This window comes from Mustela putorius, unplaced genomic scaffold (genome assembly GCF_011764305.1).
Source record: "Mustela putorius furo isolate JIRA1106 unplaced genomic scaffold, ASM1176430v1.1 tig00000127_pilon_pilon_pilon, whole genome shotgun sequence".
Classification (NCBI taxonomy): Eukaryota; Metazoa; Chordata; class Mammalia; order Carnivora; family Mustelidae; genus Mustela; species Mustela putorius.
The window spans coordinates 3,267,743-3,328,690 of NW_025421288.1; the positions used below are offsets into that span (position 1 = coordinate 3,267,743).

Consider the following 60,948-nt stretch of genomic DNA (forward strand, 5'->3'; position numbering starts at 1 on the left):
GGGGTAAATACCCAGCAGTGCAATTGCAGGGTCATAGGGAAGCTCTTTTTTAAATTTCTTGAGGAATCTCCACACTGTTTTCCAAAGTGGCTGCACCAACTTGCATTCCCACCAAGAGTGGAAGAGGGTTCCCCTTTCTCCACATCCTTTCTAACACATGTTGTTTCCTGTCTTGCTAATTTTGGCCATTCTAACTGGTGTAAGGTGATATCTCAATGTGGTTTTAATTTGAATCTCCCTGATAGCTAGTTATGATGAACATTTTTTCATGTGTCTGATAGCCATTTGTATGGCTTCATTGAAGCAAAGTCAATGTACAGAAATCAGTGGCTTTCTTATACACTAACAATGAAAATACAGAAAGGGAAATTAGAGAATCGAATCCATTTACTATAGCACCAAGAACCATAAGATACCTGGGAATAAACCTAACCAAAGAGGTAAAGGAACTGTACTTAAGGAACTAAAGAAACGCTCATGAAAGAAATTGAAGAAGACACAAAAAGATGAAAGACCATTCCATGCTCTTGGATCAGAAGAATAAACATTGTTAAAATGTCTATACTGCCTAGAGCAATCTATACTTTTAATGCCATTCCGATCAAAATACCACTGGTATTTTTCAGAGAGCTGGAGCAAATAATCCTAAAATTTGTATGGAATCAGAAGAGACCCCGAATCGCTAAGGAAATGTTGAAAAACAAAAATAAAACTGGGGGCATAATGTTATCTGATTTCAAGCTTTACTACAAAGCTGTGATCAACAAGACAGCATGGTACGGGCATCAAAACAGACACATAGACCAGTGGAACAGAGTAGAGAGCCCAGATATGGACCCTCAGCTCTATGGTCAAATAATGTTTGACAAAACAGGAAAAAATATACAGTGGAAAAAAGACAGTCTCTTCAATAAATGGTGCTGGGAAACTGGACAGCTCTATGTAGAAGAATGAAACTCGACCATTCTCTTACATCGTACACAAAGATAAACTCAAAATGGATAAAAGACCTCAATGTGAGACAGGAATCCATCAGAATCCTAGAGGAGAACATAGGCAGTAACTTCTTCGATATCAGCCACAGCAACTTCTTTCAAGATATGTCTCCAAAGGCAAAGGAAACAAAAGTGAAGATGAACTTTTGGGACTTCATCAAGATCAAAAGCTTCTGCACAGCCAAGAAAACAGTCAACAAAACAAAGAAGCAACCCATGGAATGGGGAATATATTTGCAAATGACATTACAGACAAAAGGTTGATATCCAGTATCTATAAAGAACTCCTCAAACTCAACACACACAAAACAGACAATCATATAAAAAAATGGGCAGAAGATATGAACAGACACTTCTCCAATGAAGACATTCAAATGACTACCAGACACATGAAAAAAATGTTCTTATTTACCTTTAAGCGAAAGTGGGGGAGGCACCTGAGTGGCTCATTTAGTTAAGTGTAAGCCTTCCAAGCAGGTCACAATCCCAGGCATCCTTCAGGATGCGGATTTTAAGGAATATTCCCAAGCAGCTACCCAAACTCCTTTGTTTCTGAGAAATTCCCTATCTTCTCTGGTTCAATATGGATTGTCTATCCATCACCCCACCCCCCGCCCTTGTGGGTGGGAAAACATGGTGTCTGCGACTCTGGAGCTGATGATTTCCTGAACCAGGAACCCCTTCTCTGCCCTCTGGCAGTACTTTGTCTCTTTTGCCTCCCCAACCCTCTTTTCCTGTTTCCACACCACCTTGGGTGTGGCCTGCATTACTGGCTTCTAGACCATCCTCAGTGCTTCAGGCACCATGGCTCCTCCTTTTACTGTCAAGGAACAAGACGAGCTCCCCAGGACCTATCATCACCCACTCCAGATTTCCCCACATGTCTCAGGTGAAAATTGACCATGGGGAAGATCCTGATGGAACATAATTCAGCATTTAAACTAACTTTGTTGGTTTAGTTAAGACGGATGTGTCTTTTAAGTTATCAGTGAAACTTTTATTCTATCAAGGTTTACTGAAGGTCAAATGACCTTGCATTACCTCTTGTTGGGTTGTTAGTAAAAGATGACTAAAATGTAATTGTCTCATCAAAGTTTTCATGGGTGATTGTTAAAGTAGCTTTCAAAGTCTTTGGTAACCTGAAACTTTCGGTTGGATGACAAATGAAATTAAATTTGTTGTACATCTAACATCTTTTAACATCTAGGTCTTTTCCAAATGGGATAAAGTGCTAAAGCATTGATTACTGGACATAAGTTTGTGCTTTTGATTTCCTGCAAAGAACTAAGAATATTTAAATCTGCTGGTAAACATGTTTTGTGCTTAACTGATTTATAAGTTTGCCATTTAAGAATTCTGGTGTAACAGTTCACAATTGGTTGCTCCTTAGTCTTCACTGAAGATTAAAGGTTTCTAAAGAGTACAAAATTCTGCTAACTATAACTAAGACTGATGGAAATAAGGGAAACAACTCTGTATGTGGAAAAGTAGGAGATATGTAAGAAAGATAAGGATAAGAATATAAGATAAGAATACATTTTGTTGAAGGTAAAAGAAGGCAATTTTGTCCTAAATGAGATGTTCATTTGGAAAGAAATGACTTGGGACAAAAACCTGAATGCAAAAGAAAGTTGTAGGAGGTTTGTGACAGGAAATATTTGGAAATTAATTTTAGGTGTGGTCAGGATGGAATAAGATTGAAATGAATTTTAAAAAGATACTGGTATAAAAAGTTAATTTTCTCTCTGTTCTAAAAGACAAAGTATTCTCAATTGTTGGTCTCTTTTTGATAAGAAAATGCAAATAGTTGTTTGCCCTCCATATGCTTAGAAAAACCAGTTTCTGTGTCTTGAGTTTATCAGGTCTTTAACATCCCTAATGTTATGTAGGCATGTGCTGTAAAAGTTTCTAAGGTTTTAACAAATTTCCCGAAGATTTAAATTATGAACAAAGTCTTGTTGACTAGTAAGGCTTGCTTGTTTGGTATGTATTGTTCTCATTCTGGCTGTTGAAGTGTTATGTATCACAGAATAACTGAGTTTTCTTGTCAATCGTATCATAGTGAACTCTCCTATCAGATCATTAACCATGTCTATTCTGAGTCTATCAGTTAAAAAATTATTCAAATTCTTTTGTAAAGTGAGTTATATCTTCAAACAGATTCACCTAAAGGACTTTTAGGAGAGATATAGGTATTCAGTATATTAAAAATCGTAAAACTGAAATGAGTAAGAACTTCCAAAACTAAGAAGTTGCATTCAGACTGAACAAGAATCAGTAATATGGTACTAAATGAACTGAAAAGATGATTATAGTTTTGTGATCCTTGTTTGAAAAACATTGCTGGTTCCTTAATGTTCACTCTTCCTGATTAAGGAAACGTAAGATTTCTATGGCCTACAGAAACATGATAAAACAATCATTTGTAAGCAAATTAAAGCATGCAACTTTTCTCTTTATCTGAACCCTCTGAAACTAAAAACTAAACTAACTAAACATTATAATAACTCGTTGCATTACAGTAATTATTACAAGTTTGCCATATGAAAGAACAAGGCATATGTATCAATCATTTAAAGATGAGACTTTGTTTCAAAACTTCTACTTGTCAGTCATGTGACTTTGGGCAAGTTACATGAGCTTGGGGTCTTCTGAATATGGAAATAGTAGCATCCATTTTACTGAGGTTAAATGACATATTTTAACCCAGTGGCCACTGATATATTTGTATTTGAATAATAAATTCAAAGAAAAAATCCTGACAGATTATGAGGTTATTTTCAAATTTATCCATGGTTTTTAGAACTGTTCCAGTTTTACTGGGCTAATGCTGATGTCAAAGTATTTTCCGTTGTTACTTTAATCATTGGCTCTGCATGCATCAGTGCACTTTTATGCATAAGTAAGTCTCCATGGAACTATCCAGATCATTTATGTTGTTTGTTCATTTCCTTGAGTTGTCTCTTACATTTTTCACTAGGGAATATGTAGGGTGTCCTGGATAATTGGTAGGTAACACAACAATTTTTTAAAAATCTCTCAGATGATTTCGGCATCATCATCTGGGTGAATTATGTGCTATTTCCCCAGGGAGCATCACAGGGAGAAGAAAAGCATAAACTGCCCCTACCCAAAGAAAAAGTAAAAGTAATTTAGAAGAAGAAAACCCAGTTCATTAAAGGTGAGTGGCTAGGACTTGTTAATTTTGATTATCATCTGGGTTTTGGCAATTTCCCATGACTGCTGACTTCTGACCACAGACACTTTTATGGTCACTGACAGCTGATTATTTCTAACCCACCACAAAAATTCATTACATTTTTTGTTAACTGTAGTTTCCTGGAAAGGAATGGTCTTTTTAGGACACTAAGTCCTATGAATTGACTGACATCATCAATCTGTTTGATTTGTGAGAATCAATAGTAGAATTTGGATATTATAAGTGAAGAGAAAGAACTCTCTGAAAAAAATAATCACTGGTCTCATTAACTAGAAAATGTAAAGTTAAGATTTCTAGATAAAATACAGAATGCCAAGATACATATGAATTTCATATAACAAATAATTTCAGTATATGTCTTATAAATATATCCAGTGAAATATTTGAAAAAGAATATTTTAAGATATATGTTTCCTACACTGTATTTTATAAACTACAAATAGTTGTAATGTGAGGACTCACAAGTATGAGCATGTAGACATTTTACTAATTCATTTGTTTTCCCAACTGGGTTGCTTACTACTTGTTTTATTTGTTCAGAATGGGCTTTACAAACTAACTGAGTAGAATAGCTTCTAAGAGTTATGAACAAAGTCCTGAACCCCAAATAACTCCTTACTAGTGTTACCATGTCTAAAGAATAAAGTCATCCCTTTGCATATTTTTTATATCCTGTGTACTCTGTTAGCCCTAAATAGAAGTATTTTAAATGTTTACATGGTGATATTCAAAATTGATCGGATATCCTTTTCAAAAAAGAAGAATGGACAGAGTATTATTATTTCTTTAAGATCTTGATAGCAATTCTTTTTGATAAATACTCAGAAGTAGGGTTCCTAACCCTCTTACACTGTTGGTGGAAATGCAAGTTGGTGCAGCCACTTTGGAAAACAGTGTGGAGATTTCTCAAAAAATTAAAAATAGAGCCTCCCTGTGACCCTGCAATTGCACTACTGGATATTTACCCCAAAGATACAGATTTAGTGAAAAGGGCCATCTGTACCTCAATGTTCATAGCAGCAATGGCCATAGTTGCCATTCTATGGAAAGAACCAGGATGCCCTTCAATGGACAAAAGGATAAAGAAGATATGGTCCATATATACAATGGAGTATTATGCCTCCATCAGAAAGGATGAATACCCAACTTTTGTATCAACATGGTTGGGACTGGAGGAGATTATTTTGAGTGAAATAAGTCAAGAAGAGAGAGTCAAGTATCATATGGTTTCACCTACTTGTGGAGCATAAGGAATAACATGGAGGACATTGGGAGATGGAGAGAAGTGAGTTGGGGGGAATCGGAGGGGGAGGCAAACCATGAGAGACTGTGGACTCTGAGAAACAAACTGTGGGTTTTGGAGGGGAAAAGGGTAGGGGGGTTGGGTGAGCCTGGTGGTGGGTATTATGGGGGACACGTATTGCATGGAGCACTGGGTGTGGTACATAAACAATGAATTTTGGAACACTGAAAAATAAAATAAAATAAAATAAAATAAAATAAAATAAAATAAAATAAAATGGAAGAAAAAAAGTAGGGTTCCTAGATCATATGGGGAATTGGTAACCAACGGGTAAAACATTTCAGTTAATGCAAGATGAATAAACCTAGAGATGTGTTATACAACAAGGTGCATATGATTAACAATACTGTATTATACATTTAAACATCTTTTAGTGAGGTAGATCTCATGTTAAGTATATTACCACAATAAAATAAAAATTAATATGAAAAAAAGAATGGTCAGGGTAACAGAATCTAGCCGACCTCCTGGGGAGATAGTAACTGACACTAAAAAGGGAGATAAATTCAATAAACTCGCTAGAATAATTGCTAGCTACACATTAAAGAGTTCAAAGTGATAGGATTGGTACTGGAATTCTGAATTACTTGGTTAGCCCAGTGCATTTTCTATTCTGTGAGAAAACCCACGATAGCAGATTCTGCAACACTTGACATTTATTGTGCAAGAGGAAGGACCCTGAAAGCTGGGTGAGACTCAATGGAAGAACAGCAGATAATATCATCTAACAAAATGAGAAGGACATAATTCAATAATCTCCCATATATCTTTGCTCCTCCATGCCCATTTCTGGGATTGAACTGCCTAAATCAACACTAAAAATTAGCAGCTGAATTCTTAGAACTTGGACAACTGCCACCAAGTGGCTTCAGACTCCAGCTGACCTTGTGGCAGGGTCCCAGGAGTTCCCTCCGATCTGTAGAAGGGTCTACCTTGACCCATTCAGACTGATAGTTGTGCAGGCTAATGCTAGACACCTTATTACAGTATAGTAATTCTAATCTACATTTATCTGACTAGATATGTTCAACTCCAATTACTCCTCTAGCTGAAAATCATGCTTACAGAATTCCACATGTTCTGTATGTGAAAGGAAGGGAATCCAATTGGTTTAAGCTAAAGCAGGTTCATTGATTTTAATCACTCTGCTTCACTGACTTTCCATGTAAATTTTATGAAATGAAAAAGGAAAGACTTATCCTTGAAATATTTGCAAGTCAGTGTTATACTCTATATATATCTCAGTCCACAGTTCAAGAAATAAGTTGATATGGGGCGCCTGGGTGGCTCAGTGGGTTAAAGCCTCAGCTTTCAGCTGAGGTCATGATCCCAGGGTCCTGGGATCAAGCCCCGCATCAGGCTCTCCGCTCAGCAGGGAGCCTGCTTCCCCCTTCTCTGCCTGCCTCTCTGCCTACCTGTGATCTCTGTCAAATAAATTAAAAAAAAAAAATTAAAAAAAAGAAAAGAAATATGTTGATGTAATAAATGCTCAAATAAGTATATTAAATGCTTTATAGACCTTATCATATCCACAGGGGAAGAATTAATTTACGAATATAAGTGACTACATTAAAGGAAATATAGCATATAAAATTCAATATTGAAATCCCTGAATATTGATATAAATTGTATATTTTAACAAAAAGGGATGCATATCTTTTTTCCACATTTTTTAAAGATTTTATTTATTTATTTGACAGACAGAGATCACAAGTAGGCAGAGGCAGGCAGAGGTGGAGGGGGAAGCAGGCTCCCTGCTGAGCAGAAAGGGGGGGGGGTGATCCCAGGACTCTGGGATCATGACTTGAGCCCAAGGCAGAGGCTTTAACCCATTGAGCCACCCAGGCGCCCCTTTTTTTCATTTTTTTTTTAAGATTCACTTATTAGGGCACCTGGGTAGTAGCTCAGTCAGTTAAACATCTGCCTTCAGTTCAGGTCATGATCCCAGGGTCCTGAAATTGAATCCTGTGTTGCTCTCCCAGCTCAGTGGGGGAATGTTCTTCTCTGCCTCCCTTTGTCCCTCCATTGCTCATGCTTTCTTTATCTCTTTCAAATAAATAGATAAAATCTTTTTTTAAAAATTTATTTATTTGGTGTGAAGAATGGGCAGAGGAAGAGGGAGAGAGAGAGTCTTAAGCAGACCCCTGCGGAGCACGAAGCCTGAGGCAAGGTCAAATCTCAGGACCCTGAGATCTCGACCAGAACCAAAGTCAAGATTCAGACACTTAACCAACTTTGCCACCAGGGACCCCAAGAATAGACCCAAATCTTGTGCGTTTTGAAGCTTATACACATTTAAGAGTTTTCTTTAAAAAAAGAAAAAAAAAAGGAAATTAAATTATGTATGTAAATTGAGGTGTAAATGTGAGTATTTAGAGTGGAAAAGTAATCTTAAAAGTTCACTTGTAGTCAAAATCATCATAAAAATCTATGAACATGTTTTTATGAATAAAATCTTACATACATCTCAGGCTATTGGGTGATATGAGTGTTCTTAGAAGCTGTTCTAAGACCAAAATAGATAGCACTATTCAGGATGAATATCATTGATTTTGAAGCATAGATATACTCACTAACCATCAAATAAAGGTTTATTTACTCAACCTCTCCTTTACTGGACCCCACAAATGCTGGCAGACATATCGATGTGTTTTGATATTAGCTGAAGAATGGTGGAGCAGAAGTGGGATTGGAGAGAGAAAGCGGACTTAATTGATCAAGGCTAAAAGGTTAAAATAGTTTACATTTTCAACTTTTACAAAGATACATCACTTTGTTAGTTCATTGCAAAGTCCCCATCCAGGGCCTTGAAAATGCTCATGAGGGAACTTAAATCTCAAACTTTGTTAGCTCCATACTACTTCTGCTTCTTTCTTTAAGAATATCAAAATTCCCTGGAATTCTCATATGAAACTAGAAGTGTACTAAAGGAGAATTGTGATATCATTGTGTAGAAGAAATAAAATCTAATAAATCTGTATCAGTACTTATATGGTTTTTTAAAAATTAGTGGATATGTTCCAAATATTGTTGAATCTATTTAGAGTTTAATCAGTCATATCAGTGCATGTGTTTGATGTGGATCCCTCCTGTTGAGAAGTAGAAGGGTCTATCAATTCTTCTAGTTTCAAAATCAGATGGGAGAATTATTTTTCTATCCCATTACAAAGAAAATATCTACATTCTGTCTGCAAACATTATAATATGTTTAAATGATACTATGTGAAACTGATGGCAACCTCTCTGTTTCTTCCTAGAAGAGCTAACTGGACTAAATGGACCAACAGAATCTAACGTCACTGACTGGGTTCATTCTGATGGGGGTCACAAGGCTGCCTGAGCTTCAGGTTCCCCTGTTTGGGGTCTTCCTCATCATCTACACAATCACAGTAGTGAGCAACCTGGGACTGATCACCTTGATCCAGCTGGACTCCCGCCTCCACACACCTATGTATTTTTTTATCAAACACCTGGCTTTTATTGACCTTGGTAATTCTACTGTCATTTGTCCCAAGATGCTGGTAAATTTTGTTGTGGATCAAAATACCATTTCTTATTGTGCATGTGCCACGCAGTTGGCTTTCTTCCTTATGTTCATCATCAGTGAGTTTTTCATCTTGTCAGCTATGGCCTATGACCGCTATTTGGCCATCTGTAACCCTCTGCTTTACAATGTTATTATGTCCCAGAGACTTTGCCATATGCTGGTGGGCATTCCATACCTCTACAGTACCTTTCAGGCTCTAATGTTCACTATTAAGATTTTTACATTGACTTTCTGTGGTTCTAATGTTATCAGTCATTTCTATTGTGATGATGTTCCCTTGTTAGTTATGCTCTGCTCAAATGCACAAGAAATAGAATTGTTGATTATAGTATTTTCAGCATTTAATTTGATCTCTTCCCTGCTGGCAGTCCTAGTGTCCTACATACTAATTCTGATATCTATATTTCGAAAGCATTCTGCAGAGGGCAGGAAAAAAGCTTTCTCCACATGTGGCTCTCATCTGACAGTGGTGGTTGTGTTCTACGGGTCTCTGTTATTTATGTACATGCAGCCCAAATCTGCCCATTCCTTTGATACTGATAAAATGGCCTCTGTGTTTTACACATTAGTGATCCCTATGCTTAACCCCTTGATCTACAGCCTAAGGAACAAAGAGATAAAGAATGCCTTCCACAGGGTCATTAAGAATCAATGCAAACTTTGTATCTAATATTCAATAAGGAATATTGTTGTAATAAACTATGAAAGGCAAATGCCACTTAAAAATTTAATAGATAAAATTATGTTCTTTTTGGCTCCAGAACAGAGACTAATTATAACTTGCAAATTCTTTCTCTTATTTTCAACCAATATATTTATATATTTAGCTCATATTTTGGATCTTAATTAAATACACCCACCCAAAATATTCCTTGTTTTTGATTTAATGTTTCTCTTAATGTGAACCTCACATTATCTACATTCTGTCTGCAAACATTATAATATGTTTAAATGATACTATGTGAAACTGATGGCAACCTCTCTGTTTCTTCCTAGAAGAGCTAACTGGACTAAATGGACCAACAGAATCTAACGTCACTGACTGGGTTCATTCTAATGGGGGTCACAAGGCTTCCCACTGAAAACCTTTATTAAATGCTGCATCCGTAAAACAAGTGTGTGTTTGTTTCTGTCAGGGCTTTTTTGGTGGGAAGTGGTAGGTATCGTCTCAATCTTGTTTTCACTATATTTTCTGGACCCACAACAAAGTGTAAACAGAGTGAGTCTCCTGCAGATAATGTATAATTGGATCAGGATTTTTTTAATCCATTCTGTCAATCCCTACCTTCAGAGAATTTAATTTCTTTACATTAAAATAATTACGTTACAACGTCTACTTGAGCTTATGGCCCAACATCAACCTGGTCATGCCTACAGTAAGAGTTCAGAAGGTGGTTAAAAGAAAGCTATTTTAAACTCTTTTCTGTTCATATAGTTTGGAAACAGGTTAAAAAGCAAAATAAAAACCAAGTCAAAACAAAACAAAAACCAAGTCACCCTTGTTTATAACATTATTAACATTGTTTAACATGGTTTATGACTTAATATTATCTTAGGAAGACACAAAATTATAGTACCTAATATAAAATTTTTAGCATCTAATCACAAATACTATGCATATGTGAAAATAGAAACATGTGACCCCACCAGGAGATGATTAAAATAGGTCCTGAAATAGTGATGATAGAATTATTAAGCAACGATTTTAAAAGATATTATAAATATGTCCAATATACTGAAAGATTTAATAAAAACACTCACATTTTTAGGACACAAATAAAAATTAAAAATGACCAAGTGGAATTTCTATAAATTAAGACAATAGTAGATGCAAACAAATATATGTTGAATGAGAATAGTAGCAGCTGAAAAATAAATGACAACACACTTAAACATATCACAATGGAGCCTACCCCAATGAAGCCAGAGAGGATACAAAAATTGGATAAACACAAAGTGATCTGTGGAACAATAACAAGCTCCACACTAAACAAGGGGGAAAAAGAGTATGTAGAGCAGAAAAGCCACTGGAAGAAATGTCCAGACTTTTTTTTTCTCCAAATTTATTAAAAAACAACTATATGATACATTTACATATGGGTACATGTTTACATATAGATATATGATATAAGAAGCTGAAATTATCCTAAGCAGGGTAAATAGAAAGGAAATTACACCAACATCAAAATCCAGTTTCTAAAAACCAATGATAAAGAGAAATCCTTAAAAACAGAGATGAAAGATACTTTATGAACAGGTGAAGAGAAGATGTACCATTGATATGCTGGCAGCAACAATACAAGTCCTAAAGCATTGTCTTATATCAACTCATAATTATATATTCAGTAAAAATATCTTTGGATAGTGGATGTTGTATTATCAAATATTACATAGTATTTTTCTAGGAAGTCAATCTTTCATTTGATCATGCATTGTGTGTGTTTGGGAGGGTAATATACCTAATACATGTATGATATACAACTGAGATGCTGACAAAAGCATACTTATGATTTCCAGTATTTAGTGATATTGTGTAATTTATTTATTCAGTCAGATACAGGTACAAAATACCTTTGACTTTTCTCAATGAGACATTACAAGAATAAACGAGACCCATGGTACTCTCCCTCAAGTAATTACATGCAATTTTTTTTAAATCCTAGAGTTAGATTAAAATTTTAACAAAATGAGTCTCAAGGGAGCAGGAAAATGTTTAAATACATTTAGCAACAACCAGTGAGGATTAAACAGCAGTCAAAGTAGATTCTCCGGTAAGGTGAGTAGAGAACACTGGCTTTTGAAAATGTTGGGACATATAGCTTCAACTGGATCATCACCAAAGTCTTGAAGGGCATTATGATCTACAAAACGGTTTCTTCCTTTGCACTAGACTTTCTCGTCATCAATAGGATTAATGTGTTGGAGACACTTGTTCTATACTCTCTGGTACTCAGAGCTGTGCTTTTTAGAGTACCTTTGTTTTCATATAATTCACTGCTTCTGTCATCTATTTTAACAACAGTCTTTGTGTATCCTTATTTACCTGATGTTCCTCCTGTCCTACTTTTCATTTCCTATCAACTGACTCAAGGTGACCTTAAGAGAAAGACTGTTATTGTGTTTATGAGAATAGATTCTGAAGACAAAATAACTTTTTTGAATTTTGACTCCACTACTTACCTGAGTGACCTTGGTTCAGTCACTTTTTTGACTTCCAAATGGATATGGTGATATTCTCTACTTCCTAGAGGTACTGTGTGCATTATATGAGTTAATGTATGTAAAGTGCTTAGAAAACTGTCCAGCACATGACGAGTTCTCTATCAGTGCTTGATATCCATTTGTATTCTTCTTCCCACTGGGACTCTTTAGATGAATCTCCATAAAAAATTCATAAATAATGAATAATCCTTTTTGTACAAGAGGAATGTATTATTGGAAGATCATTAGAAAAAGCGATTCAATAAGCAGAAACACCAGATGTGGCAAATGTGGACAAGACAGTAACAAAATTCTGAAATTAACATATTACACTATATTTTGCATTGGGCAAATCAGCTGAGCCATATTGCGGTGAGAATATTGAAATATGTATTTAATGTCAAAGGTTTCCTGAAGACCACCTCATGCATTGGTCCACCAACCTTTTAGAAAGGTTTTTATTTGTTTGTTTGTTTTATGTCTTGCTACTTTAAAGAGATACGATTATTGCCCACAAGGTAAAGGCTAATGGTTTAGGTATAGATATTTGTTTTCTTTCTTTCAAAATTTTAAAAGGCTGATGTATATAATAGGTCTTTTGACATACTTAACTTTGGGTCCAGAAAAGCAGGCCATTGTTTCAAAACAACCACTTCAAAGTATTTGGCCCCGTTGAAGAATGCTTGAGCAAAATTTCCATCACTGCGTTCTGTGTGGACTACAGTCTCTCACAGGAATGCCATCAGCTAGGGATGCCACAGGACCCATGTTAATCTTGGTCTTGGAAAGCTTGGAGGACCTGGACTTCTACCTTTACTAGGGTCAAGGATGGAATGTCTAGAGTTTCACAGGTTTCCACTTTATTGGTTACTTTAAAACATAGGAGCAGGAATTAAATTCTGGAAAGGGAAATGCTGGGTCCCTCCAGCAGTTGGCCGCCTAAGTCACCCAGGGCTTTCTAAAAGGGAGACTTCATGGGTGGGGAGCCGGCTCTTTGCCTAGTTGTGTAGCTGGCAATGTGCTTATCTGAGACATATTTTTTTTTTTTGAAATTAACACCTTGGCAATGAAAAGCTTAGTCTCAGGGATTTACATTCCAATAAAAAAAAAAAACTGATTGTCAGGCACCTACACTACATTGTGAGTGAAGGTGTTTGTAGTTTGGGCCTGATGGTAAGAGGAGTCTCCATTTATATTTTACGATAAAGTATATCTGCATCTGGGTACCTAGATGGCTCAGTTGATTAAATTTCTGACTCTGGATTTTGGCTCAGGTCATGATCTCAGGGACCTGGGATTCAGCCCCGCATGGGAATCAGATGCTCAGTGCAGAGTCTGCTTGTGATTCTCTCTCTCCCTTCCTCTCTCTCTCTCTTCCTGCTCCCAGTCTTTCTCTCAAATAAATAAATTAATTAAATCTTTTTAAAAAGGATATCTGTATCTCATGTATAATATTTTAAATTCTCTTAGAAGATAGCATCTCAAATGTAATACATAATTATTTTATACCTTACACAGGTTACCAAGATGAACCATATGGAGAAACAGAATCATACTGCAGTGAGTGAGGTGACTGAATTTATTCTTATGGGGATCACCAACAACCCTGGGCTGCAAGCACCTTTCTTTGGAATCTTCCTCCTCATATACTTGGTCACGGTGATGGGCAATCTGGGCATAGTTATCTTGACCCATTTGGACTCCAAGCTACATACTCCCATGTACTTTTTTCTTAGACATTTGTCAATTACTGATCTTGGTTATTCCACTGTGATTGGCCCAAAGATGATGGTAACCTTTGTGGTGCCCCAAAATACAATTTCCTACAATTGGTGTGCCACCCAGCTGGCAGTCTTTGAGATTTTTATTATCACTGAACTGTTTATTCTTTCAGCAATGGCCTATGATCGCTATGTAGCCATCTGTAAACCTCTCCTCTATGTTGTCATCATGGCAGAGAAGGTGCGTTGGGTGCTGGTCCTTGTACCTTATCTCTACAGCACATTTGTGTCACTCTTTCTCACAATTAAGTTATTTAAATTGTCCTTCTGTGGCTCTAACATTATCAATTACTTTTACTGTGACTGCCTTCCTCTCATATCCATGCTTTGTTCTGACACACGTGAATTAGAATTGATCATTTTAATTTTTTCAGGCTGTAATTTGCTCTCTTCCCTCCTGATTGTTCTTATATCCTACCTGTTCATTCTTGTGGTCATTCTCAGGATGAACTCAACTGAGGGGAGATACAAAGTCTTCTCCACCTGTAGCTCCCATCTGACAGTGGTGGTTGTGTTCTATGGGACGTTACTGTTTATTTACCTGCAACCCAAATCTAGCCATACTTTTGATATTGATAAAATGGCCTCTGTGTTTTATACCCTGGTGATCCCTATGCTGAATCCATTGATCTACAGCTTAAGGAACAAAGAAGTAAAAGATGCTCTGAAGAGAACTTTAACCATTGGATGCAAAAACTCCACTTAATGTCTTACTATGCAGTTGCAAAGATGGGTCCAAAAATCTTTGTTTAACACTCTGCCAGTCCAATTGCAACATCAAAAAATAGAAATGCTTTACCCAATTGTTTTCCTCTTTTTCTGCGTAAAACATTTCCTCTTCTATCTCCCTATATTCTTCTTCACTCCAGTTGAATAAATAAACATTGTAGCCAGATAATTTAAGTCCTAAATGATGTCCAAGGTGATATTGGAGCTTAGAGGCAAATCATACTGAATGTAATGCTTGTAGAGGTTAAAAAAGAAGTCTTAGTCAAACAGAAGAAAATTAATTGGAAAATTAGTAATGCATATTTTATAACAGTCACTTTGTATTAACACTAAGTAAGATGGAATCATGAGGAATGTGTAGGCTAGACAGGAGGCAAGAAAGTAAGTAAATATATGATTATAACACAACATGAACAAATTGTTTCAAGAATCTAGGCTAAATGGAATATAAAGTATACCACTTCAGAATGAAATTTTCAACTGGATTGAGTTTATATTTTCTCTCAAGGATACAGTGGTCCTTTGGGAAGATTTTTTCATTAAGAGCATGAGAAAAATATTGGCTGATTCTGAGTCCCCCTTGACAGATCCTCACACAAGATAGCTATCTTTGATTTATGATAGCCTGCTGATAAGCGGATTTAGGATCAACAAACTCACCATAAAGTGGTTATCTGGTCATATACCATAATGACACCAGCATTTTGAAAAATTTATAGCAGTAATAGCAAAGATTAAAAATAAATGAAACATTCGTGTCTATTTTGTCTCTTTCACCAGCCTGTATAAACAGTGATGATAATTTGTATGGACGATGCTAATACAAGGCTTCATTAAAATTGTGCACTCACTTAGCAAATGAACAGATTCCTTACATCTTTGCATTCTCCTTGTTGTTTAATTTTTTTAGGTTTTTAAAATATATACACTACCCCAATAATGTTTGTTTCAGTCTAACTTAGTATTCAAAGTTAAAACTGTAGGGAATTAAATCAAATATGAACCATGGCCTCCTTGTCCCAAATCCATGTATTTTGCTTATTTTTCCCTTTTTTAATGCATTATAGTTTATTTATAGAGTGGATCTTAAACATTCTTGCCACAAATTTAAAAAAATAACTATGTCAGGTGATGAAAATGTTAATTAGCCTGGTTGTGGTGACTGTTTCACAATAAATGCATATACAAAATCATCAGTGTTGTACACCTTAATTATTGCAATTTTTATTTATCACCTGTAACCTCAATAAAGCTGTATTTTTTTAATTTTTAAAAATTAAAAAACTGACTAAATAAAACACAAACTGAACACAGTAAAAGAAATGCGAAGTTTTTTTCTCTGATTTTATCAGTTTTGTTTATCATGTTGACTTTGGATCCTCTTTCTAAGCATATATGTTGTTATGAATACATTTTATTTTCTAGAGTAACATTTTATATTATACCACACAGTCCTTTTTAGTCAAATATATTTTTCTTTCCCAAATTCTATTATTTCCATTATTATCCATGAACCAAAAGTAAAGTCAAATAATATTAATAGCATTCTCCTATATCATCCATAACAAAAATGGCTTTTAAAAAATCATAATGCGAGTCTTCAGGAGCAGTGTTGTTGTCTGCACCAGCAGTATCGCCATCGGGAGCAGGAGCTTCACCAGGGAGGAGAGCTACTGGGAGCATCATCGGGAAGGGTCGTCCTCAGGGCTGACCTCATAGATCCTCTGTACACATGAGCTGGGACTTTAAGTAGATCTCTGTTTCTATCCCAGACCAGTGATCCCACAACTCTAGAGAAACAGTGAGGTCAAAACAGCATTAAGAACCCCTCCCAAATACTTGCAGTGAAATCCAGGGAGAGACAAGATGGCGGGGAAGTAGGAGGAGGAGCCTTTTCAACCTGTACCCTAAAGTGAGCTGATTACCTTCCAAAGAACTCAGATCACCCACGAAATCAGCCTGAGATCAGAATTATACACATCTGGATCTCTACAGGAGCAGAAGGCACCAGTGGGCAGTCTTTTTGTTTGTCTGTTTTTGTTTGTATACTTCATAAATCTTACCTTGGAGCCCATTTGGGCTGAACCTTCTCTTTTATCTTCCCTTTATTTCCTCTCTCTCTCTCTCTCCTTTTTTTCTTTTTCTTTTCTTTTTTCTCTCATTTGGGTGGGGAATCCTGATTGCTCAGAAGCATTCCAGGGTGCACATTGACTGCACCACAGTCGATACATCCAGCTACATCTGTTCAGCCATCTCTCACCAAAATGACTAGGAGGAGGAATGCCCAACAGAAGAAAAACACAGAGGATGGAGCTTCTGCAACAGAGCTAATGGCTATCAACATAAACAATATGTCAGAAAAAGAATTCAGGCTAACAATTATCCAGGCAATAGCTAGGTTGGAGAAAGCCGTGGATGACCAAATGGAACTGTAGGGCCGAACTGAAAGCACCCAGATATGATGTTCACAATGTTAGGGCAGAGCTGAAAGCTACCAGGGATGAGGTTCACAATGCTCTCAATGAGTTTTAATCTAGTCTAAATTCTATCAAAGCTAGGGTAACTGAGATTGAAGATAGAATTAGTGATCTAGAGGACAAATACATAGAGAGAAAGGATCAGGAGGAAGCCTGGAACAAACAGCTTAGAAGCCACGAAAACAGAATCAGGGAAATAAATGATTCCATGAAACATTCCAATGTCAGAATTATTGGAATCCCTGAAGGGGAGGAGAAAGAAAGAAGTCTAGAAGATATAGTGGAACAAGTTCTTCATGAAAATTTTCCCAATCTCGCGAATGGAACCAGCGTTCATGTACTAGAGGCTGAACGGTCTCCACCCAAGATTATAGATTCCAGAAAAACATCAAGGCACCTGATACTCAAATTGAGGAATCATAATTGTAGATATAATCTCTTGAAAGCCACTAGGACAAAGAGGCTCCCTACTTACAGAGGAAAGCCCATCAGAATAACGTCAGACCTGTCCACAAAGACCTGGCAAGCCAAAAAGGGCTGGATGCTAGATTCCCAAGTGTGAAGAATTCTATCAGCTGTTATGTTTAGCTCCTGAAATTATCACATATTGCTGACTGGAGTGTACAGAAGTCCTTCACTTTGGAAAAATGTCACTACTAAATATCCCAGGAATTGTCCTCCTGGATGTTTATCCAAGAAGAATGAAAACATGTTCAGGAAAACATGTATATTAATTCTACTGACAACTGTATTCATGACAGTAAAAACTGGAAATATTTCAACTGCCCATCAATAAATACAATGATAAATTATAGTAAATACTTAGAATGGAGTATGACTCAGTGCTAAAATGGAATAAGTTGTCCATGGATTCAAGAGAGTGGATGAATTTCAATAGCATTAAGTTGAGCAAAGGAAACCAGATACAAACATACTATACTTTTCCATTTACATGAAGTTCCAAAACAGGTAAAATGAACCTATGGTGAGAGAAGTCATAGTAACTCTGGGTTGGTATATAGTAGGGGACAGTTTGCTACAAAGAAACACTGAGGAACATTTTAAGGTATTGAAATATTCTCTTATTGGAAGCAGTCGTAACTCAGGAGATGTTATTTTTCAAGTACTGTCCATGCATACTTGGCATTTGATTTTACCTAAATTATAACTTAAAATATATTGTTTTATTTATATTTTTATATATTGTTTTAAAAGAAACTGGTACAATAGGGTCTTTGTTTCTTTTTTTTATTTAAATTCCAGTTAGTTATCATACAATGTAATATTAGTTTCAGATGTAGAATTTAGTGATTCATCACTTACATATAGCATCAAGTGCTCACCACAAGTGCCCTCATTAATCCCCATCACCTATTTAGCCCCCCCCAACCACCTCTCTGTAACCACCAGTATATTCTCTATAGTTAAGAGTCTGTTTCTTGGGGCACCTGGGTGGGTCAGTGGGTTAAAGCCTCTGCCTTCAGCTCAGGTCATGATCTCAGGGTCCTGGAATGGAGCCCTGATTCGGGCTCTCTGCTCATCAGGGAGCCCGTTTCCTTCTCTCTCTCTCTGCCTGCTTGTGATCTCTGTCTGTCAAATAAATAAATAAAATCTTAAAAAAAAAAAAGAGTCTGTTTCTTGGTTTGCCTCTCTTCTGCCCCTGCCCACCATATTTGTTTGTTTTGTTTCTTAAATTCCACATACAAGTGAAATCATATGGTATTTGTCTTTCTCTGGCTGACATTTCACTCTAGCTCCATCCATGTCATTGCAAATGGCAAGCTTTCATTCTTTTTGATGGCTAATATTCATTAATATTCATATATATACATATATAATAATAAACATGTATTTAAACACTGTGATATACATTATATTTACATATAACATATCATAACATAAATATTTATATATGTTATATATGTGTTATATATAACTATACATATATATTTAAATACTGAATACTATATATGTATATATACACATATATATAATACTAAACATATGTATATAGTATTCAGTCTTTAAAATATTTATGTGGTGACAGGAAATTTATGGACATGACCCAGGGTTTCTATTTTAAATACTCTGTTTGACTCTTCTCTACTAATTGTGTTTTATCTCTTCTCACCTGAAATACGTCATTAAAAAATAATTAAAATAATAATCTTATTACCTGTAGATTCTTTTGGTAGGACACATCCTCCTTCTAACATCCACAAGACTCTATTCCCTGAAATAATGATTTGTTAATCGTATTCTTTGAAGTAAAAGTGAAGGAAAAAGAGAAATGGTGGCATAATAAAAATACTATTTATAGATAGAGGGTTTTTTTGTTTGGTTTTTTGGTTTGTTTGGTTTTGGGTTTTTTTGGCAGAGAGAGAGAACAAGCAGGGCGAGCAGCAGACAGACAGAGAAGAAGGCAGAGGGAGAAACAGGCTCCCGGATAAGCAGGAAGCCAGATGCGGAAATCAATCCCAGGACCTTGGGATCATGACCTGAGCTGAAGGCAGCCACTTAACTGAATTAGCCACTCAGATCCCCTAGATAGTTTGTTCTAACTTCACTGCTAGACCATGGGTTTCTACCTCTTTGATATTGGAATTTTGCAATAATGAATCTCTGAATGTAAATGAGTTATTTTGGCAGATACACCTTAATCACCATGTCTCTTAGATGTCAGGGAATTGAACTTACTTCAGTAATGTAGGTTCATACTGCTGCAAAGATGACTCAAAGAGTCTCTGGTTGAATTCCTAGAGGAAGATCTTGTTAATGAACCATTCCCAAGTGGCATCTTCCCCAAGGATGTAAAAGGGAACTTGTGGATCCTAGAATCACCTGTGCTTCAACTATTTTATTGAACCCCATTTAGAGATTCTCACTAAAAGCCTGAAGCAGATTCTCCATTAGAGGTAGGTAGAAAATATTTATCTTATTTTTGTATAATGGCCTTTGAAAGATCCAAAATGAACCCTCAAACTGAGCTGTTTTATTTCATTTTGAAAGACACTTGACACTATTTATAATAGAATAATACAATATTTAAAATAGTCTGTTTCCAAGATTTGTAACTTTGCAAAGAATATATGTTGTTAAATATAATCCAACTATTTATGTCTCCATGATGTATTATTATTATTATAATTATTATTAATCTTGTGTGTATGCATACTTAAACTTTTGTTAAAGGGTAGATGTTATGTTAAAGGATGATATAGTCTTGACTGTCTAGAATTTAAGCCCAGGTCTTCAGATAGGACATGATCACAAGATTTCTTTGGACCAGATGCCTACCACTAGAACTATCAGTTGGGATTGGGAAGGGATTCTAATTGGCTTAGTTACGAAAAGATGATCATCCTTGAAACAAACATGTCTAGAATATGCAACCATGTTATAATAACACACTGATTCTTTGGAAAATATGTGCAATGAGATTATCATAGAAGCTCTGTAATGTAAGGAATTTTATCATCACGATAGTAGTGAAAAATGTCAGAATTAGGAAAATACATTGAGAAAAAGATCAACTAAAAACAAAGGCCAGGTATATTATACATTAAAAAATGTTATAAAATTCTATTAATTAAAAATATTATTTAAAAATAAGCATAGTGAAAAAAATACAAGGAATTTTTTATAACTTTTGGGACAATAAAGAAAAGTTATGGGCACCTAGGTGCCTCAGTCAGTTAAGCATCTGCCTTCTGCTGAGGTCTTGGGCCCAGGGTCCTGGTGTGGAGTCCTGCACTGGGCTCCATGGTCAGCAGAAAGCCTGCTTCTCCCTCTGCCTACCACTCTCCCACTTGTGTTCACTCACACACTCTCTTTCTCTGACAAATCAATAAATAAAATCTTAAAAAAAAAAAAGAAAGAAAGAAAGAAAGAAAGGAAAGTTATAACGGGAAGAAAAAGAGGGGGTGCCTGGGTGGCTTAGTGGGTTAAGCCTCTGCCTTCAGCTCAGGTCATGATCTCAGGGCCCTGGGATCGAGCCCCACATTGGGCTCCCTGCTCTGCAGGCAGCCTGCTTCCCCCACTCTCTCTCTGCCTGCCTCTCTGCCTACTTCTGCTCTCTCTCTCTCTCTCTCAAATAAATAAATAAAACTTAAAAAAAGAAAAAGAAAAGAAAAAAGAATTAGTATCCGATAAAGCATAGTGAGTTGTTTTATAAAAATTTGTAATTTTCACAGATCTTATTTTCTGAAAGCTGGGAAAAAATTAGTCATCAGAAAAATAAAAGACATATCTCCATGTATTTTTGCCGAGTTGACAAAATGGAAAATGAAAACAAAGCAGTTGACAAACATGGATGGTAGAAATTTCAAATTCAATGCCCATCAAATAAAAGTTATATAAAAATAGGATGAAGGAAATGAAGCAGTATAGACACTAGAATCACTCAATGTTCAGAAAAATCAAGTCCCAGATTAGGAAATCACAAGGAGACCTTGGATTATTTGGAGGCATACAATTCCTCAAGCCTTTCTCACACTCAAAAGACATGATATGAAGATATGAACCATGGCTTCAAATGTTTGTAAGCTAATAAGTTATTCATAATTTAAAGAGATGCTGAGGAAGTAAATCATCAAGTAATGCATGATGCTAGATCACCTGTTTAATTTGCTATGCTTGCTTTTCCTCTCTTCCAAATGATTGCAAAATTTATTTAACTAGTCTGTGCACTCTGATATTAATATCTGAGTTGGATTAGTACATGGTTCCAGGAAATTTCATCTAAGGAATATACTATCTAATGACCATCCTAGAAAATAATTTCTTAAAGTTTGTAACCACTCTTCCTTTTCCTCTCCAAACAGATGACTATCCAAACCCTTCCATGGCTCCTGGAAATTTCACCCAGGTCACTGAGTTTATTCTTACTGGAGTCTCAGATCGCCCAGATCTCCAGATTCCACTCTTCTTTGTTTTCCTGCTGATCTATGGGCTGACCATGGCAGGGAACCTGGGCATCATCATCCTCACTAGTGTTGACTCTCAGCTTCAAACGCCCATGTACTTCTTCCTCAGGCACTTGGCTATCATCAATCTTGGTGATTCTACTGTCATTGCTCCTAAAATGCTAATCAACTTTTTAGTAAAGAAGAAAACCACCTCCTATTATGAATGTGCCACCCAAATGGGAGGGTTCTTGGTCTTCATTGTAGCTGAGGTGTTCACGTTAGCTGTGATGGCCTACGACCGCTATGTGGCCATTTGCAACCCCCTGCTCTACATGGTGGTGGTCTCTCCACAGATCTGCCTCCTGTTGGTGTCCCTCACATACCTCTACAGCTTTTCCACAGCTATTGTGGTTTCATCTTGTATATTTTCTCTGTCTTATTGCTCTTCCAATGTAATCAATCATTTTTTCTGTGACATTGTCCCACTGTTAACATTGTCCTGCTCTGAAACTTACCTTCCAGAGACAATCGTGTTTATATCCGCAGCTACAAATTTGGTTTTATCCTTAGTTATAGTTCTAGTATCTTATTTCAACATTGTATTGTCCATTCTAAGGATGCGTTCATCAGAAGGGAGGAGAAAAGCCTTTTCCACATGTGCTTCGCATATGATGGCAGTCACGGTTTTCTACGGGACACTGCTATTCATGTACTTGCAGCCGCAAGCTAACTACTCATTGGATACTGATAAAATTGCTTCTGTGTTTTACACGCTGGTGATCCCCATGTTGAATCCCATGATCTACAGCCTGCGGAACAAGGATGTGAAGGCTGCCTTACAGAGATTTCTGGCAAATTCATGCTGCTCTTTGAAACCAACGTAATTTTAGAACTCCAAAGGTAAATGATGAAATGGTTAGAGAAGGTATCCCATATCAGAGAAAACAAACATTAGGTGGCTGACTTATAGATTTACAAGTAACTCCAGGATTTAAAAGCAGCTGGGATTTTGGAAGCACTGAATCCAAAAGTAAACTGACGTTCTTGGAAATAGGAGGTTAAAACAGGAACGAGCATTATTTGCTAACTTAATATGTTGGTACCCAATTTCAATGAAATATTAGCAGGAGTCAGGATACATAGAAGTTAAATAAATGTAAATAGGTTTGAACAGAGCAATACAATATGGATGAGAGAAGTAAGTTGTTCTTTCTTATCCTTTGTCTTCCTTTTTGCCTTTTGACTGGGTATATTGGGATATAGTGGATCAAGGCATCTGAGGAACTATTATTACAGATGGCTAAAATCCTTTTCATAACCAAGTTGGTAAAATCAAACTGAAAATCATATTTAAAATAAAACTTTCTCTTTCTTAATACTGTTTGATTAAAAAAATATATATATATATATACCACTGATAAATTTATATTCTGAAAACTAACCAAATATAATTGAAATTATTTTTTTTAAAGATTTTATTTATTTATTTGACAGACAGAGATCACAAGTAGGCAGAGAGGCAGGCAGAGAGAGAGGAGGAAGCAGGCTCCCTGCTGAGCAGAGAGCCCGATGCGGGACTCGATCCCAGGACCCTGAGATCATGACCCGAGCCGAAGGCAGCGGCTTAACCCACTGAGCCACCCAGGCGCCCTAATTGAAATTATTTTAATGCAATTAGTATAATTTATATAACTTTTAGTGAAAGACCCAGAGTGAAATCATTGATAGGTTCATGTTGATTCATAAACTTACTGGATTCTGTAAGATTTTCCTCTCCCGCTACTCTAAATATCAACCTTCTTTATTGTATGCAATATATGTATTGTATTGTGATATCATTAGACATTCCAAGAATCACGTGTGTGAGAACTCCTTATATCATTAGCGGGACATTTAAATTGTTTGCAAAAATTTTTATTCTGTCTTCTGATAGTTCTTGATCAGTGAGTGTACACCAAAATCTGTTGTACAATATTGCATAAAAGTAACCAGCCTGTATCTCAGACCTGTCAAATCAACATCACCACATAGAGGTCAATAAGTCCATATTTTAATCAACTCTATGAGTGATCTGATATTTAATCTTCAGAATGACTCTCGACAAATCAGCAAGTACTATACTGGAAGAGATGCCAGCATATGTCACTTCATTCCACTTTGCTTTATTGAACTTGGCAGATATTACAGTTTTTAAAAAAAGTCTGAGGCAACCCTGCCTTGAGCAAGTCTATCAGCAACATGTTTCCAATAGCATTTGCTCATTCTGTGTCTCTGGCACATTTTGGTCATTCTTGCAATATTTCAAACATTTGTGATGGTGATCTCTGATCAGTAATGATGACTCAGTGAAAGCTCAGTTGATGGTTAGCATAATTTAGCAATAAAGTTTTTTTTAATTAAGGTATGTACATTTTTTAGATGTACTACAATTACACACTCAATAGACTACAGTACAGTGTAAACATAAAATTTATATGCCTTGGGAAACCAAAAGGTTTTATTTTATTTATTTTATTTACTTTATTGTGATACTTTCTTTATTACATTGGTCTGGAATGAAACCCTCAATATCTTATAAATGAATTCAGTGTTAAGAGTTTCTTCAAGTATAGGTACTAAATCTTTAGTCATAATAATTGTGATATAAGAGAGGAAATGTAATCCTACAAAACAAAATTAGACTCATAGACATGAAAGCATTATAATTAGGGTACCCTTGGATTACTCCCCCAAATCTTTGTTAAACTGTTCCCTACTAATTTCCTTACAGATTATGGATCAAGAAGATGTGGTATATATACACAATGGAATACTATGCAGCCATCAAAAGAAATGAAATCTTGCCATTTGCGACAACATGGATGGAACTAAGCATCATGCTTAGCGAAATAAGTCAAGCAGAGAAAGACAACTATCATATGATCTCCCTGATATGAGGAAGTGGTGATGCAACATGGGGGCTTAAGTGGGTACAAGAAGAATAAATGAAACAAGATGGGATTGGGAGGGAGACAAACCATAAGTGACTCTTAATCTCACAAAACAAACTGAGGGTTGCTGGGGGGAGGGTGTTTGGGAGAAGGGGGTGAGATTATGGACATTGGGGAGGGTATGTGCTTTGGTGAGTGCTGTGAAGTGTGTAAACCTGGTGATTCACAGACCTGTACCCCTGGGGATAAAAATATATGTTTATAAAAAATAAAAAATTATTAAAGAAAAAAAAATAAATTAGATTACTTCTAAAATGGAGAGAGAAGAAATAGGAGGCAGCCCAGAAAAAAGTTTTCTTTTATCATTTGCACTAACATTGTGACAAAGCTGTTAGTTGATACTTTGCATTGTTTCTTCCTTCCTGTAGTTTATTATAAAATTATTGATGAATGGTCCTAGTTTTAGAATGAACAGCTAGAGCAGAAGCTTTAGGAAAGTGAGGAGGCCACGTAGTACTTCAGAATCTTCTTATTACCCTGAATGTAGGCATGGGAACAAATAGATCCACTAAGTAATAACAAGGAATAAAATTATGTAGAGTTTTTTAATACACATCCCTTGTTACTCAATCTTAAAATGTTGATATATTCATACAGTCTAATGTTATAAAATGGAAGTCCTTGATCTACTACATTGGTTTGTCTGATCAGCCAAGCTCTGCTCACTGGACATGGTCTTTATTACCTATTTATTCATAGACACAATGCCCTATAAATCTTATTTGTGATGAGACATGGGTGAAGAAATGAATGTTCAAGAGGAACTGAACCATAAGTTATATATGGATCCTTATAGCAGTTGGGAGAAGTCCGAACAGAAAACTGTGAACTGATATTAAACAAGAACATCATGTAAAGTATAAGCAGGATTCACTGAATAAAGTTTATAAATTCCCATAGAAAATGTAGTGTTGGTTTTCCATGGCGCTCTTTAAAATGTCCTCTACCAGTTCTATTTTATTTAATTCTTTGACCTGATACAATAAATTAAGATAAAAACAAAAAAGCACTGAGGAATCAAGTGTAATTTCTGGACACTTAAAAAATTTCTCATTCTAGGAAGAGTTTCCTTTTAATGTGTAAGGTGTAATGGCTTCTTCAGAAAAACAACTGGTATTCCTAAGGATTCTGTTTGTTTTTATGTTAAGTATAGTACTGTACTTAATGTTCCATCATCTCAATACCAAAGCACAAGTCATGACATTTAGTAACAAGGCACAAGCAGAGACAGGATATCTAGCCATTGTATCAGATCTGTTCCTTAATCTGGGGGGAGGAAGAAAGACACATTAAATACACAAAAAAAAGGAATATTAAATATCTGGAACATATAATTCAAACATACACAATTCCCTATCTTGATTCCTATCTTGATCTTTACCTAGCTTGATCATTATTTACAAAATGTAAGCGTGTTGTGATTTTTAAGCATTTTCTGTAATTTCTCCTTTAGTCAAATGTTTTGTTTACACATCATGAAAAAGAAATGTTAGATTTCATCCCCTTTTTCATTATATTGTAGCCCAGGATTGTAGTTCAATTTTTATTAAAGGAAAAGTAAGGGGCAAAGTTTTAATTCATAGTCAGTGTATAAAACTCACATATCCACATTCCTTTCCCTATACACTAAATTGGCAATATATTTCTTATTCATCATCTAGGTCAGAGTGACTAGAATGTCCCAGAACTTTACCAAATGCCTTGGGTATTAAGAGGTAGGTTTTCAGAGGAATAAGATAAATGTTTCATAGAAAATTATAAGAATTTTTAAAAGGTCATTCACACCTGTCCTTTAAAAAAGCCAATTTCAAAAATTGACCCTCATAATCTACTATAAGAAGTAATTTTTAAAAAATTAGCTAATAAGGGCACCTGGGTGGTTCAGTGGGTTAAGCCTCTGCCTTCAGCTCAGGTCATGATCTCAGGGTCCTGGAATTGAGCCCCACATCGGGCTCTCTGCTCAGTGGGAAGCCTGCTTCCCCCTCTCTTTGTCTGCTTGCCTCTTTGCCTACTTTGTGATCTCTCTCTGTCAAATAAATAAATAAAATCTTTTTAAAAATTAACCAATAGTATTTTAAGAGTTAGGAGAACCTTAGAGCAAAAACTTTGTACTAAAGGCAGAGCTATAGATATGCAGTTCTTCAAAAACAGGGAATCACAGAAATAGATCTTCAGCCTGCCTTGAGATCCCTGCTGAGCACGTACTATAATTTTTCTGAAAATCTTATTTGCATTTGAAGTAAGATCCTTTGGGAGAGAGGCACTAATAAGTACATGTAGTCAGCTGCTATTCAAAGCCATTATGCAGAGAAACAGGAGTGCCTTCTACCCAGGTAGGTCAGAAGAGCATTTTTCTAAATGGCCAACTTTGACTTATTGACTTGTAATAACATTCCTATAGCAGCTCAAGACAAGAATTTTAAAAATTAAATAGAGTATAATACGATGGACTAGATAAAAAAAGCTTGGAGTATCTTCTGTAACATGAACAGTGTTTTCTCTGACTTTACATTAGTTGTATATATATGAATTTCTTTTTACAGTTAAAATATATTTTATATAACATATTTTTTCCTTTAAGATTATATATTTATTAAATATGTATATATTTTATTTCATATATGTATTTTCTTTTTATATTAAAAAAATAAAAATTCCAGTTTAGGATCTATGAGAAAATTTAGGAAAAATCAGGCCCATGATTTACCATATTATAATCTATCAAAAGCTACTGTGTTTCTGCATTAACAGTAGCTAAATATTTTACTCAGGATTAGCAGGGCGTATATTAGACAAAGGTCATCAACGTGTCATTAGAAATATTTTCCAAAACACTGACTATAACATAAGAATAAGGGGAAGAAATAGCCAAATATTATTATGATGATATTAATCTTTAGATTTTATTATTTATTTGAGAGAGAGCAGCGAGAGTGGGGTGAAAGTGCAGAGAAGCAGACTCCCCACTGAGCAGGGAGTCCAACTCTGGCCCCATGACCTGAGCAAAAGGCAGACATTCAACCAACTGTGCCACCCAGGTGCCCTACGATATTAATCTTAAATTAGTTCACTCAGCGTTAATATGTAATTCTTCATTACCTAACGTTTAGAGGAGACTGCATTAAGAAATGACAAAAAGCCAGGGTGGCTCTCAACCGTAAGTGTCTAACTAACACCCAGCAAGGGAAGAGTTATGAAAAGAAATGGTTGTTATACAGTGGCAAGACCTATAAATGAATCATGTCTAAAGGGATTCTAGAACAAAAATATGAAATATGTTAACATGGGAAGTAGCTCTCACAGAAAAGGTGATGTTTATTAACAAGACTTAAGGATAAATGAATTTCCCTTCATCATTTTTCTTGTGGAGCAGAGTACTAGGAACAGCAAGGACAAAGCAAAGAAGCTTGGAGAGGCATAATATTGATAGGTGGAGACCAATTCTGTTAACTGAACCAACAGATGTCCACTGATGGTGGAGAGGATTAATGGAATTGGGATTATAACATATTCAGGGATGAGATTATAAAAATTTGCATACACTTTTAAATAGAATTACCCACATTTTATTTTTAATACAAAGTAAAGTGGTTTGTACGTACAAATGTCAGAGGTTTCTATTTCAGAAGTGGAGCAAAACAATGAAGAAGAAAAAAGAAAAGAAAAATAAAGGAAATTTGAATAAAGCTTTCTTTCTTTCCAGTCTAGTCTATTGTCTCCTCTCTGACTGCTCTGTCTCCAGACAGTCGTGCCTGGAAATCAATGGTTCTCAACATATGTTATTGGAGGAGAGAATGAGTGAATCGACATAAGCTTCTAAGGGAGTGGCAGTTGGACATAATCAAGACAAGTATAGAATGTGCATAGTCCTGCTTGTAGATCGGGGCAGGAGGTGTTCCTTAGGTCTGTTTGTAGATGAGTTACTAATGACTGAGATTGGTAAAAATAGAGCTGGTGTGGGCTGTGCCAGAGTGTAGCTTTTGAAGCTCCTTTGTAAATACTACTAGATCATGGTTCACATTTTAGAATCTTCACCAAGATTATTTTGACTAGTTAGAATAAAACAGATTCTCATAGAACACAAAAGAATGTGCAAGAAAAGCACATTCCGAGTCATGAGACAATTATTCTGGATATATTTATAAGCTCTATGCCATCACGTGACAAGATTTGTTTTCATTTCTCAGGTGTAAGAGCTGGAAAGAGAGACAGAAACAGAGAGATAAAAAGGGAGAGAGAGAGAGAAGGAAAAGAAGAGAGAGATGACATTAATAGTAAGAATATGGTTCTATAATTTCTATGCCTTACTAAGATAAATTTCCATGAATTTTAGATACTCAATAATTCAATTATGAAAGTCAAGCCTATGAAAGTCAGTCACTAATTCCAAGAACTATCTGTTCCCTTCTTCCTATTTAGATAATGTCATTAACTGCATTTTACAGACCACTAAAGATTAAATACCCAGTGATTAAAAATTAGCAGAATTATCAGATGCATATACAGAGAGATCTAACTTGGTTAGTTCCATGGGCAATGCACAATAATACTATTTCAAAATAATAAATCATATTAATTATAAATCGTGAAAAAGAAAAAAAAATAAAGAAACTTGGGTAAAATGAATAAGAAAAATAGGGATTCATTTTATTTTATTTTTTTAAAAGATTTTATTTATTTATTTGACAGACAGAGATCACAAGTAGGCAGAGAGGCAGGCAGAGAGAGGGGAGGAAGTAGGCTCCCTGCTGAGCAGAGAGCCCATGCAGGGCTGGATCCCAGGACGCTGGGATCATGACCAGAGCAGAAGGCAGAGGCTTTAATGCATGAGCAGCCAGGCACCCCTAGAGATCCATTTTAAAGTAAGAAAAAGAAAATTAATATATGAGACACAATTTAAATCTATGTTTCCTTAATAAAAGATAAACAAGTTGAAAGAAATAGAAGTTGACTTACAGAGACATATATTTCCAAATCTCTTGAAAAGGATCAATTTATAAACTATTATAATTTATAATGTATAACTCACTATAAATTATATAAGATTCTTATGTAATATATAATTCAGATTATTAAATATATTAAATATATTACATATGTTAACATAACATAGGTTATAGTAAACAATAACTTACACATTTCAACAGGTTACATTATAATTTTGAATAGCTTAATGCACAAGACCTTTGAACAGAAACCAAGAAAATGTGAACTTTTCCATTGGTCCCACCCTTGTATACACATTGCATTTGAGAAGAGAAGTAGGCTGTTCCCACATACAACTCTTTCTATTCTCCATCTCATTCGCAGAATCTCAAAATGCTAACAATCTCTATATTAGCAATGAAGCCTCTTTACAAATTATGAAAGTAAAAAAATACTACTTATTGGAATGTCAACTTGAATTTAACTCTTTTCTCTACTTCCTTATGCAGATGTCTTGAAAAGATATGGCTCAGATAAATTGCACCCACGTGAAGGACTTCATTCTCATGGGCCTCACAGATCAAAAGGAATTAAAGATGCCCTTCTTTGTGGTTTTCTTATCTATCTACCTTTTCACAGTAGTAGGCAACCTAGGTTTGATCTTAGTCATTAGAACAGACTCGAGACTCAACACTCCAATGTACTTCTTTCTTAGCAACCTAGCTTTTGTTGATTTCTGTTACTCTTCTGTCATTACACCCAAAATGCTTGGAAACTTCTTATACAAACAAAATGTTATCTCCTTCAATGCATGCGCTGCTCAGTTAGGCTGTTTCCTCACGTTCATGGTATCTGAGTGCTTGCTGCTGGCTTCCATGGCCTATGACCGATATGTGGCCATTTGTAATCCTCTCCTCTACATGGTTGTAATGTCCCCAGGAATCTGCATTCAGCTTGTGGCCATCCCGTACAGCTATAGCTTCCTGATGGCACTGTTTCATACTATCCTTACCTTTCGTCTCTCCTACTGTCACTCCAATATCATCAATCATTTCTATTGTGATGACATGCCTCTCCTCAGGCTAACCTATTCAGACACTCACTTCAAACAGCTTTGGATCTTTGCTTGTGCTGGGATCACGTCCATTTCCTCTGTTCTGATTGTCTTTGTCTCCTACATGTTCATAATTTCTACCATCCTGAGGATGCGCTCAACTGAGGGCAGGCGCAAAGCTTTTTCCACATGTGGCTCTCACATGCTGGCAGTCACCATATTCTATGGGACCCTCATCTTTATGTACTTACAGCCGAGCTCAAACCATTTCCTAGACACAGACAAAATGGCCTCCATCTTCTACACAGTGATCATTCCTATGCTGAACCCCTTAATCTACAGCCTCAGGAACAAGGATGTAAAAGATGCCCTGAAAAAAGTTATCATCAGTAGAAACCAGGCTTTGTGTTTATAAAATATGAAAAAAAAATTGAAAAAGTAAAAGTGGACTTTCCTTCACAATCTGATTTTTTTTTTAAAGATTTTATTTATTTATTTGACAGACAGAGATCACAAGTAGGCAGAGAGGCAGGCAGAGAGAGAGAGAGGAGGAAGCAGGCTATCCGCAGAGCGGACAGCCCGATGCGGGGCTCGATCCCAGGACCCTGGGATCATGACCTGAGCCAAAGGCAGAGGCTTTAACCCACTGAGCCACCCAGGTGCCCCCACAATCTGATTTTTTCCTTGATTAATTAAACTAGTAGAATGTGTTGATTCCCGCTGGTGGTCAATAAACATTTGCTCACTGCAATATAGTATCATCCTCTGAATTCTTTGTAAATAAGTGTGACGTAGAATTAAAATTATATGTAGAAAGTACCAGAAAAATTATATCATGTTCTTTCTCAAATGAAACAATATGTACATTACGTTTTTATGTCATCTGATAGCTACATAACTAGGTACTGGCCAAGAATAGACAGAAGTGTAGACACCTCGAACAGCAGGTTTAGGATCATAAGAGTGCTTTTATATTTATGAGTGCTTCAGTAATATATTCCAAATTAAATGCCAAGAGAAAACTGCAAGCCAGTGTTATCAACTGGGAGTGATTTTCATTTGGCAATGTATGGAAATATCACTGATTTTGACCATGATAAAATGACATAACCTTTATGCCATTATGTACCTAGAAGATCAAGGCTGAGCATGATACTAATCACCTACAATATACAGGCAAGTCCCTCACACAAGAAAACTGATCGAATCCAAAATGCTAATAGTACCAACTGAGAAAGCCTATCCTAAACAATTGTTTCTGAAATAATTGTTGTAGACTTATTATTTGGGTCAAGGTGGTAGAGAGTGTTTTTCAAGTCTTCTTCTATAGCCTTGATAATTTTCTCTTTATTTACTCAATCAATTGTTGAGTGTTATTAAATCCCAGTTAAATTATGTTTTAATGTTCTTCTCTGCCCATTTTATTTCATATGTTTTGGGATGTCATAGTAAGTTATATATGAATTCATAATTGCTAAATTTTCTGTTGTTTTGTTTTCTTTCATACTATCGTTATTACAGACACCCCTTTGTTTTTGGCACCATTTCTTTTCTTAAAGTCTTTTTTTTTTTTAACTTTAATATATGCCATCCAGATTGAACCAGACATTTCAACATTCTTTCCAATTAACACAGGGCAGCCAAACTCCCTCAGCCTTCTGCTCTCAAAGTTATATACCTAAACCCATCAAAGTGATCAGCCCATAAAGGGACCTTCCACATTAAAAGATGTACCTGGTTTAAGGCGGTTGTTATTTAGGATTTAAATATCACCATAATTTTTGTGCTAAAATTACTTCTTTAGTAAAATCATATCTGCAATGGATACAATCAGTGCTCCTTCTGTGAACCATCTTTGGTTTGTTCTCGAACTTAAGCAAGCATTTTGAAAGTCTCATTAAAACACAGATTGCTGCGTCAAATCCCCAGAGTTGATGATTCAATAGTTCTCTTGGGGAGCCAAAGAATTTCCATTTCCAACAAGTTCCCAACGTGGCTTGATGCTGCTTGTCCAGGACCACACTTTTATACCCACTGCCTCATGTGATCCCTTTACCTTATTTGCATGGTGTTTCCCCCTCTCGAGATGGAGAATGATATAAGTTTTGTGAAGATGTTTTGCCTGCCTTCCAGGTGGCCATGAAGTTATTGGGAATTTACATCCTGCCAGGGATAGACCTTAGCCAATTACTGCTATATACACAGGAGTATAAACACTCAAGTTCCTTAGCCTATTCATTAGAGCAACTGCAAAGTGTGACCTACCCTGTTTCCAAAACTCTCCCATGGAATCTAATTGAAGTTCCTATTATGGGATTTTGGTACTGCACCTATACTTGGTCTATTTCCTTTCCAGGCCTCACTTCCTACTCAATTTAATGACTGCCATTGGGAATAATGCCTAATAAATGACATTTATACAAATTCTTGACTCAGTGTCTCCTTTTTGGGAAACTCAACTTAAGATGGTATTACAATTTCTGTACACTACATTATTTGTATAATTTTGTAGAAAACAATGCCTCTTTGATAACAAATTATCTTGAAACATGAAAATTGTTTGACATTTGTCACTGTCAGCATGCTGAGTCTCTCTAGAGTGTTTCCAATTCTTCTTATCACAAAATAGGCTCAGATGATTAAAGACAAAACTGAAAAAATAAAAGTCTGAATAATTCTTTAGGATTTATAGGCAGGTCTAGTTTATTCTTAGCCACAAAACTCTGGATCCCTTTTCTTCTAGGAGAAGGAAGACAAATGAATAGATGTCAATGTCAGGGGGTGTGAACCTAACTCTTCATTGTAGCACTAGTCAAATTACTTTTGGAAATCCATTATTTCCTTCTCATTGGTAATATGATGGGGTTGTACTAAGCATATGGCTTTAATTTGTTTTCTTTTACAGAATTACTTTGGTCACAAATGAATTTTTATAATAATAACCCTGTTGTTATTAATAATAACAACAATACCGTTTATGGCTCCTCTGATTGAATGGGATGGAGGACCAAAGATTGGCCCTATTGTTCTTATTAACACATTTTCCAAACATATTCCTTCAGGCCACTCAACAGCACTGGAGTCCTCTCTGTAGAATCAGATGACCATTCAAAGCACTGTCTGAAAACTATGGATCTAAATATAGTCTATAGTCCCCTGTAGCCCATAATTCTCTGATTTCCACTTTCTCACAGGCATCTCAAAAGTTTGACTTTGCCAATGGAAGTCTCTCTCACCAGTACTGCACCTGACCTCTGTCTGTGGCTCCTCTGTTCCTTCTAACAACTATGTCCACTTGTACCTCCAATTATAAGCAGTTTTATTAGCTGCAGTAATACTCTTGAGGACCTGGAGTTCACCAGGGCTTCTATTGCTTTGTAATTGTAAAACCTAACTTTAAAATGGTATTTCATCACTTGTAAAATTTGAGACATGAATGAGTAACATTGCTTGGAAAATGGTTGCTCTTTCCAAAGTGTTAAGAAGTATAACTTTTCTTCAGTAATGCTGCTAGGGAAAACATAGAATTAGATAAATTGTTGTGTGGGTTTCATTTAAAATTTGATCTCACATGTTATTGAAATAATGAAGTTTTAACAACATGTTTGGAGATCCAGGGTTTCCACTGTCATTATTTTTTGCAGATTTTTTTTTATTCATTTGAGAGAGAGAGGGAGAGAGAGACCAAGCACGAGTGGAGGGGAGTTGCAGAGGGAGTGGGAGAAGCAGACTCCTTGCTGAGCAAGGAGCCGGATGAAGGGCTGGATCCCAGGACCTGGATATCATGACCTGAGTCAAAGGCGGACACTTAACTATCTGAGCTACCCAGGCACCCCTCCACCATCATCATTTATCATAATTTGTTATAATTTGTTCCATAATATGAGGAAATTTCTAAACAACTATATTTATATATTTATTTTTCAGAAGCTCAACCCCAAGTTCTCCCAGACCACTCTCTTATATTGTGAAGGAATGTGGGACAAATGAGTCCCAATTGTACTTTCTCATGGGAGATGCCATGAAAACTTCATATTCTCTAGAGCTTCCACAGGAGGATCGAAGGAGAAAAAGATAAGAGAAAATCCCCAACACTCTACGTAATTTTTACTTGTTTATTTATTTATTTATTTATGTTTGCTTGCTCTTATTTTTTTTAATTTTTAATTTTTTATAAACATATAATATATTTTTATCCCCAGGGGTACAGGTCTGTGAATTGCCAGGTTTACACACTTCACAGCACTCACCATAGCACATACCCTCCCCAATGTCCATAACCCCACCCACTTCTCCCAAAACCCCTCCCCCCAGCAACCCTCAGTTTGTTTTGTGAGATTAAGAGTCACTTATGGTTTGTATCCCTCCCAATCCCATCTTGTTTCATTGATTCTTCTCCTACCCCCTTAATCCCCCATGTTGCATCTCCACTTCCTCATATCAGGGAGATCATATGATAGTTGTCTTTATTTATTTATTTTAATGGTGTTATGTTAGCCAACATAAAATACATCATTAGTTTTTGATGCAGTGTTCCAAGAGTCATTGTTTATGTACAAAACCCAGTGTTCCATGCAATACGTGCCCTCCTTAATCCCCACCACCAGGCTCATCCTCCCCTCTAAAACCCTCTACATAATTTTGAGGATAATGTTTCCAATGGGGGATTGGAGAGAGTTCTGTGTATATATTAAGCTAAACCTGAGTTCATTCTGACATTTTCCACTCTAAGGCAGTACCACAGGATTCATTCCAGACTTAAGTTTTTGCTTATCTATAAGGTTCTCTCCAACAATGAGAAACCTAAGCCCTTCCAATTAAAAAAAAAAAAATTTAATTCTTTGTTAAGCTCTGATATAGTATGCCAATTTCAGAATTGTTAACTAGAACCCCCATGAGAAACAAATTTGCAAACTAAAATACAGAGTTTATATATAGTTCCTTGTATATAATTTCAGTTTCTAATCAAAACACCATTGTCTAGTGTTAGTTTGGCTAGTTGATCCCACACTTCAGTGTGGTTATATCATATATTTACAATATGATAAATATCATATGTTTACAATATTTACAATGGAGTTAGATGCATTCGTCAGAGTATGCATTTCTTCCTGTTATCTGCCAACAATCTCTTTAATTTTTTATTTGTTTACATATAAAATTTACTTGTTATATTGCATGGTGCTATGCATTTGTGACAAATGATGCAAATGCATAGAATCAAGGAACCACCCCTTAGTGACATGTAGAACAGATTCTTCTGTTTGGAAGTTTCCCTAGGTGTCTCCTAGTTGCTGTCCCCTCCCCCCAAATTTGATGAATTATTTTGAGCAACTCTTACTTAAAGATTTAAAAATTAAGGGAATTTTTTCACTTTGTTTTTTAATTTTTCTGCAGTAAATTTTAATAAATGTGAAAAAATGTAAAAACAGTGGGAAGATGAAACATTCACTGGGAAGAGCCTTTTATAACATACATAAAACTAATGTTTATTTTATTTAAAAAAATGTTTAAATAACATTATAAAATACAATGATAACAAATGACAGTAAATAACTTCTCTTGTCATTTGAATTCAATCTAATTTACTTAAATGCATGAATTAATTAGAAGATGTCTTAGTTTTAGTTCTAACATCTTATTCCCAGGTACCAAGCCAAGGCATTTTATAACAGCATATAAATAAGAACAGAGCATTTGCTATCTGTATTAAGTATGTTTGCCAGCTTAAAACAGAATTAAGTACTGATTATTCATAGAATAATTAATATTTCAAACATAGTTCTTGCTTATAGGTGTATTCTAATTAACACTGACACAATGTGACTATGTCAGGCTACAATCCTTAGGGAATTGCTTCTTTTTAGTCTTCAGTGAACCAGATATGTTAATGCATCACTCACAAATAATGTTAAATACCTCACCACCACCACCATCACCACCACCACCACACTGAAGCCCACTGTTATATTCCTTGATGACATAAACTTCTCCTTGTTTAAGACCCCAGGCATTTGCACCAATGCCTTACTGATCTTTTCATTTACATCTTTTAAGGTTACTGTGTATAGTTTCAGTTGTATGTTTTACCTTCTGTCTATTTGATACCTCTAAAAGATACATTTGAGAAATCTGGCACATACTCAGTTAAATGCTGGCCTCTAATGCACTATATTGGAAAAAAAGAAATAATTCTGTAACTCCCCCCCCAAAAAAAAAACCTTTTGCAGTATCAAGGATTATTTTGTTTCCACAAAGATGCCACTTTTTTCATCTCAAGCTGTAACAAAATCCATAAACTTGGTGGCTTAACCATCAGAAATTTATTTTTTCATAGTTCTGAAGGCTGGAAAGTCTAAGATCAATCTTCTGATCAATTTGGTTCCTGGTGGGAACTATCTTCTAGGCTTGTCGATGACCACTAGCTTATTGTTTGTTTGCATGAAGCCTTCTTTTTTAGCATGTGTAGGGGGAGGAGGAAGTACTCTGGCGTTTCTTTTTACAAGGACACTAATCCATCATCTAATCCTAATCACCTTCCAAAGGCCCCATCTCCAAGTACCATCACACTGCAGGGTTAGGGCTTCAACTTGGGAATGCTGGGGGCAGAGGGCACAATACAATTCAGTCCACAGTAAATGCATTTTCCTCCAATGAATATTAAAACTGTGTTCTTCCTGCACAGTCTTGCTCTGGAACTCAGATGGATTAACTAAACAATGTAGAAAAGTGCTCTTTAGACCTAGTCATCAAGGAAATGAAATAATAACTGATAGAGAGAACCTGAAAAAAGAAACAGATGCTTCATGAGCATTTCAAAGGGTAAGACAAAGAAAGAATATCATGTGTTAAAATATTCTGGAATAGTTATTGAGAGAATTAGCTATATAGTTCTTTGAAAGATATGTTCTAAGGTTCACAAGGTATCTCTTACTTTTCTTTGAAAGATAAATTTAAACCTTGTTACTAAGCAACAACAACATCACTCTTTTAAGATTTTTTAAAAATTTATTTATTTGATAGAGAGAGATCACAAGTAGGCAGAGAGGCAGGCAGAGAGAGAGGGGGAAGCAGGCTCCCTGCCAACCAGAGAGCCCGATGTAGGACTCAATCCCAGGACCCTGGGATCATGACCTGAGCCAAAGGCAGAGGCTTAACCCACTGAGCCACCCAGGCACCCCAACAGCATGAACTCTTAACACAGCAATAAATAAACAATAGAATGTCAAAAATTAGGGAATGTTAGGGAAATAACATCATGCTAAAGAAAGAGCTATAGATCTGTAATTCCACAAAACCAGAGAATCTTGTTAATTAATTTCTATCTTTGGGATCTCTAAGGGGTATGGACTGTAATTTTTTTGATGATCTACTTGCATCATACTCCTATAAGATCCCTTGGGATAGAGTCACTGACAAAACCCTGCAGGCTGTTGTTGACCAAATTCACCTGGAGATGAAATAGGAACACCCTCTACCCAGGTATTTTTGAAGACTATCTTTAAAATTGGGATCAAAATGAGTATTTTCAAAACGAACTAGAATAGAATGGAATGGATTTTAGAATAAAACATTTTAGGTGGCATTTTCTAAAATAAAGGTAAAAACTGTTTCCTCTAATCTTATTTCATTATTTATATGTGCCATTATATAAAGTATATTTCTTATTATTAATATGAATTTTTTTAAAAAATGAGATATCCAAAATAATGTCTATTATATCATTTGGAAAAGTCAGGCACTTAATGGACTAGATTATAATTTATCAAAAATGTCCTCTTTTTTGTGAAATTTAGTTATTTTATCAAGAATGATATGTGAGCACATTAAAATCAAGTCATCAATATTTCTTCAATGTATCAATATAAGTAAATAGCATAAATTATAAGCAAGGGAAGTAAGTATTGAAATATTATTAGAAAAAGTCATATTTGATACCCCACTACCCAGTGTATAGAAAGGACTACATTGGAAAGTGAATGGAGTCTCAATCTATTAAGAGAAGATATACCAAAACAGATGACTGCCAGAAATGGGAGATGATATGAAAATGAGTTATGTATAAAATGTTTCTGGAGCACAAAAAAGAAAACTGGTGGGTCATACAGCATGGAAATTAGGAATCAGGGAAGTCTTTACAGGAGAGGCGGGATTTGAAAGATAAATTTATTGAAAGATAAATCGGAGTTTTCCTTCCAGGTCTCTATCCACCATCCACCTGGTAGAGAAGAGCACCTATGAAAAAGCACATATGAAAGTAAGGAAGCCTACAGGGGCATGTTGTAATTCAGGACTGCAGCACAATCTTTCTAATTAGATTATGTGTGTTTGCTGTAACAGAGGGAAGACATGGGAGTGGAATTTGAATATAAAATATCATGAGTTAGATGATAAGAGATCATATATACTATGCCTTCCAAGATATTTCCATAGATATGCATACCCTCCCTTTAAGATAAAATAGGATACTGAAGTTCTTACAACTGCCAAACAGTAAAGCCTTATTCGGCATCTTGGGACCTGAAAACAATATCCCCAATCAAATAGTTGCTTAATTTCTTCAAAACTGAATTTATATATTTGTAGGATCACTAGCCAGGCTTTTAAAAGCTTTAACAACCTACTCATTTCATGTAATGGTGATTGGCAACTATGATCAATATCATCTAAGAGATTGTCTTTGTCCCATTGAAAGTGGTATAAACACACACTAAAAATGTATTTTTGATTTCCATATTTATGCTTTATGAAGAACATCTACCTTCTCATGATGTATTCTTTCATCTATTCCCTGACATAACAAAATATATTAATTATGCTATATGTTTCTCTTGGTAATTATGCATTGCTGGAACTACATTTAAAGATCTAAAATTTTAAGGCACTCTTCTCCATCTTTAATTTAAAATACATATTGCACATAAAACTTTATGGCTATCTGCATCCAACATTTAAGGATTTTTCCATTTTTCTTATTCAATAACCTCTGTGTTTTAAGACCAGGAGGTATTGTACCCTGATCCATAAGCACTGTCTACCCTGCTGCCAGTGAATTTTCAAAGTGATTACACTCCCTTCTCTGAACATCTACCTTTTAATGTATCAGGGGAACAATTTTTTAACACGATATTTTCTATTTTGTTTTTTTTAAGATTTTATTTATTTATTTGAGAGAAGGTGAAAGAGAGAGAGGGGGCACATACAGAAAGATGTAGAAGCAGATTCCCTGTTGAGCAGGGAGCACAATGCCAGGTTTCATCCTAACACCCTAGGATCATGACCTGAACCGAAGGCAGACACTTAACCAACTGAGCCTCTCAGGTGTCCAGTATTTTCTATTTTAAAATGTATTTGTCTCTGTCCTACAGTGGGGATAAATAACTTCCTCTTAATATTTTCAATCCTTTTAGATACAAATTAGGATCATTTATAGGTTAAGAAAATGAGGAACAAACTGAATTTTTGCCACCCTAAAGCTTATGTGACCAGAGAGTAACAAAGCCAAATTCAAATACAGATACCTCAGTTGTATCAGGGTTCTTTCTACTATTCTTCTTGGCTTCAATCCCAGTAAAATGCCATCTTTCAAAAGTTATCTGTCATTAGAAGAGAAATCGTCCATTATAAAAGTGCTAAATGAGCTAGAAACTCCAGTGAATCTTCTTTCTCAGAGATGGAATAAATTAAATTAGCCCCAATCGAAAATTTACATTTATTCCTTCAGAAGATTGTCTGAATTTTGAATTTCAGCAAACAAGCTAAGGAAGTTTGAGTGCTTTGAAAAGGGACACAATTACTAGTCATTGCTTTGCCATAATTGAGACTGTAATCTCATATTTTTTGCAACACTGTGATATAACGACTTATAAGAGATATTTATTTCTCTGATATATTTGGTCTTCATTCACAGTTCCATAAAATGCTACAAAGACATGAAGGTGAAACGTGTGTCTTGTTATGTTAATGACATAACTTTTGGACTCCACCCTAGATTGGGAGATGGGAAGCTGAATCAGCCAATGGCCAATGACTCAGTCATGACTACTTAGTGAAGTCTCCATAAAGACCCAAGAGGACTGGGTTCTGAGAGCTTCCAGTGGGGGAGGTGAGGGAGCTAAACAGTACACTTAATTCAATTAAACTAGACCTGATTTTCTTCTTTTCATCCAGGTACACGAAAGACACATGGCCCAGAGTAACTGCACCCAAGTGACAGAATTTATTCTCATGGGCCTCACAGATCAACAGGAGTTGAAGATGCCACTCTTTGTGGTTTTCTTATCTATCTATCTTTTCACAGTAGTAGGCAACCTAGGTTTGATCCTAGTCATTAGAACAGACTCAAGACTCAACACACCAATGTACTTCTTTCTTAGCAACCTAGCTTTTGTTGATTTCTGTTACTCTTCTGTCATTACACCCAAAATGCTTGGAAATTTCTTATACAAACAAAATGTTATCTCCTTCAATGCATGTGCTGCTCAGTTAGGCTGTTTCCTGGCCTTCATGACTGCTGAGTGCTTGCTGCTGGCTTCCATGGCCTATGACCGATATGTGGCCATTTGTAATCCTCTCCTCTACATGGTTGTAATGTCCCCAGGAATCTGCATTCAGCTTGTGGCTGTCCCCTACAGCTATAGCTTTCTGGTTGCACTGTTTCATACCATCCTTACCTTTCGTCTCTCCTACTGTCACTCCAATATCATCAATCATTTCTATTGTGATGACATGCCTCTCCTCAGGCTAACCTGCTCAGACACTCACTCCAAACAGCTTTGGATCTTTGCTTGTGCTGGGATCATGTTCATTTCTTCCCTTCTAGTTGTCTTTGTCTCCTACGTGTTTATTATTTCTGCCATCCTGAGGATGCGTTCAGCTGAGGGCAGGCACAAGGCTTTCTCCACATGTGGCTCTCATGTGCTAGCTGTCACCATATTCTATGGGACCCTCATCTTTATGTACTTACAGCCAAGCTCAAACCATTCCCTAGACACAGACAAAATGGCCTCTGTCTTCTACACAGTGATCATTCCCATGTTGAACCCCTTAATCTACAGTCTCAGGAACAAGGAAGTGAAAGATGCCCTGAAGAAAGTTATCATCAGTAGAAACCAGGCTTTTAAAATGTTCATGAAATTGAAGACGTGATTTGAATAAGTATGAATGGGCTTCTCTTCATTGTCTGGTTTTTCCTCTTAAAAACTGTCAGAATGTATATTTTTATTTTTTTTATTTTTATTATTTTTTAAAGATTTTATTTATTTATTTGACAGAGAAAGATCACAAGTACGCAGAGAGGCAGGCAGACAGAGAAAGGAAAAAGCAGGCTCCCTGCTGAGCAGAGTGCCTGATCCGGGACTCGATCCCAGGACTTAACCCACTGAGCCACCCAGGTGCCCCAGAATGTCTATTTTTAATGTGATTTCTGTATATCTGCTCACTATATAATGAAATTTTCAAAATATTTTCACTTAGAATGAGATCTCAGATGTAAAAATAAACATAACAATTTATACCCATTTTCTTATTTTAAATGGAAAGTATATTAAAAATAATTAAGTTTTGTTCCACAGGAAATTACTGATTTTCCCAATTCTCAAGTAAAAAGTGCATAAAAAAACCATTAATTTGCTCTATAACTAGTTCCAGGCAGAACATGGACAAAAGTTCTGATCCCACCTTCCAAAATTCCTAGTTCAGATTTCTCTACATGACTACATGAACAATATCCCGTGTGAAAAGCAAAGATGCATAGTGTAAATATTATTTTCCTAATATGCTAATTTCTTAAAGATATATGATAATACAAAACCGTTCCATATTATAATTTAACAACCTGCCTTTATTAAAGAGAATAATAATACGTCCTAACTTTACTTTCTGACTGTTTTAACACAACTTTCTACTGACCTGAAAGTCTGGCTTGGCCCCAAAAGACTCTTAAGTAAACTAATTTTTTTTAAGCCTATGAGATCTCATATATTTTTTCCAATTATCTAAAATTTAAAAAAATAATAAGGTAATTCAGGGATTGCATCTCAAGGGCATCATCCACTCCAAATAAATTAACTCAAAACAATGGAAACATTCTAGAATATTTTGCCAGTATCAAGGATCATAAGATTTATACGGGGCAAAGCTTGTGTAAGTTGATCCTTATTAATCAAAGTCTAACTTAAAACACAATTAACCCATTGGACAATGAAGCCTATGTGTGGGCTTTCACCAGTTTCTCAATTAAATGAGGACATATAGTGTTTGTTTTTGAGTCTTCTTAAAGATTCAACAATATGAAAGGGGTAACAGTCAATGGGTACTTGTAGATCATGTTCCATCTTTCTATGAGCTTAAAGACCTGAGTTCTAGTCCCAGGTATACTGATGAACTTCAGAGAGCCATTTATAAGCAAGTATTACCATACACAACTGGTAACTGTGATATAGATAAATAGATGTACATTTATATTTATAGATGAGATGATTTATCTATATGTAGATATAGATATGTATGTATATGTTTCAAATAAATCCAATGATCATTTTACAATTTTAAATTACATGGAAAATGGTTTTGAGTTTGCAACTCATGCTTACTAATATATTTTTTTCAATCTATGGGTCATTTCAATGCTTAAAGACAGAAAAGACTAAAATGTTATTAACAGCCAGAGAGATATTACATTTAAACTTTCCTTAGGTCAGTGTGCACTTTTGATTCTACTTGGACGGATCATAGAGACACAGGCTGGCTGCTCTGACTTATGATTCTCAACAGTTTCTTTCCTTCTTTTTTCTTTAAACACATTTACCTACTATTGAACATTTCCATGGCTCCCTGTTTTCTGTCAGAACTCCTGCAGCAGGTTGTGAGTCTGTATGCTATATACACGAAGTCTATTATTGATATCCCTGAATTCACAAGCTCCTGTCTTGGTGGCTTGTGCATTCTCTGTGCCTCAGCTGTGCCATTAAAAAGCACAGATTCCTTGGAGTCTAAAAGCCTGAGTCTCACATTGGCTGAATAAGAACACAATTTACTCCACTTACAAATTGTTCCTCAGTTTCCTCAGCAATAAGTAGGTGAAAACAATATCATCTGATGAATCTATTGTTTTAGGATTCAAGAAGGCAATGGATTAAAATAAAAACATTTCAGAGTAAAAGACTTTTGAAATTGAAAATTTTTAGACTTCTTACTCTTAATTCTAAAATGTTGAACATTTAGGAAACCACCCAAGGTAAGATTTAAGAACTTCCAATTAAATCTGGAGATTTGACAAACAATTTTAATATAAGAGAAAAACAGTTGCCATGATTTTTACTTCAAATTTGATGATTTTGTAAATGGGTTTTGTCCTCTTTGAGGAGAATTGTTTTTAATTTTTTAACAAATTAGTCCACCTTTGCAACATATCACAATGAAATATTATCCCCCAAAATGTGGGGATTATGGAGTCATTTTTAGCGGTAATGATTAAGAACACTTCAAACATCTTTATGGGCACCAGGTAAACACAAATTATAAGAATAACCAATGTGAAAAATTAAGTTATCCGTATTCATTGATGTGGAATGCATAGTAACATGGAAATGTACATTTCAGATTGAAATCAAGGGAGCCTGGGTGGCTCAGATGGTTAAGTTTCTACCTTTGGCTCAGGTCATGATCCCAGGGTCCTGGGATCCATTGGGCTCCCTGCTCAGTGGGGAGCCCACTTCTCCCTCTGCCTCTGCTGTTCCCCCTGCTTATGCTCTCTTTCTCTCTCTGTCAAATAAATGAATCTTTAAAAAAATGAAATTGAAATCAAGCTTGTTGAAGTAGGGTTAATGCAAAATGTAAAGGATGATTACAATGAGTAAGGAGAAAAAGCTACAATACCACCTCACAGACATAATTACAGTTAACATTGTGGCATACATGGTTTGTGTATTTTCCCTCTGTGTATAAATATCTATAGGGCATAATGTGATGTGCATATATAGAAATCATTTATCACCAAATAACCTGTGTATCATGCTGTTCTTTTCAACATACTATATTGTGAACATTTTTTAGTATCAATAAATGTAGACTTATTTCAGCATTTGAATGACTACTTAATGTTTTACTGAGATGTGTAATAAATGAATAAATTTCAGAGTATACTTAGACAACTTTCAATTTTGGGTAGGTAAAAATGAAACCATTCATATACTTGCATGCTTTTATCATTTCTCTAATTGCTTAGTGTTAAAACCATCGTATTAGCGGCAGGACTAATTAACAATTTTGATGCTTACTAGCATATCGTCTTCCATAAAGATGAAGACAAATTTCATCTTCTTTGGATGTGTAAGGTTGTTTTTGTTTTCCTACACCTTTAGCAACCCTGGGTATAACCATTCTTTTAATTTGATTGATTTAGTGAACAACTTACTGTTAGCTAATCCTTTCATATTTTATAAAATGAACTTTTTCTCTTTGAAATTTATCAGTCTATTGAGAGATATTTATAGTTATAGATACAAATACATTGTAAAGAGAGACTCATTATTGATTCTAAGTGTTTCTCTAGCATATGGTATAATATAAACATACGTGTTTTATTAAATAATATTTTATATGATTTTTGCTTATATTATCAACCTACTTTTGTATAGAAGTACCACCAGTATCTCTCCTAATATTTTGCAAAAGATATAATCTGTATTTATCCCAATTCCATGTTCAGTGGCTTTAAGTTTGTGGCCTGAAATCAGTGACAGTGGGAATATTTGCATCATATAAATCAGAAAATCAACAGATGCTACAAATTAGCACTTTTTTCCTGTGATAAACATTCACTGTCCTGCCACAGATTCCTATTTTGTTTTACATTCTCCAGTTTATAATACAGTTTACTATCTGTAATGATAAATAACTATCCCTTACACTTTGTTTTAAGAAATGTCTAGGCTGTTCTTGCAAGTGTATTTAGTAAATATACTTAGGGTTACCCAGCATACATTACATTGTTGAATTAACTTATGAAAATTTTCTTCTTTCCTGAATACCATTCCAGTAATACATAATATGAAACTATGAGTTTACTCGGCTTAAACATAAACAACAGGAACATATAAGGTCAAGAGTCTGTTAAGTTAAATATTAAATTAAACTCTGGGTGTTTATTATTTTAGACAGAATCTTAAAAATTATATTTTCACACTTATTTGTGTTTTTTTTTAATTTGTGTTTTATTTTTATTTTTTTAAAGATTTTATTTATTTATTTATTTGACAGATCATAAGTAGGCAGAGAGGCAGGCAAAGAGAGAGAGGGGGAAACAGACTCCCCACTGAGCAGAGAGCCTGATGCTGGGCTTGATCCCAGGACCCTGAGATCATGAGCCAAAGGCAGAGGCTTAACCCACGGAGCCACCCAGGTGCTTCTGATTTGTTTTTTTAAATATTTTATTTATTTTATTTGAGAGTGAGAGACAGAGATAGAAATGATGAGATAGAGAAAGCATCAGAGGGAGAGGGAAAAGCAGCTTCCTGTTGACCAGAGATACTGACACAGGGCTCAATCCCTGGGATCCTGACCAGAGCCAAAGGCAGATGCTGAACTGACCGAGCCACCCAGGTGCCCATATTTTCACATTTCTTTGAACTTACATTCTTATTATAGCATCATTTTCGTTATATTGACTTGAAGCTGAAGACTTCCACAATCATAACAAATGTAATATCTCTCCACTGAAGTTACTGGTTTGGATGCCGTAATACAATATCATGTGCTTCATAAATAATATTTTTGCCCCTTCTTTTATTGCATGGCTAGCACACAGATAATGTCTAGTGACAGTCATGATTGTTTTAATTCTCGATTGAGTTGATTTGCTCAGTATTTAATCGTAATATATTACTGAAATGTGCCCCTATCTCTTTTATCACTAAAATATTATTCCTGCTGTTGTTGTAACACTGGGTTTTCATTTTATATATGAGATTCCACATTTAATTCAAGACATTCTGTTTTCTTCATCAATCCCCCAGACCACTGAGCATGTTGGAATTTCTGCCTGGAGCAAATCCCTTCAAATCAAAAGCAGGCAATAATGAAACCCAAGAATGGCCCATAGGACCAGCGAGGATTATCTTTCCAATATGGTCACCATAAAATAAGTGTGAGTTAAATTCTTAATCCAAGAAGTAGAAGATCATCCAACATGGATACTCTAAAGAGAATGACATGAGATGCTTCTACGCATCTTCCATGGCTGAGGGCAATAATTCAGAAATAACTGAATTCATCCTCTTGGGACTCACACAAAATCTGGAGCTTCAAGCCCTACTTTTTGGGGTCTTCCTAGTGATCTACATAATTAGTGTCATAGGTAATCTTGGGTTAATTATGCTAATTCATATCAGTTCTCAGCTCCACACACCTATGTACTTTTTCCTCAGCAACCTAGCTTTTGTGGATTTTTGCTATACCTCCTCTGTCACCCCTAACACCCTGGTGAACTTCTTGCAAGAAATTAAGAGAATATCCTTACCTGCTTGTGCCACCCAATTGTGTTGCTTTATCGTGTTCGTGGTTTGTGAAGTGTATATGCTCTCAGTCATGGCATATGATAGATATGTTGCCATTTGCAACCCTTTACTCTATACCATCACCATGAACAGAAGGGTCTGTATTCAAATGGTGGTTAGTACATATGTGTATGGCTTTTCTGTTGGACTCCTACAGACAGTCCTTACATTCCACTTATCTTTTTGTGATTCAAATATAATAAATCACTTCTACTGTGATGACATTCCCCTGGTTCGTCTGGCCTGCCGTAAAAGCCATTACAAAGATATCAAAGAACTGGTATTGTTCACACTTGCTGGTTTCAATACCCTTTTCTCTCTTCTTATTGTCCTCATCTCCTACATATTCATTCTATTTGCCATTCTGAGGATTAATTCAGCTGAAAGCAGGCAAAAAGCATTCTCTACTTGTGCCTCCCACTCGACTTCCATCACTATATTTTACAGCACTATTATCTTCATGTATATGCAGCCAAAAACAAGTCATTCTCTGGATACTGACAAGATAGCTTCTGTTTTCTATATTGTGGTAATCCCCATGCTGAATCCTTTAATATACAGCCTGAGGAATCAGGAAGTCAAAAATGCTTTGAAAAGAATTATGGAAAAGGTGTCTTCTAGTATAAAATAAATGATCTATCATCTAACCAAAAGCCTTCAGAGTTGGGATGCAAAAAAATAAAAACAAAAGAAACAACATCAAAAACAGTCATCAAGAGTTCTCTATTAGCTTACCTTTAGTAATGCGCTTTCAAATGTTATAATATTAAACAAATCCATATCAAAACACAGGATACATTAATTTTATGATTTTATTTTCTATTATCATGAGAATTCTAACTCTTGAAAATATTGAAAGACATGAAAATAAAATAAATTCGATTGCAAATAGAGGTTAAATTGTTCCATAGATCATCTAAAATCAATCTCTTTTCCATAGAGGAGTTTTGACTTGAACATTCTAATTCATGAACTTGACCTTGGTAAAAACCATGTCTACATTAGATCACTAAAGTAGCTTTTCTTTCTTTATTTTTTTTAAATTTAATTTAATTTATTTTTTTTCAGTGGTCCATAATTCATTGTTTATGCACCACACCCTGTGCTCCATGTAATATGTGCCCTCCTTAATACCCACCACCAGGTCACCCACGTTATTAACATTGTCTATAAAAGACACACGTGCACTCCTAGTAAGATGAATCTGAAAAGAATTGTTGGTTCTAGTGACCTCACATGGGCAATGGCATCAACACTGGTAGAACACTTAAAGGAAGACTGAAAAAGCAAGCTTGAATTTTAACAAATGAGACAAGTCCATCAGAGCAGAATAAAGTCTGTGGATTAAGTAATAGTGCTACACTAATATTAATTTGTGGATTTTTATAATAGTACTGTGGTCATTTAAGAGTTCCCCTGGTTTTAGTAAATATACGCTGTTGAATATATAAGAATAAGGAAGCATCATGTCTCTGACAGATTATTAAACAGTTCAGGATAAAAGAATGTGGTAAAATGTCAATGTCAGAGGAATCTAGGTGAAGGGTGTAGAGGAAGTCCTTGTAAAATGTTAGCTTCGATAATTCTGAAATTATGTCAAAATAAAAAAGTTAAAATAAAAATAGTTCCTCAGCATTTATTATTCAATTTTAATGTTTGGGGTTCCTGGGTGGTTCAATGGGTTAAGTGTCAACTCTTGATTTTGGCTCAGGTCACAACCTTAGGGTCCCTAGATTGAGCTCTACATGAGGTTCTGTACTCAGTAGGGAGTCTGCTTGATAGTCCCTCTTTGTCTCCCTCTGCCCCTCCTCCCTCTAAAATAAAAAATAAATAAATCTTTTTAAAAAGATTTAATGTTTTAGTTGATTAGTATATTTTAACACATTTTTCATTTTGGTGTCCTCAAATTCTTTGTTAGCTTTAAAAAACTGTAACTTCATATAAATAATACAAGTTTTATTTGTTATGTTATTCTATAACTTTTACAAATAATACTTATATCTTCCTTAAGAAAATAACTAAATGAAACTACCCATTCATCCTCAATAAAACTTAATTTAACAAAATGGACTTTTGCTATATAAGGACTTATTACTAAAATTGTATTTTTCACTTGTTACAAACTAAAACAGTATACCATGTCTTTTATAGAAAACTTTAGGAGGACCTGGGTGGCTCAGTCGTTAAGTGTCTGCCCAGCTCAGGTCATGATCCCTGGGGTGGAGCCCCAGATCAGGCTCCCTGAGTCTGCTTCTCCCTCTCCCTCTGCTCCTCCCCATGCTTGTGTGCTCTCTCTCTCTCGTTCATGCTTTCTCTCTCTCTCAAATAAATAAATAAAATCTTTAAAATAAATAAGAAAATTTATATCAAAATTTTGTATAACAATTCTTAAAGTCACTGCATTTTGTTACTAACTTTATGATCCATACCTGAAGTAAATTCTGACACTGAGAGCAAACACTTGAAACCCAGATTTACAGTCACCTCAATGTTAGAAACAGGCAGATTCTACTGGGCTGGCATCATCAATGCCAGGTACTCCTAGAACAAATCTTCTCATCAGTTCATCATGCTACTATAAGCTCAGGCTGGTGATCTATAAAGAAGAAAGCCAATTCTGGAATAAAATTCAAGAATGTTTTACAATAAGACCCTTTGTTTGAAGACACAATTCCCAGCAGTGTAAAAAGGAACTAACAAATTTAATTTCTTTACCCTTGATCATAGCCAAAAGGCTGACAAGTGATCCTTTAATTTCTTTAATGCTCATTTTGTAAACATTTTTTGATAACATAATAGTTTTTCAGACATTCTGTTGAATTTTGAAATATTCCAAAAGTCTACTTTTATTCCCCAAGGCTTATTTATGTGATCTAAATTCTTTGGATCTTATTTTTTATTTATAAATGACAGCTAATTCATTGATCTCCATCATGCTTTCTTTCATTGATTCATTCAGCCAAAAATTATTAAAAGTATCATTTCACCAAAAATGTATATTTTTTTTCCTTGTAGAGGCTTAGAAGTCAAAAAAGCCGTCTGTATATAAAGGAAGAAGGGAAATACCATTGAGTCAACAGTCTTTTCCAAGTTAAATATGAAACACAGAAATATCAATTCCCATGAGGATTTTAAAACACAAAAATTTGACTACATGAGGGGAAATAAATACCATAATACACTGCTGATAGAAAAACCATGTAATTCCTATGGCGGGATATGTACCTAGTAAAATTATAATAGTCAACAAACCCACTTCTTAGAACCTATCCCAACAAATACTAGCAGAAAATGCAAAATAGCACATGTGCAAAGTTATTTGCTGGCATATTATTTATATTAGTAACATATTGACACCCAAATACCCAGTGGTAAGCACAGCTGTTCTAGAAATAGGGACGATTTCAGGTGTCCTACATGACGAGCATCAGAACATAATATTAAATCAGAAAGATATTAAAAAGGGGAAAAGAAAAATTTAATGTAAATTAAAGCGAAAAAGAAAAAAAGGATACTTCCCATAAAACAAGAAAAGAGGATGATTAAAGATATGTACATGTGGAGCACATGGGTGGCTTAGTCTCTGAAATGCCTACTCTTGATTTTCAACTCAGGTCATGATATAAGGGTTGTGAGATCCAGGCCCCTGTGGGGCTCTGTCCTGAGCATGGAGCCTGCTTAAGATTCTCACTTTCTCTCCACTCTTCCCATCCCTCTCTTTCTCTCAAAGAAAAAAAGAAGAAAAAACAATATGTAAAAAAGATATGTATATGTATTTTTAAGATTTTATTTATTTATTTCACAGAGAGAGATCACAAATAGGCAGAGAGGCAAGGGGAAGCAGGCTCCCCGCCGATCAGGGAGCCCAATGCAGGGCTCGATCCCAGGACCCTGAGATCATGACCTAAGCCGAAGGCAGAGGCTTAACCCACTCAGCCACCCAAGTGCCCCTACATCTGATTTTTTAAAAAAGAAAACACATTAAGAGGACCCGTGGAAATGAACAAAAGTCGTTCCCTACAGGGAAGGCAGGGAATGAAGTGGGTGCTGACAGGTACGGAAGACAGTCTTACTTTGAATATATTTTGTTATGCATTTTGATTTTAGAATCATATCAAAGTCTTAAGGAATTAAAAAGAAAAGTAAGCCAAAAGTGGGAAAAAAGGAGACTTCATTTTAGAAGCCTTCGAGTAGATCTCATTGTATTCAAATGAAAGGCAACGGCTTTACATCGATCCACAAACCTCTGAATGATGTGGCCATGTCAACTCTCAGACTTCCTCCTTCTGCCTAAGATAACAGCATATTCCCACCACAGGTTTTTGTTTGTTTGCTTGTTTGTTTTTTTATCAAATGGACTAATGTTTTTATAGACATTCTTTCAGGGAAGATGCATGAACAGAAACTAGGCACATGAAAAGATGCTCAACATCATTAGTCATTAGAAAAATGCAAATCAAAACCAAAATTAGATACTACTTCATACTCCATCTGTTTTCTGTTCTGCATAGCTGGTGCTGAGGCTGAACAGCTACATCAGCCAGCCTCACCAGCTCTGTGGACACTATTGGTTTTCATCTAAAGCAAATTTAGATAAAGCGAATGATCCAATACTGTGGGGTGATTACAACAAGATATCAAGTGCCCTGTGATTTCTTTGCACTCAGTTTTCTAGAGATGGAAGAAGAAAATCAACATTCTTTTAAATTCATCTTTGCTGTTGAATTGAAATGTCAACCATAACAACAGTTTGAAACATTAATCTCAGACGAAAGCTTTCGATGTTGCTCCTTGGGAAACTGATTTTTGTCCACTGTTTTTCAAAAGCTGCTACTAAATCCAAGGCCCACAAACTGAGCATTTATTTTAAATAAATTCATAATTTTAATATGAAACCAATGTGACAAAATTTAAAGCAGATATAATAAACAATCAAAGCACAGATAGCAATTAATCAAACTGTTTTCCCAAAAGAGATAATTAAAATCTTCTTCTACCCTAGATTCTTCCATTAAGTAATGTCCCAGAAGGTGATCTACCATTTCAAGGGAAATAACTTGGTCCCCAAACACTAAACATCAAATAACTACGTGTTTTGAATACATATAATTATGTTGTTTTTCAGTGTTTGTTAAAAAATAATGTAATACCCCCCCAAAAAAAAGCTTCCTGAGGGACCATACACACACAATTCAAATGTCTCATAATACCTGGGTAATTTTAAATATTACTGGATTCACAAAGATTCCTTCCAGGTGCAGTAGACCAGACTACTTAGGGGTTTATAGTTCCACTGAATGACTGTGTATTTAATATCGAAAGATCTCATACCCTAGGAAAAATATGAAATACCTGTGATGTAAACACTATTTGATGAACATCAGATGAGAGCAGCCTGATCTGAGATGCTGGAACTAGATTTTCTAGATTTATTTCAGCCATGTTAAAGACCTTGGAATTTTATCTTGAGAGCAATGGGAAGACACTGAATGATTATATCATAAAAATGACATCCACATCTCTAAAAGTTCATATAAGCTAAAACGTGAGGAACAGAAAGTTATAGGTAAGACTGGAGTCAAGATTAAAAATTAGGGGTCAGTTGCCAACAAAACAAAACAAAAGTCATTGTGATTTGAATCAAGGAAACAGTATAAGTGAACAGATCTGAAAAGTATGTAAAGTATGTGGGAAATACTGGGAACAAATTGAATATTGCAACAGGGAACAGGAAAGCAAAGTAAAAGATTAGTCTCTGATTTGGGAAACTGAATGGATAATGGCACTGCTCATTGAAGATATAAAATATATACTCCAGGTTTTGAGTATTAGGTCCAATGTACAGAGATTTAATATAATTTAATATAAGTTCTTTTCTGTATGTGATACTCTTGCATATGTATCTTCAGCATATAGAAGCCTACTGAGGATTTAGTATTGGTCAAAATCACTAACAAGAAAGTTAAAAGGGAAAATGTGGGGGCTTTGGAGAGAGCTTGAAGAACATGTTGTCTAAAGCAGAGGTGATAGAAGCAGAGCCTCCAAGATAGAAAATCAAAATGGACACATAGTAAACTCAGAGACTGTTCTGTTCTGGGAACCAAAGGTGTATTCAATAGAGTTTAATGCTACCAAGTTGTAAAAAAAAAAAAAAAAAAAAAACAAAAAAACAAAAAACAGTGGGGGCGGGGGCTTTCTTGGATTTAGGAATAGGGAAGTTGGCAGTAAACTTGGTGAGGGGATTTCTTGGTTTAATGGGAAAAGCAGGTAGGCTGTACCTCGTTAAGTCATAAATATGATTGAAAAATTGGGGGTAGGTGCCTGTTCTAAGATGTTTGGTTGAAAGCGCTGAAGGGAAGGCGTGCCTGGCTGGCTCAGTGGGTTAAGTGTCTGCCTTCAGATCAGGTCTTGATCCTGTGGTCCTGGGGTTGACTCACATGTCAGGATCCCTGCTCTGCAGGGAGCCTGCTCCTACCTCTGCCTGCAGCTCCCCCTACTTGTGTGCTTGCTCTCTCTCTCTCTCTCTGTCAAATAAATAAATAAATAATTTTTTTTTTTTAAGTGCTGAAAGGGAGAGAAAAGATAAAAGTAGTAACCAAGATAAAGTTTCTATGGATACATTAATCAAAATTTAAGTGGGGAAAGTGCTTTTTATATTTTGCTATATTTTACCTGCCTTGACTCTCTGTGTCCTAACCATATGAAATAACATGAGACAATGCAATGGTAAAGTAAAATCAAGTTAACTCACCATCTGCTGTGCTGAAGAAAGGAAGGGAGATGATTTCAATTCTGCCAGCTCTCATGCATTCAGAATCCAGCACAGGTTTATGGAAATGTTCTGTAACCTGTAGCTGTTCTAAATGCTGCTTCGATTCTATTCATTTTGGACCATTTAGATATGTGAAGAAAAAAGGTAAAATAATGCCTCCTAATCATTGAAAGCTGTTTTACAATCTGGAAAATTATTCTCTAGTGTGCATTTTGCCAAAAGATAAAGCCAGAAAAATCACAGTCCTATTTTTCCTTAGTATTAATAGTATATATGTATTTTTTTTTACTTTTTAAAAAATTATTACTTTTTTAAATAAACATATAATGTGTTTTTATCCTAAGGGGTACAGGTCTGTGAATCTCCAGACTTACACACTTCACAGCACTCACCATAGCACATACCCTCCCCAATGTCCATAACCCCACCACCCTCTCCCTACCCCCTCCCCCAGCAACCCTCAGTTTGTTTTGTGAAATTAAGAGTCACTTATGTTTTGTCTCCCTCCTGATCCCATCTTGTTTCATTTATTCCTTTCCTACCCCCAAACCTCCCATGTTGCATCTCCACTTCCTCATATCAGGGAGATCATATGACAGTTGTCTTTCTCTGATTGACTTATTTCACTAAGCATGATACCAGCATATGTGTATTAAAAAAAAAAATGGAGATTAGTAAAAAGAAGAAAATTGCAAATTACACCAAACAGGATATCTAAAAATAGTACTAATAGTTTGGTTTTGACTTTCATTTTATATTTTCTACCCACGATTTTGGTAACTCTTAATATTCTTATGAAATGATGAAATTGTAATAATTTTATGACCTATAGCCTAAGAAATCATTTTGATATATATTGTCAAAGCCACTTGCACTCTTCACGTTCCTTCCTTTATATTTAAAGAAATATTCAAGTTTATTTCTTCATGTTTATTTCTTTATATTTAAAGAAAAGTACAACACAGACTTTGCCATTGTATTGATTATAAAACATTAATAAAAGTACTCTTTCTTCTTCTTCTTCAGCATCTTGGTGAACTTTATATCATGGAATTTCTGCCTGGACCAAATCCTTTCACACTAAAAGCATAAACGGAATCCACACAAAATTCAGAACGCTATCAAGATTGTGCTCTGGCTGAATTTAACGTAACACCGCGGCTCGCCAGGGCTATCCTCTCACATTGAATTGATTATTCCTAGCAGAGTGAAGTTTATTCAGAGTGTGTCCCCTAGAGGAGTTTATTGTAGATTTGTCATTCATCATTTACTGTTCATCTATTTCATGGCAAAAGGCAATCATTCAGTAGTCACTGAGTTCATCCTCTTGGGCCTCACAGATAACCTGGAGCTTCAGGCCACTCTCTTTTGTGTTTTCCTATTGATTTACTTAGTTACTGTCTTGGGTAATCTTGGTCTGATTGTGCTCATCCAAATCAGTCCTCAACTTCACACTCCTATGTATTTTTTCCTCTGTCACCTGGCGTTTGTTGATTTTTATGGTACCTCTGCCATCACTCCGAACACCCTTGTGAACTCTTTACGAGAAATTAAAAGCATGCCATTTTATGCATGTGCCACTCAAGTGGGCTGCTTTATCACATTTTCAGTCTGGGAATTATTCATGCTGTCTGTCATGGCCTATGATCGGTATGTGGCCATCTGCAACCCTTTACTCTACATCGTTCTCATGCCCAGGAAACTCTGCATCCAGTTGGTCACTAGCTCTTACATCTACGGATTCACCGTGGGGCTCATTCAAGCAGCGGCTACATTCCACATGTCCTTCTGTGACTCTAATGTGGTTAACCAGTTCTACTGTGATGATGTTCCCTTGATTGCTCTCGCCTGCTCTGACACCCAAGTCAAAGAGTTGATGCTGTTCATCATTGCTGGATTCAATATGTTCTGTTCTCTTATCACTGTTCTCCTATCCTATGTGTTCATTGTCTTCGCCATCTTAAAGATCCATTCTGCTGCAGGAAGACAAAAAGCCTTTTCTACATGTGCTTCTCACCTGTTTTCTATTACTGTATATTACGGGACCCTCAGTTTTATGTACCTGCGCCCCAAGTCAAGCTACTCACTGGATAAAGACAAATTTGCCTCGGTATTCTATGCAGTGGTGATTCCCATGTTAAATCCTTTAATCTATAGCTTGAGGAATCAGGAAGTAAAAAATGCTTTCAAGAAGATTTTTGAAAAGGTATATTCTAGTAATCGATAATAAGGTGTGTGTATTTTCTTTCTTTTTTTTTTTTTTAAGAAATACTGGATGTTAAGAATTTAAGTGAAGGCTTATACATGGTACAGTGCCAGTAAGTGTAGAAACTTTTGTTTTCTAAAGCTCAGTTCTCTGATCACTATCTCCTTGAAAAAAAAATAGATATTTTCTTGGTTTTGCTCACATGTTTGTAGTAGATATTCTACAAATGCTTGTTTAATTGTTGAATTGTAAAAAAGAGATAAAAACCATCCATTCTGTTTTTCCAGGAGATGCTTCAGTAATAGAGGTGAAGAACAAAGCAACTTAATAGCATAACTTTATCTTTTTTCACTGTGATGTTGAAAATTTTAGGTGGTCTTGCAGGACATCAACTATGTGAATGTTATTGAAAATACCAGATATGATTTACTTCCATAGTTGAATTGGAGTAAAAGATAACAAGGTGCTTGTTCGAAGGGTTTTGGTTTAAAAATACCTGAAAATGTGACCTTGCTCTTTACTTTATATGTCCCTATTGATATGGTTGAGCATTTTTTTAAAGACTTTATTTTATTATAACTATGCTAACATATCATAATCATCCAAAGTCCATAGTTCTCCTTAGTGTTCACTCTTGATCTTGTACATTGTATGGGTTGGGAAAATGACTTATATCTATCATTGTAATATTATACAGATATTTTCATTGCCCTAAAAAATCTTCTGTGCTCTACTTATTCACCTGTCCTTGGCCATTCTTACCCCTGGCATCTGCTGAATTTTTTACTGCCTCCATTCTTTTCTAGAGTGTCATAGAGTTAGAATCATATGTATGCAGCCTTTTCAGATGGGCTTTTTTCACTTGGTGATCATGTAAGTTTCCTCCCTGTCTTTTCATGGCTTGATAGCTCCTTTCTTTTTAGTACTAAAACATTTGACTGTCTGAATAAACCATAGTTTATTGATCCATTCACCTACCAAATGACAGCTGCTTCCAACTTTTGACAATTATGAATAAAGCAGCTATAAACATCAGTGTGCAAGTTTGTGCATCGATTTAAGTTCTCAGCTCCTTTGCTTAAATACCAATGAACACAATTGCTGGGTCATGTGGTAAGACTATGCTTATTTTTGTAAGCAGCTGCCAAACTTTCTTGGCTGAACATTTTAACATGATCGTTCAAACACTACCCCTTCTATATTTTCCTCCCATTCAGCCAGGACTTTAACTGCACCAATTACCCCTGAATGGAGTGACACAAGCCTTATTCCACATGGTTACTAAGAATCTAATTGCTTTGTCCTTGTTAATGTATATGTTTTGCAGTTGCCCAATGACAATGGCATTATCACTGAGCAAGAAAGTTCTAAAGATATTCTGAATTTCTGTGTTCCAGCCCATTTGTGCATTGGCACTCCTAATTTTTATGTTAATTAGAACTGACCACCTTAGCCACCACACTAATTCATTCTTTGCCTGTTGGTCTGTAAGTGTGAAGTTGTCACAGATTCCATTTTGTTAAAACACTAATTAAGATGCTGGTAGAAATATTTGCCTTCTGGAACTCCAAACCTATAGCTCAGAATAGCCTAATATTGTAGGAAGAGGAGACCCAAATTCAGAAATTAGGTCACAGGATGGAATTACGAGAAGAATCCTACTACCATCCTTCAGAACAACCTTGTAAGTCGGAATGTAATAAGGCACAAGTCCGCTTATGACTAATTCCTCCATAACATGGCAGCCTTTCTTTGCACTCGGCCCAAATTTTATTTAGAACTTCTTCAGTGGGACCTCTAACCCATGAAACCATAACATACATTGGCAGGAGTCTGTGGAGCAGAGACAAATAATACAAAAACCTGGATCACTTGTTCATATAATTATTGGTGCCATTTCAACACAATTTAACTAGGTTATAAATGAATTACTTCCATCTTCAATGGACTGCTATTGTGCCAGCCCCAAATTGTGAGTTGGTGAACCTATAACATATTATTGGTAACTGATGCTGAGTTTTCACTTGGTGTCTTTTCATCCAGGATCATTTAGTTTCTACTAGGGCACAGTAGAACATGGAAAGCTATTTTATTTCTTCTTCAGAAGGTCTAGGTTTGCTCCAAGGTCCTTGTGGTGATGTGGATTTGAGCTTCCAAGGACCCAAGCACCATTGTTTCTAATACAGATATCTCCAAAATCATTGGATCACTTGCAGAATCTACTCTTTCCCTAGAACTGAATCAAATCAGGTCATCTGCTGTAATACCCAGCAAATGGCTCAGAGCTATAATCTCAAACGTGGCATATGCTGCCTGGTAAGTCCAAACAGTCCCCCAGAGTGCTGTATGCATTTCTGAATTGCTGAGAGTTTGTGGCACAGCAATGTGTCTTTTACTTTGGAGGGGATGGAAGTGCAAAGAGTACTCCTTAAAACTCAGCTTAAAGAAAACGTACTGAGGAAACTACTGTACTCTGAATATTTGTGTATTAAATATTCCCCCTAATTTTTGACTCCTATATGTTATTAAGGCATCAAAGGATCTTGCCATTCACAGTGCACCAGGTATAATTAGCAAGATTCTATGAATATAGTAACCTTACATTATGTTTTGTTAAATGTCAAGATGATAAAATCCCCAGTGGACAATGTTTTTAATCTTTATTGGGATATAATTGACAAGCATAAATCATATATATTTGAGGAGTACAACTTTATGTTTTAAATTATATATATATACATTGTGAAATAATTGTGACAGGCTAACGAATATATCTATCAGCTCCCATAATTACCATTTCCTCCTTCCTTCCTTCCTCTCTGTCATAAGAACACTTAAGATCTACCTTCTTAGCAAATTGCAAGTACACACTACGGTACTGTTAACTATAGTCACATTGCTCTACTGTATCTCCAGAGCATATGTGTCTTGCATAACTAGAACTTTGCATCAACACTTCCCTCATTTCTTCTTCCATTCCCAGCCCCTGTCAACCATTCTACTTTCTACATTAGATCATGCAGGATTTGCCCTTCCATGTCTAACTTATTTTACTTAGCATAACATCTTCCCAGGACATGAACAAATTTTGAAAATAAAGCATTGATATATCCTTGAAGAAGTCTGCTCTAAAGTAATTTATTTACTTTTTTTTTTTTTTTTTGGTAAAGAAACTAAGGCTCTTCATTGATCCATATTACCAGATGCATTTTCTCAAGGTAAACAATTGTATTCACCTTGTGTGTATGCATTATCCCCATTTTATAAATAACTGAATTTTAAAGATAATAAGTGACTTGTTCAAGATCACACACCTTGTAGGTGGCAAAGTTAGGATTTGGGGCCAATGCTTCTGAATTCAAAATGCATGGGTTTTAATACTCTAAGACATTCAGGGTGTCATATTTTTTATACATTTGTTCTATTTAAGTGCCTTGAGACAGATTTGGAAAGATCATAGTTGTGGTAGGTTACTACCAAATAGTCCACACAAATCCCTAAGTCTATATTCACACACTTGTATAGTTACCTCTCTTATGGACGGTGGCCCTATGACTTGCTTTATAAAATAAAATGCTCAAAGGTGATGTTATGCTGTAATTTCTAAGGCTTGACTCTTTTTCTCCATTGGAGTGCTAAAGGTTAGACCTGACCACCATATTTATGGACACCCAAGCTAGATGCCTGGAGATGTCACTTGCATAAAAGAAAGTATTTCAGCTGACAGACTCACCAAGTGTCAGTTGTTATCAAGATTATCTTGGGTCACACATCCTACTGCCCGATTTCCAGCACATGAAGAAGGATTGTCTAATAAGGTCACAGACTCATGAGAGATAATAAATCATGGTTGCTTTAGGCCACGGGTCTTTTGTTTTTTTTATTTTTTATATTGCAATAGATAGTTGGAACAATAAATCACAAAAAGAATTGCAGATAAAAAAATTTAAAGGTTTTCTTTATTTATTCATAAGAGACAGTGAGAGAGAGAGAGGGAGGCAGAGACAGAGGGAGATGCAGTCACCCCACAGACACCCCACCCCAAACATGGACCCAACCCCAGGACACGATCCCAGGATTCTGGGATCAGGACCTGAGCCGGAAGCAGACACTTAATCAACTGAGTCACCCAGGCACCCAAGAATTGCAATTTTTAAAGATTAAGTTAGTTCTGAATTGCCTGGGTGGCTCAGTTGGTTAAGCATTCAACTTTTGATTTCTGCTCAAGTCATCATCTCAGGGCTGTGAAATGGAGCCCCAAGTCAGGCTTCATGTTTGTTGTTC

At 35.8% G+C, this 60,948-nt stretch overlaps 7 protein-coding genes across 7 annotated transcripts; all 7 read left to right on the forward strand.

Moving 5' to 3' along the window:
* Positions 1 to 8,790: 8,790 nt before the first annotated feature.
* On the forward strand, positions 8,791 to 9,735 carry LOC101685312 (olfactory receptor 8K5). The gene has a single exon (XM_004782236.3). The coding sequence runs from the start codon at positions 8,794 to 8,796 to the stop codon at positions 9,733 to 9,735; it is 942 nt and encodes a 313-aa protein (XP_004782293.1). The 5' UTR covers positions 8,791 to 8,793.
* Positions 9,736 to 13,793: 4,058 nt separating this feature from the next.
* On the forward strand, positions 13,794 to 14,753 carry LOC101685621 (olfactory receptor 8K1). The gene has a single exon (XM_004782237.1). It carries the CDS (start codon positions 13,794 to 13,796, stop codon positions 14,751 to 14,753), a length of 960 nt encoding a protein of 319 aa, XP_004782294.1.
* Positions 14,754 to 22,096: 7,343 nt separating this feature from the next.
* On the forward strand, positions 22,097 to 23,044 carry LOC101685908 (olfactory receptor 8J3-like). Its single transcript, XM_004782238.1, has one exon. The coding sequence runs from the start codon at positions 22,097 to 22,099 to the stop codon at positions 23,042 to 23,044; it is 948 nt and encodes a 315-aa protein (XP_004782295.1).
* Positions 23,045 to 30,600: 7,556 nt separating this feature from the next.
* LOC101686205 (olfactory receptor 8U1-like) lies at positions 30,601 to 31,545 on the forward strand. The gene has a single exon (XM_004782239.1). It carries the CDS (start codon positions 30,601 to 30,603, stop codon positions 31,543 to 31,545), a length of 945 nt encoding a protein of 314 aa, XP_004782296.1.
* Positions 31,546 to 41,315: 9,770 nt separating this feature from the next.
* Positions 41,316 to 42,689, forward strand: LOC101686483 (olfactory receptor 1044). Its single transcript, XM_004782240.2, has 2 exons — positions 41,316 to 42,224; positions 42,672 to 42,689. The coding sequence occupies exons 1-2, from the start codon at positions 41,316 to 41,318 to the stop codon at positions 42,687 to 42,689; spliced, it is 927 nt and encodes a 308-aa protein (XP_004782297.2).
* A 4,677-nt stretch (positions 42,690 to 47,366) lies between these two features.
* LOC101683580 (olfactory receptor 5AL1-like) lies at positions 47,367 to 48,317 on the forward strand. Its single transcript, XM_004782232.2, has one exon. The coding sequence runs from the start codon at positions 47,367 to 47,369 to the stop codon at positions 48,315 to 48,317; it is 951 nt and encodes a 316-aa protein (XP_004782289.2).
* Positions 48,318 to 55,743: 7,426 nt separating this feature from the next.
* On the forward strand, positions 55,744 to 56,685 carry LOC101686769 (olfactory receptor 5AL1-like). The gene has a single exon (XM_004782241.1). It carries the CDS (start codon positions 55,744 to 55,746, stop codon positions 56,683 to 56,685), a length of 942 nt encoding a protein of 313 aa, XP_004782298.1.
* The last annotated feature ends 4,263 nt before the right edge of the window (positions 56,686 to 60,948 follow it).

Coding starts and splice junctions, on each gene's coding strand:
- LOC101686483 (XM_004782240.2), top strand. CDS start 41,316: ATGGCCCAGAGTAACTGCACCCAAGTGACAGAATTTATTCTCATGGGC.
- LOC101685312 (XM_004782236.3), top strand. CDS start 8,794: ATGGACCAACAGAATCTAACGTCACTGACTGGGTTCATTCTGATGGGG.
- LOC101686205 (XM_004782239.1), top strand. CDS start 30,601: ATGGCTCAGATAAATTGCACCCACGTGAAGGACTTCATTCTCATGGGC.
- LOC101685621 (XM_004782237.1), top strand. CDS start 13,794: ATGAACCATATGGAGAAACAGAATCATACTGCAGTGAGTGAGGTGACT.
- LOC101685908 (XM_004782238.1), top strand. CDS start 22,097: ATGGCTCCTGGAAATTTCACCCAGGTCACTGAGTTTATTCTTACTGGA.
- LOC101686769 (XM_004782241.1), top strand. CDS start 55,744: ATGGCAAAAGGCAATCATTCAGTAGTCACTGAGTTCATCCTCTTGGGC.
- LOC101683580 (XM_004782232.2), top strand. CDS start 47,367: ATGGCTGAGGGCAATAATTCAGAAATAACTGAATTCATCCTCTTGGGA.